A 60,948-nucleotide genomic window follows, 5' to 3' on the forward strand; every position below is an offset into this window, starting at 1 on the left:
AGGCGCTCAGATACGCCACTGATGAGCGCAGTTCAAAAGCCTCTATAGAGTAGAATAAAATACAATGGTCAGGAGGCATGGGTGCCTCTCTGTTTGAAGTGAAGCACATTTCTCTCAACCCCTTTGGTCCATTCTTTTCCCCGCGTTCTCCCCCAGCACAGCAAGAAGGGAATAGAGGGCTTGGAGACAGAAATATTTAAGAGACTTTGAGCCACTAGGTGTGCGGGGTCAGAGGGACAGGGGTTAGAATTCCAATGTTTCCTATCCAAGGGATTCACACCCTGGTTGGTGCATTCCAGGAATGAGAGGCAGGCCGGCATATGTCTCTAAGTCAATGCTCAGAAGGTCTTGGCCCAGGGCTGGGACACTTGAGACGACACGGAAGTTCAATGGAGCAAGAAGACGTAGCACCAGGAACCCTAAGGGAGATCATTAATATATGGCAGCAGCTCACACAGTGTTTTAGGTAACTCTATCCCCCTCCCAAGCCCTTGTGCATACACAGCTCAGGAGTCTCTGTTTTGTTCTTATTGCCCATCGGGTTCGGCAGATCCCAAAGGGCAGAAAGTAAAGGGCTGGACCATCATGCTATCATTGGGTGGTAACATTCAAAACCTGCACCTTTCCCAGGACAAGCTGACTCATGGAAACGAGATCTGAGGAATGTCTAAGCCCTTACTGTGCCAGCTCAGCATTGTTCCCTATGGGTCTGTCTACACTGCAGCTAGGTGCAAGCCTCCCAGCCTGGGTAGTGCACTAAAAATATTCACATGGGTGTTGCAGCTTGGGCTGGAGCTCAGGCTGTCAAGCCTGCCCAACCCGCTAGGCTTGAGACCTCCAACCTCCACCGTGAGCCGCAATGTCCACCTTGCTATTTTTAATGTGTTATCTTGAGCCCTACTAGTGCTAGTCTGTCTCCTGGGGCATGCTGAACTGAGACCAGTGGTGCTGCGGTGAAGATCATCGAAACCACTAGCAAAAGGGGTGTAGGCACTGTTAGATCAAGGCAGTGAAAGGCAGGTTCTCGGCACAGAAAGGTGAGCAAAGCAATCACGGGCACAGAGGCAGAAAGAAGCAGGGAAGTGATCCAAGATTCAAGAGCACTGCCAGATGGGCAAGAGCAGATAATCAGGTCTTATTCTCAAAGCCTCACGATAATGAAAACCAAAAACTGTGGCCTGGCTCCATTCCCATCCGCTTTTGGAAAGCGAATAAAGGGTAGAGGGGAAAGCAGCAAACATAGCTAAGGCTTGGGTGCCAGAACCAGGAGAGAAAGGGAAGCAAAAGATACAAACAAACAAAGTGTAGGGCCTGGTCCTGTGAGGCATGCTCAACTCCCACTGAAGCTAAGTGAAAGTGGAGGGCACTCTGCAATGTACATGTGTAGGCTTTTGATGATCTGCCTTAGTCCATGCAGGGAGCTATCACTCCAACATGTATTTAATTATGGATGCGTTTGTTTATTGTAGGTTTGTTACATACATCATTTGCCCCCCTAATTTCGGGTTTTTTAGTTAATTTGTTATTGGTGAAAAGTGCCAACTCGACAGTCCTGGATATTGAAGTCCTCTATAAACAGACATAGTAGGGGCGGGGCAGGGCAGACCTCCTGCATGTCATGATATATGGGATCGCAGTCCTCTTTAAACAGAAAACAGTGATAACTATGGACCGCCAGCAGGCTTCCACACAGCTTGAGCTCCATCTTTGTCTTCCTTGTTTACCAGGGACTACATCCTGTCTGGAATGCTGTACAGCACACAGAAACATCTAATGGCTGAATAACATACTGCAAGTTGTTAAAAATTAAATTTAAATTTAATTTAACATACTGCAAGTTGTTAACATTTAATTTAAAAGTAAAATATATTACACTGCATATCATCCTGTCGATGTACCTTATTGATGACCTGAATCAACCACTTTTGTAGGAGAGAATGTCAATCAGTCTCTGTGGCCAGTTTAATTCTTGGCCTCTTGACTGAAAGTGCCAGTAAGGTGAGAGTCACTTAGCACCAGTGGAGATGATGCATTTTATGACTAATTAACTTTTTCATTGGTCACAGATGGACTTGAACCAACACACCTGGAGACACTTCTAAACTTCGCAGCAAGTTCATACCAAATCCCTGATGCAAGGAGCTTACATTTTAACTGTGACCTTAATATCTGTCTACAGGGAACCACCAATTCATCTGTAGTGGATCTGGCCTAGCAGCATGTCCCATGCAGGTTGGCAAGTGAATTCTATTTTTTTCAAGTCCTGTGTGGTTCCCCGTGCAAAGCCCATTTGCTGTCTCTTTGTGCTGGGGTATCTTTGTGTGTGTGTTCCACACACTGACTGCACAAATGCTCAAGCAAAGGGCAGTGCTTTTCTATAATCAACTGTAATGTTTCATTTTGTGCCTAAACTGAATAAATGAAAGCTAGGAGGGTAGGGGGGAAACGAGCGCAGGACAGATAAAAGGAATTTCACTTTACAAATATGTAAATGTCTCAAACGTGCCATTGGCATGTTGCAGCAGACAGCTTAAGCCGAGAGAAAATTCTTTGGCAGTGACATCAATTCAACAGTAAGTAATGCATTTTCTAGAGCTGAGGTTCGATTTAAGGTCTCTCTCCATTGAGTGGAATGATTGAACGGTATATTAAAACATCAGCAAATTAAGCTCCTTTTGCTAAGGTCCTGTCTGTTTATAATTTGAAAGTTTCTTTTATTTTGCCTTTAACCGCTGGTTCCTTCCCATATCCACAAGTCTGATAGAACCCACTGGTTTAAAGTTTAATCCCTAGCTCTCATTGGAATAGCCACCACTTGTGCTTTAGAAAATGAGTTAGGGCTCAGTCCTATTAGGGCATTTAGGCACAGATTCTCAAAAGGTATGAAGGTGACTAACTTTCACTGATTTCAATGGGAGTTAGACAGCTACCTTTGAGGATCTAGGCCTAAATGGCTCCTGCAAAGCGCTGAGCACCCACAGCTTCCATATTGGGAGGCAATTGGCACCTTACAGGATCGGGGTCTTATATTTAGATATTTGGATCAAGCAGAAGTCTCATCTGGACTGGATTCCAGAGCATTAAATTAAGAAAAGGACAGTTTAGTCTACGTATCTCTGTGAGCTTCCTACAATGAGAGATATTAGGAAGAGGAGTGGAGGCAGCCCCATCACGTGGCACATTTAAAACTAGCCCGGACAATAAGGCACAATCCAAGACTAGCTTGGGTAGGTGACTAGTTGTCTAAAAGTAGAGTAAATGAGATAATTAACTCTGTCTCTCCAAATTGAAATAAGGGGGCAGATTCTCAGCTGGTGTAGATTTTCATAGCTCCATTGAACACAGTGCAGCTATGATAATTTATGCCACATGAAGATCTGTCCCATGATAGCTAAGTGCCACAAGAAATTGGAAGACTCCAAAATAAGAATCCTGAAGAAGAGCTCTGCATAGCTAGAAAATGTCTCTCTCTCACCAACAGAAGATGGTCCAATAAAAGATATTACCTCCCCCACCTTGTGTGTCTAATGCCCTGTGTGTCTCAGGGCTACACCACCACTGCAGATCCAGAATAGATAGCATCTCCTCAGGTTCCTGGAATTACATCTCAATCTGAACACCACTAATCAGATCTCTTTCAGCAAGAATTTCCACACCCTGGGTCCCACTTCTGAGAACACTCTGCCCCAGCACCTAATAGTCTATGAAGTACAGCTGACTTGGAGGATAGTCCAGGGTGATGAGGACACCAGAGACAGCCAGGTCCCAGTCCTGTAAATGCTTTGTAGATTAGGACCAAGACTCAGAATTTCATTCTGAAGTGAATAGGGAGGCAGCAGAGTTCACAACCTGTGGATGTGATATGTTTACATTGACCTTTGCTCTGCTGCAGGCTGCACCAGCTTCAACCATCCCATGGCAAATGAAGTCAGTCCCAGACAGAGTGAGTTGCAATGTCTCACCTGGAGAAGGCTAAAACATAGATCACCATGGCCGGGCCTCATCCTGGAAGAAAGGGCTTAGATTCCTAGCCAGCTGAAGATGGAAGAAGGCAATCCACTTACTTAATCCTGCATTACGAGGGGCAAGGTGTGTGGGGTTTGGATCAGATGACTGTTGGAGTCCTTTCCAGCCCTACATTTCTGTGATTGCACATCTCTGTGGCAATCTGCCTGTCCATTAGTATTTTAACTAACTGACAGAAATCAGACATGGTTTCTAAAGGTCAGAAGCACATTGGCTTGAGCTGGGTGATCCCATTTGGTTGAAATAAAGATGGGAGGAATGGACCTGAACTTTTCTGCAAATCTTAAAGCAAACAGAATGTTTTCTTTAAAGACGGATAAATGTTTGGATTCCAAATGTTTGTGAAGAGCAAAGGAGACACAGTTTAAGCCGGATGGAAAGTAAATTATGGTTTGCTTCTCTGTGCATGTTTTTAACCTTGACAGATGGGCTGAAATGTTTTTTTCATGTGAGTTCCAGAAGGGAGAAGTTATAGAAGCTGCTGGAGAATTTATGGCTCCCGGTCTTCAACTCCTTGCTGTGAAGTGTAGTTATAAATAAAGTTTAAGCTGGCATTTCTGAACCACTTCCTGCTGCTCGAGGGTGCGGATTTGGTGAAAAGCGATGTCAGAAAATCTCATCCCCTGCCCAAAGTCAGAGCTGATGGGCTTTGGGAGATAGGTCTGGGTGGGAGCTGGAGGGATGGAGTCATCCCCCATCATGGATCCAAGCTGCAAAGTAGCTGATTAGTTGCTAGAGAAGTTTCCAGGCAATAATTTGAGCATTGGCCTGCTAAACCCAGGGTTGTGAGTTCAATCCTTGAGGGGGCCACTTAGGGATCTGGGGCAAAATCAGTACTTGGTCCTGCTAGTGAAGGCAGGGGGCTCGATGACCTTTTGAGGTCCCTTCCAGTTCTATGAGATAGGTATAAATTGTGATTTTTTGGCGGGCAGACTCCTTAACCATGCACCTCCCCTGAGGAACCATTAAAATGCCCTCCTATGTTGCCATGAGTCACCACAATACACTGTAACACATGGTCTTTCCATGGCCTTCCTAAACCGTTGTCAATCGGTACCAAAGTGGTTCTCCTGCTGCTTCTGGGGCCTTGTGTGTCCTGGCACACTAAGACTAGAGATGCAAGGTTTCAGACTACGTGAAAGCGTTGTAGCAAATTACAAGCAGATGAAATTTAGGGGTTCTTTAGAGACACTGGATTATTCCAGGGGGTTGATAACAGCAATATAGGTCCTCTAGTTCCTTGATTCTATTCCAGGCTCTTATAGCACAGGGATTATGAGTAATTCCCAGTTTAAGGGGGTCCAATGGCTTAGTGGTCTCAGTCCATTTCGCAGTGGTTCGGTGTACTCATCACAAAACCCAACCCTAAAACTGGCACCATGGTGGTCCATCTCAGTGGAGAGGTCAAGGACTGACATGACTCTTCTAGACATGGTCCCTCCCATTCAGGATTGAGACATCAATAGGGCAGTGTGTAGAGAAAACTTCCATTGCTGCTACCCAAACTGTCACCTGTTCTATAGATAAACAGAGGACTCCAATCTTCAGAGATATCTACCCAGAATCTTTAATCAGCACTACATCTACCCACATGCAACAGAATTTAGGAGGGTTGGTTCTATCTCTGGATTCTCGTTTCTCAGTCTCACATACAGCACCCCTGCAAGGAACCAGCCTCGGGGTGTAAGTATCTTAGCTATAGTTGTTTATGCTCTTTTGCCAATAGGAAAAGAAAGCTTTTGGTGGCTGTAATGTCAAGGATGTCACATTTGCATGCTGTGCCAGATCCTCGCTTGACAAACGGGGTAACCAAGGAACAGAGAAACAGCAGTCACCAAGTTCGCACAGGTGACCCAGGAATAAAACCCAGGCCTCTGGACTCCTAGCCCAATGCCTTATTTACTAAAACGAGGCCACCTCCCAGAAAATCAAAGCCCAAGAAATGGAATTGCCAAAAAATTGTACAATAATACTGCTTGGATTAGATCAAATTCAAAAAAGCTCCAGAAGAAAACTCTTTTTAGAAATCAACTACCTCTAAATAACTCAGCTCCCCTAACTCAAACCATTTTTCTGCCTTATTCTTGAGCTAGTTAAAATTCTTATCAGTGTTTTATAGAATCATTTCAAAAGGAGAGGGAAAAACGTTACTTAAAAAGAAAGTCAAAGGCTCCAACATATGTTCTTGGCTGGTAGAATTCAAGATGAGGGTTTTAAACCTCCCGTGAGAGTTCCCTTTCACAGCTCTCCCCTAATCCTCTGGAAATCGCCTGTTCTCTACAGCTGTTGGTTATCCAGATAAACTATTTGTTCAATTATTCTTGGCCTAGATGGCGCGGCCTACCTCAAAGGCTCTCGGCTTCATAGCTCGGCCTACTTCAATAGCCCCAGCCTCTCACAGAACAGCCTAGAGGAGACTGGGGCCTGTTTGAAGCCCACTGTGTTCCTTACAAGACTCCCCCCCCCCATCGACCCCAAGGCTTTTAATCTCTACCAGGATAGCACTGAGGTGTCTGAAGCTCCCTTGTGGTGGAGGGCTGGGGCGGGAGGGAACCGTTGTGGTGTCGGAGTGCCTGGGTGATAAAATAATTACAAATGAAAGAGAGATTAGCAGAAGCTGTTGGGACAAATGCTTCCAAAATGGTTTCTGAAGTGCTGGCGGTTCCTTCTAACAGGAGAAGTCAGCTGCAGCTGCTGTCTCCATAGCAATCCAAAGAAATACAGGCCCCACTGGGAGCCTGTTATGAAAATGTGAGACCCGACAAACAGCTACTCAGGGGGAAGAGATGACAGACCGGGTCAGCTTTGCATCATATAAATGGACTGGTAATTAACACAATTTTTTTTCACATTTGTCTTTCCCCCACAACTTGGCTTTTGCAGAAACATTAAAACCCGACTAATAAATGGCTTACAGCTGTTGAAAGATGAATCCTGCCTGGCTCCGGCTCCAGGGATCACTGGGTTGATCTTCCAAGGGTCCCAGTGTCAAGCTCTTCTCAGACAGACACCACCTTTCCCTAGCTACAATTTCCCTGATGGGCTGCCATCATTTCTCCCCACTTAGGCCTCACTGTGTTTCCAAAGGCCCCCCATTCTGCAAAAGTGCAAGGATAATGCCTGGACGATAGAGATGGCAGAACTGTACATAGAACATGCAAAAATGTCCTTGATTATGCATAGCCCTTGCATGAAACCCTGAACGAGTTGATCCTTGCATCACATATGCATGTTCCTTTCATTTTTGCCAGTATGAGTCTCAAGTCTTTGCATTAAGCTCAGGCTTGTGGCTCCGTACTGACGGTGAGGAGTCAGTCTTGGTTCATGACTTTAAAAAGCTCGAGCTGAAATGTTACAAGCAAATAAAAAAAATGCCTCCCCTGTTTATTTATAGCTATGAGGTAAACAATTACTGGGTGTTGTGAAAGGTGACAATCCCCAGCTCCGGTCAGGCTGTCCAGGGCAGCATATTTTATTGAAGTTGAGGGTTAAATATAGTGCCTAATGTTTTTTAGATTACTCTGAGGCATAAGAAATACATGGGCGAGTGGTGGTCTCCTGTGCTGGTTGAATTAGGGGCTAGTCCACAGAGATGGGATGCATTTGGGATGTGGGTAGAAAGCTGCCAGGCTGGGATATGCTGCTGGCAATAAGTAGGAGGCTAAACAGATGCAATATGTGGAACAACTGCAGCTTAGGTGGAGTGAAGTGGTGGCTCAGAGAGAAAGTGTGAGCAATGTAATCATAGAGATGCAGGGTTGGAAGGGACCTCAAGAGGTTCTCTCATCCATCCTGCCCATTCTGAGGCAGCACCAAGTATGCCTAGAGCATCCCTGACAGGTGTTTGTCTAACCAGTTCCTTAAAACTTCCAAGGATGGGGATTCCACAAACTGCCTAGCTAACATGTTCCAGTTGAAAGATTTTCCTAATATCCAATCTAAATCTCCCTCGCTGCAATGAGTGAACCTCCGATGGTTCAGCGAGTGAGCCCAGAAAAGTACCCAACATTTTGGATATTTGTTGTTGTTATTTATTTTGTATTATGGTAGCCCATAGGGCCCCATGTCTTGGATCAGGGCCCCACTGTGCTAGGTGCCGAGCAAACACAGAACTAAAAGATGGTCCTTGCCCCAAAGAAATCTGTCCTGGGGTCTATATACCCCTTGCTGGCTTGGCGGCCAAAGGACTAACAAAGCAGCTGCCTGGATGCTCAGCCAGAGTTGATTGGCAGCCCCACAGCAGCGGTAAGGATAAAATGGGTGCAAGGTAGGAGGGGGGACAGCTGTCAGAGAGACTGAGGGGCTGCAGGTTGAGGATTCCTCCAGCAGGCTGGTGAAAAGCTGCCAAGCCAACCAACCCAGCAAAGGAGGGGGAAAGGAGAAGAAGCTGGGGAGACTACAGAGAGGTAGGAAGTAGCTCAGGGAATAGCAAGGGATGGAGAAAGACTGGTTCTGGCTGCCCAAACAAGAGCCCTGAGCTGGAACCCAGTCTCATTGGGTGGACCTGAGATTCCCTACCTACTCCAGCCAATGGGCTCTTAGCGAGGACTCTCATTAATCCTGGAGAACTCGGGCTGATTAGCCCCTAAAGCTTCCCCATTACCCTAGAAGAGACAGACTATTGAGGACCAGGCCAGGGGGGAGGCGGAGTCTGTCCTTGACATGGACTTGGCAAAGCAGAATTGGGTATGATGTCATAAGGGAGGACAGAACCAGGCTGGTATAACTTACTGCCCCACCACAAGAGGATGCTAAAAGATAAGGAGCCTTTATTACAAGATCACAGTCCAAGACAAGAGACAACAGGTGCATACAACAGACAGAGATAACACAAGAATATGACACAGCACCGGTCTGACTGTCTAACCCAGGGGTAGGCAACTTATGGCACGCATGCTGCCTTCGGCACGCGAGCTGATTTTCAGTGGCACTCACACTGCCTGGGTCCTGGCCACCAGTCTGGGGGGCTCTGCATTTTAATTTAATTTTAAATGAAGCTTCTTAAATGTTTTAAAAACCTTATTTACTTTACATACAACAATAGTTTAGTTATATATTATAGACTTATAGAAAGAGACCTTCTAAAAATGTTTAAATGTATGATTGGCACGCGAAACCTTAAATTAGAGTGAATAAATGAAGACTTGGCACACCATTTCTGAAAGGTTGCTGACCCCTGGTCTAACCCATAAAATGCTCAGTCACCTTGCTACCCGGCCTAACCCTCATTGGAAGTGTCAAGAGAACAGGCTCTCTCATGAGATTTCCTTCCAGTATGTCCTGCTCCCTGTTGAGACAGACGCAGCACAAACAGCCTCTCCTGATCTTCTGAGTCTGATGCCCAAGAGCAGCTGTTGGTGCAGAGGCAAGCAGAGGAAAAATAAATTATCCAAACCTTTTCAAATTTGGGGCGGGGGAGGAGTAGGATGCGAAACGTTCTGGGGGAGAGGGGCTGGAGGAGGGGGTTTGGCTTGAATTTTGGAAGATCTTTGGATTATTCTTAACTTGTCTGATTTGGTTAATCTTTTCTCTAATTACTAGCTGAAAAGAGGACATTTTCAGAAGGCAGGTCAGCAGATGCAACGTGAAGATACAAAGTATTGGATACCCAAACTATGTGAGAATAAAGATGGGCTAAAGTTCAGATCCAACCCCTCCTGTCCAAATGTCTGGGAGCGTTTCAGATCTGGATCTGAACTTTGAGGCACTCGCCTGCAGTTCTGCCCCTGCTTTGTGTGAGAAGACATCTCCCGTAGAGACAGAGTCCCATGCTGCAATGATACACGCGAGTTGGGTTGTCCTGTGTGCATGACCTTTCTGACTGCAGAACCGTTAAGGTTACTTTTCACAGCATGGCAATGGGAAACAGGCCCCTATCCCAGTCCCTTAACCCTGCCCCTAAGAAAGACCCTGATCCCTGACTGATTCCAAGTCTCCATGCAGCATTTTCAAAATACCCGTGGACACGGTTTATGAAGCCAGGTGAACAAAGTCTATAGATGGTACAGTAGCCACACTGCAGATCCCATTTCACTGCCTCCCGCAGGGCCCGATAGCCTATTTGAAGCATCCCCCGCCACCTCCTCTCCTATCCCACTTTCCAACACGTCCTGCTCCTCTGTGTGCATTTAAAATAAAGCAAAACTCACTCATGCCAAGTTTGTGGCATTTGCTGATGGGAGAGCAGGAATCAGATCAGACAGAGTCAGTTGACGCCACTCTGTCGCATGCTGGGGATAGCTCCCAGGCTTGCTGTGCAGGGCTCCACCTGGCAAGCTGAGTTACTGAGCACTCAACTCTTTGTGACCTCTGCAAAGCACAAAAATATTCAGAGAACCTCTCGCTTGTAAGGAATTGGAAGATCACTTTGTCTTTAGCAGGCATGTATATCCCCACCTTCCACGCCAAAGACACACATATTCCAAAGCTCCTGGTGACCACCTCCTAGTCAAGTACCCTGCCTTGGGCTTTGCTTACTTTCTGTTCCCCAGGCGGGATCCAGTGATACTTAGAATTGGAGGAAAAACCCTGAAAAGGGAAGGTGGGAGGGGAAGGAAAACCAATGCGTTTCTCTTTAGGCAAAAGACTGAAGGAATTATAGCTGAGATTATCAGAGATGCCTAAAGGATTTTGAGGCCCACTAAATGAATGGGAATCAGGCCTCTAAATCGCCCATAAGGCTTTGACAATATCAGCCTACAGACATAAAGGGGTTTTTTATTTATAGTATACGCCATGTTCCTGGAAAGATGCATAACCGTGAAAGACAAGGGCTCATATTCCCATCTCACTTCCACCAGTGTAACTCTACTAGGTAACATTTTCAAAGGTGCTTAAATGACTTACATGCTTTTGAAAATTTTACCCCCTGACTTCACTCGTGGTGCTATGGATTCACACCAGGCGTAGCAGAGAGCAGAATCTGGCCCATTGTTATTAAAAACCATTGCTAAAATTGATTTGAAGATGCCCCCATTTCAGGCAACAATCTACACATGCTCATCCCCATTTCAGCCCTCTCTGAGTTGTGTCCATGTGAATCCAGAGTAAACCCCACTGACTGGTAAAGTTTTCAAAAGTGCCTGTGTGACTGGAGGCTTGTCTACATGGGACATTACTAAGCTGGTGTGTTGTAGATTCACACGCAGGCTTCCCGTGCACTAACATCCCATATAGACCAGCCTTTAGAAGCCAAGTCCCATTTTCCAGAAGTGACTGAGGCACTTCAGTCTAATTCGCATTGCAAGTCAATCTTTGCGTGCAGCTGCACGAACACCTGACTAGGGTTGTGCAGTAACAGACTGCACTAGGATCAAGGAAGATGACCAGCCCAGCTACAGAAACGTTGCTCATGGCCATTCCTGAAGAGAAGGCCCTTCAGCCATGGTTGCTTGGGGAGGAGGTAGGGTTAAACCATGGGAGGGACAGAGCTGCTGGCTCTCTGTGGCCCTGAAGTACCCCCACTGCTTTGTCTAGGATCAGCCAGGGAAGTCATAGATTCAGCCAGATGTTTTAAGATCAGAAAGCACCATTACCTCATCCACTCTGTCCTTCTGTATAACACAGGCCAGAGAATTTCCTCTCTGTTTTGAGCCCAATAACATGTGTTTCGCTAAAGCATTTTCCAGAAAGGCATCCACTCTTAATTTAAAGTCATCTGGTCCTAGGTAGAGCTGGTCAAAAAATGGTAAGTATATGTCATGAAGAGTTCATTAATTCTTGGATGTTAGATACCACCTAGTAGATCCCTGGCCAATGCAGGACTTTTCCTCCCCTCTCACATCTGCTTCACCTGCAAATCTGACCGTCATGATGCAGCAAAATGGTGGCTTGAGGCAATGTGCTGCTAACTTGATAAATTAATCAGAGTAGCAGCCGTGTTAGTCTGTATCCGCAAAAAGAAGAGCAGGAGTACTTGTGGCACCTTAGAGACTAACAGATTTATTAGAGCATAAGCTTTCGTGGACTACAGCCCACTTCAGTCCACGAAAGCTTATGCTCTAATAAATCTTTTAGTCTCTAAGGTGCCACAAGTACCGCTGCTCTTCTTTTTGCGGATACAGACTAACACGGCTGCTACTCTNCTCAAGGAAAGACGTGTGAGGTTGAGGAGGGCAGCAGGGAATCCCCCAGACTCAACCCATCCCTCTGCAATAACACAGAAAGTAAAACACCACATGATTATGCATCCGAAGAAGTGGGCTGTAGTCCACGAAAGCTTATGCTCTAATAAATTTGTTAGTCTCTAAGGTGCCACAAGTATTCCTGCTCTTCTTTTTGCGGATAGAGACTAACAAATTTATTAGAGCATAAGCTTTCGTGGACTGAAGTGGGCTGTAGTCCACGAAAGCTTATGCTCTAATAAATCTGTTAGTCTCTAAGGTGCCACAAGTACTCCTGCTCTTCTTTTAACTTGATAAAGGGGCTTTGGTCTTTCTCTCCAGTTAAACTCTTACCATGAAAGCTAGTAAAGTGAAACTCTGTGGGTTCACTTTCTCTTTTCTCTTACATGTCCAGGGTATCTTGACAGGAGGAGATGATCAGAGCCCAAGAGAACATGTCTGTAGGGGGCTCCCATGGGCTGAGTGAGACTTTCCTAAGGATGTCTCCTTCCAATGATGTCCTGTCCCCTTACAATAAGTCCCTCCCCTACCTACATTCACACTACAGTGTGGGGTCTTCACTGCTTTGAGCTACCCTAAACAGGGGCTCCAAGGCATGCAGTGTTGTCTAGTGGATGGATCACTGCTCAGGAAGTCTGGGTTCTATTCCCAGCTCTGACACTGACTTCCTGGGTGAATTTGGGCAGGTCATTTCATCTCTTTGTTCCTCTTTGTCTATTTAGAGTTGAAGTTCTTTGGGATAGGGGCTCTCTTTTACTATCTGTACAATGCCTACCACCACGAGGCCCTGATCTGAGTTGGCACTATTGTTATACAAATAATTAATTAATTATAATAATCATAATCAGATCCCTTGGGGGACTATACCACTGCCTAACAGATCTCCTCATTAGGAAACCTGCTCTGATGACTGGCCTACAATTCCCTGTGCATAACTTCATCCCATTACTCCTCATTAACCCTGGCTCCTTCCTTGGTGTTTATACACTCCAAATAGTTGCAGATGGTTTTGATACTCTATCTCCCTTACAGACATTGTTTAGCTAAATTCATCCCCCTGTGTTAATCCACTGAAGTCAATGGAGTTACTCCAGCGATTAGTTTGTCCCAGTAGGGCCAAAGCCCGCTCTTACACCCTGTGCAATCCCATTGATGTCAAATCAGCCAATTTCTCAGTTACACACGTGAATCTGGAATCAGGGCAGTTGCTTTGGACTTAAACCAGTGTCACTGAGAATAGAATTTGTCCATATTGAATTAAACAATGTTGCAGCTTGACTCATTCACTGCTTTCCTTCATTTTTGCTATGGAATTTTTGTTTTCTATCAGCCAGCTTCTATAGCAATGCAAGCAGTCTAGTTCCTTCTTGCATAGTTCCACGCTTTCCTATCAAAGCAGTCTCTCTGCACTAGGTTCTCGCTTGCTCCAAGGGTATCTCACCAGGTTAATTGTTCTGCCTTGTACTCTCAATGATCTACCTTTTCTCTTGGTTCCCTGACTTCTACCTTCACGTCTATCTGCCACTCAGACAGAGATGATCCATTGCATTGTAGTTTGGAAACCTTTAATAACTCCTCTGCGGCCATCTTCTCTGCTAGTCTTGACCAAAGGAGTTTGTGGCTTCATTTCAACTTCCTTCAGTTAAATGTCTTTAAGAGAGTCTATAGGACAAAAGGACTCTGATCAAGAACAATTGTCTCCTTCCTTACCACCAACTTTTCTTCTGCTTTCTGTCGTTGAGAGTCATCCTTGACTCTCAGCTTTCCTTCCCCTCTCATATCTACTTCACCTGCAAATCTGCCCATTGTAATGCAACAAAATGGTAGCTTGAGGCAATGTGCTGCTAACTTGATAAAGGGGCTTTGGTCTTTCTCTCCAGTTAAACTCTTCCCATGAAAGCTAGCGAAGTGAAACTCTGTGGGTTCACTTTCTCTTTCCTCTTACATGTCCAGGTCATCTTGACAGGAGGAGATGATCAGAGCCCAAGAGAACATGTCTGTAGGGGGCTCCCATGGGCTGAGTGAGACTTTCCTAAGGATGTCTCCTTCCAGTGGTGTCCTGTCCCCTTCCAATGAGTCCCTCCCCTAGCTACATTCACACTCCTGATGCTGTGCTGACATCCTGTAGAGCTCAGACCCATGGTAGTAACACTTAGCTGCTGGATACAATTCAAGTTCACTGCACTAGTGGCCTGGATGAGTCTACTCCAGCAAAGGAAGGTGAGATCTTTTAAAGTCCACCCAGAAGGTGGAAAAGACATTGTCTAAAAAGATATACAGCTTGCTGGACTTTCAGCAAATGACAGCCACATGTGGAAACTGTAGGGAAGTGTGAATGGGCTCTGTAAAGCCATTGAATCAGTGGAAAAATTAATACTGCTACTACGTATTGTTACTACAATCACAGGTGATCACACTGGATTAATATTGGAGAGGACAATAAGAATTTGGAAAAGACTAAATTTAACAAAACTAAGAATTTGATGGTTCCCTGAACTTAAGGGGCCAGATACTCCCTAGACTGGGTTCTGGATTTGTCTTCTAGAAATTTTCCTCCTTTAACACAAGCATTTTTTGGGGATGAGGGAAAGCGATATTTCCCCTTGGGGGCAGCCAGGCGGTGCTCCAGGGCTGGGAGCGGCCACCCGGCACATCAGATCTGGGAGCACTGCAGCCTCCCCCAACAGCTGGGTCACTGGCTGCCCATGATTTTGAAATGTTCTTCACAGGGAAAGTTCCCCATACAGAGCCCCTACTTTCTTCCTGTGCACTTCCCATGTCCTTGTTTAGCCTTTTAATCCCAACAAGAGTTTCTTTCTCTTGCTATTTGCGGTGCTCCTGTGAGCCTGACCCAGTCAAGCTGTCACTTCTCACCAACATGTCATCGCCTACCATCATGACTGCAGAATCTGCAACGGGTTGGCTGAGATCTGGCTGTTGATTGGTGCTAATGAATGAGAAGCACAGAGGGTGGCTTTGAGCAAGGCAGTCTTGCTAGGGATGAGTGGATGAGGAGAAAAAGGGCCTTCAGCAGTAAACCAGGGTATGTGGCACTTAAAAGTGAGAGCAGGGGGCTTTAACCAGCTGGTGGGCAAACCTCAGAGAGTTGGTGTGACGAACTGGGACTGTTCTTAATGGGGTCTTTGAATGCTGAGTGGGGAGTATTGGCTGGGAAGCCAGGAGAGTGTGGCTAGGATGGTCTGCATTGGGGGATGGGAGACTGGCCGTGAGGGAGAATACCTGAGCATGTAACATGAGAACCCAGGAAGGGGTTAGAGCCAGGTGACACCTTGGCCCGGGAAACTGAACAAAGGCTGGGGGAGGAGATGCTGGGGAGAGAGTTTTCAGGGCTGGCTGTTGGAAGGGCTGGGAGGCAGACGGGGATCTGACCCCCTAAGGGGACTGTGGTGCCCTGGGACCCCAAGATGGACCTATCTGAGGGGGGTCCTGTTGTCTGTGCCTGCAAGACCTGTCTTGGACTGTGTTCCTGTCGTCTAAATAAACCTTCTGCTTTACTAGCTGGCTGAGAGTCATGGTGAATCGCAGGATGCTGGGGGTGCCGGACCTTGTGTCCCCCCACACTCTGTGACAGTTGGCTAAACATCCAAAACAGGATTTGGGGGGGCACACTTCTGCTAAGTCCTTGTTCAAGCCAGCATGCGAATGTAACCAGATCAGCCTACGCTTGTGGTATTTGTTTAGAGTCCTGGTGAAAACCAGTTTGTGCGAGAAGGAAAACATGCATAGCAAAGCCCTCGGAAAGCAAAGGTTTGAGTTCAGTTTGTTTTTACAGTGCTTCGGCTTGGCTTTTGTTTCATCCAACAGGGTTTGCAAATTCCCTACAAGAAGGATGGCCATGTGGTAGGCTAGCCCTGAAGGAGCTCTCTAAAACCAGAGACATAACATAGTGTTTAACACAGGTAACTTTGCTTCTCCATTCTGCTACAAAGGTGGCTGCTTTTCAGTGGTGGGTGTGGAGTGAGGCGGATGCTTCCTGTATGCATAATGGATGGAGCGCTCTGGAATCTTTCAGCCTGAAGGGGGCTGTCGTAGTAGGATGAGATGCCCGATTCCAGCTGTTCTCAGTGTGTATATTAGTGAAGGAAGCCAGAAATGCTTCTTATTTCTACTGCTTGCCCTACCTGGTTATGGTACCATCAAGTGCCAACTGAAAGGTCCCGCTTCCCCACCCCCCACAGGGCAAATGGGTTTTAGACACGCACATGGAAGGAAAGGAATGCAGGAACAAGTTCAAAAAGCTACAGCCATCATCCTGGCTGGTATTAGGGATCAGCCCCTCGGTCTGCGGCCCAAGGAGCAGCTGTCAGCTTTTTGCTGGTGAAGATTAACACCCTCCTTTATTGAGATTTCACCCTGGGAGGAGTTTTCGGTCACTGCAGTACAGAGCGACTTGTGTTCCCTCAGTCGCCAAAGGGATGATCTTACTGGGAAAGATCAAATGCACCAGCCAGCTGGAGCTAAAGGCCAGGAAGCGCTGTCCTGGCAAGGGGTCCAGGAGATATAGAGCAGGTAGACGCAGCAGATGTTTGTCCTGAAAACTCACCAGCTTCAAGTCTTGGTGGATCTCATGACTGGGCTCAGAATTAGATTTTAATCCATAAAGGAGAAAATCCAGCTTTACTCTCCATGGCTGCAGAAGGTCCCTGTACAGAGGAACCGCTGCTGTTCTGCCGCTCGAGGAGCCAGGGAGGGCTAGCGGGAGCCACTTGGGAAGTGTAAACCTGACCTCTGCAGGGCACAGGAGTGCCGGGTGTGAATTTGCATCCTAAGGAGGAAGGATTCCTCTCCAAAGTACCCAAACCAGCTCCTCAGGCCGGGCAGAAGGGACTGGATTGGCCCTTGAACATAGGTAATGGTTGAGTTCTCCATCCCAGTAGGATCCAGCGAACACTGGTGCTGTTTAAGGATCAGATCTTACAGAGAAGGAAGCATTTTAAAAAACCACCTCTTAATGGCTAATAGTCTGTAGCAGCAGCTCTAGCAGAGACATGCTTGTGCTATCTCTGTGCTTGCTAAGTCTCAGAAATGAGACATTAAACATTACGATTATTAGGGGTGAACTGAGCCTACTGAGCTGTTCTCTTCTCCTTCCAATCAAAGCTAAGACTCAGGGCCTGATCCTGCCCTGCGTACCTCTGCAAAGTGAGGTGAAGTGCTGCCAGGCTGACATTCAACATCCTCTTTGCACAGCGGTGACAGTGACCACATGATGTGCCCATCTGTGGAGATGCACGCAGGCCTCCAGTGACCTCTCTTCAGCCTGACCCAGGAGAGAATAATGCTTATGGATGCGTGAGGAAAGGTTGGTGAAACACAACTACTGCCTGTCACGGGGCACACGGGGCACACTCACCACTTGCAGCAACTCCTGCTGGCCATCTTGGGAATTAGTTCTACTTGACTGGGTGTTTTCCCCCATCTTGTCTCACTCTGCTGTCCTGCTCAGTCTTGGAGCTGCAGTTTTCTCTTCATGGCTTGGCCCTCTGGCCAGGTCACTAAAGTCCTCCCTTTCTGGGGAATTTACTGTCTTTCCAGACCTGCTGTCCACTCCTGTGCCTTTCCTACTCCCCAGTGGTTGGTAGGGGAACCCAGGCCCATCCTCTACACTGGGTTCCAGCCCAGCGACCCTATAATAAGCAGCCACAGTCCTACCCCTTGCTGCTGGCTCCCTGAGCTTCTTCTTACATTGCTGGCGGCTCCCAGCCTCTCTGGGTTTGCCAACCTCCAACTCCCTCCACTAGGGTGACTAGACAGCAAGTGTGAAAAATCGGGACAGGGGGTGGGAGATAATAGGAGCCTATATAAGAAAAAGCTCCAAATATCGGAACTGTCCCTATAAAATCGGGACATCTGGGCACCCTATCCTCCATCCAGGAAGCGACTGCAGCCTACTTCCCTGCAGTCTTTCCCAGCAACAGCCCCTGCCTGTTCCTGCACAGGTGAGCCTGTTTCCAATCAGTGGCCTCCTAGTAGCCTCAGGCTCTCCTGCTTGCAGCCTAATTAGTTGATTGGGCCCACCTGGCCTAACTCAGCTGTGGCAGGGCTAGTGTGCGGAACACACCCCATCACACTGCCCCGGAATTTATTGGCCTGAAGTAAAATCCTGGCCCCCACTGAAGTCAGTGGGAGCTTTGTCATTGACTTCAATGGGACCAGGATATCACTCTGTCTCCAATGTACAATTAACTAGGGGCATTAGCGTTATTTTTTCCCCTTCTTCTTCTAACGCAGCAGGTGTTAGCCACTGTTGGGTCGGAATGAAGGACAAGAGGAAGCAGTTCTCTCATGCTCTACATGGCAGGGCCACAGGACAAGACGTGATAGTCCCAAAGGGTCAAATGAGGGAACTGGTCCTACATACTCTGAACTGGCCAGATAAGAAGACGTCACCCATCCAGCACTGGTCAATTCACTCTCTGACCTGCCACACTCCTTCTCAGACATACAAGGGAAGCTGAAATGTCAGGAAAAAACCAAGTTAAGCTATTGGAAAATTTTTGAATGTTAAATATTTTTCAACATTTTTTATTCTTCAAGATGATTTTAGTGACAATTTTATTGAGCTTTTCTCCCCAAATCACCGTCAACAATTTTTTTATTTACCAGAAACTGGGTTTTCGGTAAACAAAAAAATTCAGGATTTTTATCCCCAAAGCAAAGGGTCCATTTCAGGGTATGTTTAGAATCTGCTGTAAGATTAGTAAATTACTTGGGGTCAAATTCTACCTCTTAGATCCTTACAACTCCATTGTCTTTGTTGGGGTTGCATGAGTCTAATTGAGAGCTTGTTTTATCACATGTACCTAGCACCTTGCAACCCAAGGATACCAAGTCACTTTACAGCGGTGGCCCTATCTTATAACATATAACCTGTAAACAGAGTGCTATGTCCTTGCAAGAATAGTGGTCTGCCCACTTGCTAAATGTTTCAAGACCAGGGTACAAAACTGCCTGCCCATACACCAATGAAATGCAGCCAACCAGGGGCTGGATAATGGCTATTCAAGGCCAACCTTACAACAAGGTTTTTAAGAGGCAATTAAGAATAACACATTCCCATTGAAATGCAGGCTCCGGGCAGTAGGAGAGAAGAGCAGAATTAAGCTGAGTGATGTGCCCGGTAACCTGGCTGGGTTGAGAGCTGTGCAGAAAGCAGATTTGCTCATCTCTTTTCGGGCATTTCCCTGCCTTCTCAGCCTGGCTGCTCCCCCTTCCCCAGCCGCCAGCTCCTCAGCTTTTGGGGATTGTGATGCTCTCTGTCAGGACCCTTTACAGAGTCTTGCACACTGAATCTCATCCCGTGCTCTTAATGGCTTGCGCCCCCTGGCCTGCCTCCCCTCACTCGCCCGGCTGGGGGGCACCTCCACCCCTCGCTCTGTGCGTCCACTTCTTCTCCACCTTCAAAGCAGCTCAGTTGACAGCAGCATGTCTGCCCTTCTATTAAATAATTTAAGGGGTGGGAGAATATCATGTGATAAGACATTAGCCCTCCTGTTAATCAGCAGCCCCTCCCCCCCCCCGGCCGCCTTCTCCTCCATCATCCTCCAGCGGGTTCCTAACAGCTGCTTCCTAAATCTCCCGAGCCCCAGGAATTGTTCTTGAAACAATACGTCAAAACACCATTAGCGTGTAGGCTCCCTCTCACCCCCCCACCCCCACGCCGCCCCCTCCTCCCAGCTCTCCTGGCCAGGACAGGCTGGCGCTGAGGCACTTTGAAGCCTCCATTTGCGTCGGGCTTGGACAGCTGGGCCTGGCTTGAATCCCCTTGGCCCTTCGGGCTAAGCCGGCATTTTAAAATAGTCCCCCTTTGCAGTGGTGACAACTGCGCAATTATTTTAGACACTGTTTACGGACCCGCTGGGTAACCCGAGCTCTTGGACAATGCAATGGCATGGCAGGCAGGGTCAGTAGCGAGGACGGGTTACTGTTTCTCAGCCTAATCAGCAAGCCTCTTATTTCTTATAGGGGCAGCGATGGATGCTGTGGAAATAGAGTCAGTTATAGCCCTTAAGAAGCCACTACGTCTAAAGAATATAAAGGCACAGTGCTCTGTTTGCCCACCACCCTCTTTTTAAAGGCCTAGTGCTCCCTACCCTGACACACAGCATCTCTCTTTATGCAACTTAAAAAACATGTAATTCACTGTTTAAATTCCATCAACGTGCAAAGCTCAGGCAGTGCCCAGAGACATGTGTGCTGACTGGAAAATAAACAAATAATGTAAATTTTGGGCCCAGTTGAGTAGATAAAACTCCCATTGACTTGGTGGTGGACAGGGCTGGTGCAACCCATTAGAAGACCTAGGCGGTCACCTAGGGCACTAACATTTGGGGGGCCACGACCGCGGCGGCCGGATCTTCAGCTGCCCCGGTTGTCGGCGGTATTTCGGGGGCGGGACCTTCCGCCACCTAGGGCGGCAAAAAAGCTGGCGGCGCTCCTGGTGGTGGATTGGATCTGGGTTTTGTTAAGTTGCTGCATCCTGGCTCTTTGGAGCCTGTGCAGAAGCTGATGCTGAAAAGTTTGCATCTGAATCATAATTTCCATCAGAGGACAGTCTGGTTGAGTCCTTTACAGAGCCCGTGCTGCTAAATCTGGCCGTAGCATAAATTTCTCCAAAGGAAAGTTTGGATCTAATGTTCTGGTTCTGGCTTGTCCGTATCAGGCATCTGAATATCCCAGCATTCAAGGAAATGCACATGATGTTCGGGTGTATTTAGACCATGGGCATTTTCATTCTTACACATATAGAAGAATTAGAACTTCATGTAGAAGCCTTTGTTTAAAAAAAATAGCATTGTATGTGAGAAATAGGAAGAAGGAAGCATATATAATAAACCATATAGCTGTGGGGAGTGATCTGGTATTTGTTTAAGAAGAGGGATGCCCTAATGGTATCACAGAAGCAGGTGGTCAGGTGTTTTACAGAGGATGTAGCTCCCTACTAGAAGCCAAAGGCCTAAATTGGATAGAACTCTCCTACATCTTACTTTGTGGATAGATGTCATTGTTCATCTAGCCAGTCCCTGGCTGGATACTGATATGCTGATGTCCAGCAAACAGCAACCCCTCTCTCTGTGCCACCAGTAATGCAGCATATGCAATCCTGCGTTACAGCAGGTTAAAAGCTGTTAATATTTCCAAAGGTCCTGCTGCTGCAAGCACTAATGTGGTGTGTGGCACAAGGTGTAACCGTGTTGCCTTCAACACAAGTGTGAGCAGAATCTATATGTAGGCACGGTGAAGGTTAAGTGCTATGTGAATGCCTCCAGCACTGAGGAGTCATAAGTCTCGAGAAGAGCTGGTTGGAACATTTTCAACCAAATTACTTGATGCTGAAGCTGGCATATTTTGTGGAGATGTATCAGCTTTGATGAACTTTTCACCGGGAAGGTTTCTGGCCAAGAGACATTCTCTCACACTCTATAGCCCACTGGACAAGGATGTGGGGAATCCAGCTGCAAGTCTCTGCCCTGCTGGGTTCAATGATCTGGGATGAAAAACACTGCTCTGAATCAGGCAGAGCACAGATTTGCAGCTGTGTCCCCCACATCCCACGCCAGTGCCCTAACCACCAGGCTACACAGACACAGAAGCCTCCCTACATCAAACAGAGCAGACGTTGAGCTGAAAACAGACATTTCAACACAACTCCATTTTTATGACAACATTCCAAAGGTTTTGGTTTCATTCCAATGTGGAACAAAAACAAAATTTCAAAATCTCAAAAGTTGGCACAAAACAGAACTGAGGTCCTCTGGTTAGGCTTGTCTCAAGCCTCCTGCTCATCGGTTCCCTTACTCTCACAAGCATGGGGAAGAAAATGAATGGGACATGGGCAAATAATGGATCTTTCTAAAGAGACATGCTTATGCCTGATACTCACTGAGCTCATGCGGTACTTACTTGCCTCCCATGCATACCGCATGCCCGCTCTGCCAAGCAGAAGTGACGGGGAGCTCTCACGCATACACAATCTGACTCCCTTGCTCAGCACTTTATAACCTCACTTTTGTATGTGCAACCCTCCCCCGTGGTGACGGGCAGCAGCTAGTTTAAATATAACCTCGTCCAACATGTGTGAACGAAAGAGGTTTGGAACCGGTGGAATCGTCATTATCCATCCTAACTCAATAGCAGGTGACCTTTCCCCAGAACATGGAGAGAGCAGGATAAACCCATTGCGAATGCAGTAATATGATGGTCTAATGCAGGGAGCTGTGCAGATTATGTACGTGTGGGTGGCGGGTGCGGGGAGTCAGTTTCTCTTCTGGAAGGTGGATGAGGAATGTTTATTCACTGTCACTCCTGAATGCACCTCAGAGGCCACATCATAGCTTCTCTTTTCGTCCCTCAGTCACCTTAGGTACCAGCCAGGTGCTCCTCTTTCTTCCAGCTCCAGGCCCACCATGCCACATTCTATGGGGAGAGCATGAGGGTAGGAGTTTTGCCCATGTCTCCTGGTCATCTTTAGGGGGAAATGCCCCAGCTCCTTCATAACAGTAAACCCTGTGCCTCTGACATCAGCAAGATCAGCTCAAAATGCTTCCTAGGTGTCTCCTTGTAATCCTGGCAGCCTTGCTCAGGTGGGAAACTGACCGAAAGGCAGCTGTAAGTGAATAGTGTTCAAGAAGAGACATATTGCTCACAACTTCAGTAGGAAAAATTATCTGAAAGGGGCTTTTCATAAGAATAACTGGCCAGATTCCGAGCTCAGACCAGTGGTAAACCCAGAGTAGCTAAGATCAGGCTCTATTTCCCAGCCCCAATATTCACATCACCAGCACCAGCCCATTGTGATGTTGATAGCCTTTGATGTCACAGACGGGTAGGGTATTTTTGTAACCCCACAGCACCACCTAGTGTTCATAACTTGGCACTAACACAGCTAAATTCACTTTCAATCCCACCAACCCACACATGCTCTCCTCCAAACACAGACTGCAAATACACCCTCTGCTCAAATCGGTGTGTTAAAGTGCTCTGAAGAGCTGACGGCTGACTAGACAGCTGGCTTTGGGAGCAACAACCCAAGGCAGATGAAATAAGCTGCTTTTTCTTACCCCTTCTAGGAGGGTGGTGAAGCACTGGAATAGGTTCCCTAGGGAGGTGGTGGAATCTCCTTCCTTAGAGGTTTTTAAGGTCGGGCTTGACAAAGCCCTGGCTGGGGTGATTTAGTTGGGGATTGGTCCTGCTTTGAGCAGGGGGTTGGCCTAGATGATCTCCTGAGGTCCCTTCCAATGCTGATATTCTATAGAGGGATAGCTCAGTGGTTTGAGCAATGGCCTGCTAAACCCAGGGTTACGAGCTTAATCCTTAAGGGGGCCATTTAGGGATCTGGGCAAAAAATTGGTCCTGCTAGTGAAGGCAGGGGCCTGAACTTGATGACCTTTCAAGGTCCCTTCCAGTTCTATAGGATAGGTATAGGGTCTGCTGTGCCACAGCCCTAGAATAGCATGTTCATTTATTTGTTGGCATCATCTTGCCCCACATGATAAGAAGGGGCGGGAGTTCAGATTAGATTCCACCAAGAGGGAATGAAGATACTCACTGGCAATAGGAAGCTAGGAAGACAGGGAAAGCATCTGAAAGCAAGAGAGAGAGAGAAAATCCACAGTCACATTACCCCCCAAAATAACAAAAGACTTCAGGAGAGGGGCACATGAAAAACTCACAACTTTCCCTTCTTACAGCCATTTTCATTCCAGGAAGGGTTAGGAACTAAATTTGTAATACAGGTTGTTTATGAAGGGTCACATCCTTTGGGATCAGCAAACTTCCAGACAGACTTTGCCTTCTTTGTAAGCCATGGTCCTTCCAAACTGCAAGAACCAGAACGTATAATGGGATTATGAAACAGACATTCCTCTTCCTTGCCACAGAGCTGTGCCCTGGCTCCACTCATTGCTTTGCCGAGAACCAGGACCGACTCTAGGCACCAGCAAACCAAGCACGTGCTTGGGGTGGCACAATTCCAGGGGCAGCATTCCGAGTGGGGTTTTTTTTGCTTTGGCAGTTGCGCTTTTGTTTTTTGCTTGGGGCGACAAAACACCTAGAGCCGGCCCGTCCGAGAACCACTGCTGAGAGTGTAGGGGTGGGAATGCCGGCCTGTAGGAAAGGGCAGGGAGACCAAAAACCACAACCCAGGGGGGTTTGTCCTTCCTAGCTTTCGAACCCAAGCTCATTTATCCAGCAAAAGGATTGGAGCTTTTCCATTTGGTACCCAATAATAAATAAATAAATACAATTAAAACAAAGCCCTTTGCCCTGTGGTAGAACCTTCTAGCGGGGAGTATTTAGCTACCTCCTAGGGGCTGTGAAGTTTGACTGATGTTTAGGGACTGAGTTACTCAGCTGGAAAGTGCAGCAAGCTTACAAAGTAGTATCTCATTAGCATAGTCACACCTATGCAGGTAACGTACCACCTACCACTTCTCTGTACCCAGCAAGATTACCTCTTCCAGTGAGGCCTCGATCTTACTGGGGACTTAGGCGGTAGGACAATACAAATACCCACTAATCAGACTCACAGAAGAATCTCATTGCTTAACATGCATATTTAACCTCTACCTCGATATAATGTGACCCGATATAACACGAATTCGGATAGAACGCGGTAAAGCAGTGCTCCGGGGGGGCGGGGCTGCACACTCCGGTGCATCAAAGCAAGTTCAATATAACGCGGTTTCACCTATAACGCGGTAAGATTTTTTGGCTCCCGAGAACAGCATTATATCGAGGTAGAGGTGTAGCAAGTGACTAGGTAAACTCACAACCCTCATTCGAGCTGTGCAAAGGAAAAAATCACCAGCAAAATAAAAAACATTTTAACCCAATTTGCAAAAAGCAAATGACTGAGTGTTTTCGTGTTTAAATGTTCACTCGGGTAGAAGGCTGTTTTCCTCCCACGTCTGCTCCCTAGTAGAAAGATAACGCAAGGCCCAGATCATAAAGAAACACACTCCTCTTCCTTTTGGGGGGGACTAATATAGACCCCAGAAGGGCAAGCATTGAGCCCAGCCCTGGTAGCCAAGAGGGATACTCAACCCTGCTCCAGCCTTTCTACACAATGTAAAAGGGGCAGAGTGACATAAAGAGACGTTAAAAGCCCTGTATCCAGCCGGGATAGGATTCTCCCAGTCCAGGGCACCCTGCAGGACAGCCATAAGACTGGCTCCCAAGGGCCTCTCACTAGGGTCTCTACAGGGGGTGTACACTGCAAAGATTCCAGGCAGTGCTGCAGCCCATAGGGCAGGCCAAGGAGGCTTGTGTAATTTAAGACTGAGCTGTCTAAATAGGCTACACAGGTGGCTTAAAGCCATCTTATGCCCCCATGGGCTGGGCGTTCTGGGCGTCACCTCTGCCAGGGTACGTCTACACTGCCATTTAAAACCCAGTTTTACACACTCAGGCTCATGCAACAGTGCTAGAATCAGCAGTGTAGATGTTGGGGCTTGGGCTGCAGCATAGGCTCTGAAACTCACTCCCCAGGCTTCAGTGCCCAGTGTCTACATTACTGTTTTTAGTGCCATAGCATAACCCCAAGTCTGTAGACCCAGGCTCTGAGACTCTTTGGCCTGGTCTATACTACCCGCCTGAATCGGCGGGTAGAAATCGACCTCTCGGGGATCGATTTATCGCGTCCCGTCGGGACGCGACAATCGATCCCCGAATCGGCGCTCTAACTCCACCAGCGGAGGTGGTAGTAAGCGCCGCCGACAAAAAGCGGCAGAAGTCGATTTTGCCGCCGTCCTCACAACGGGGTAAGTCGGCTGTAATACGTCGAATTCAGCTACGCTATTCACGTAGCTGAATTTGCGTATCTTAAATCGACTCCCCGCTGTAGTGTAGATGTACCCTTTGTGTGGGTTTTTAAATCACAGTTGTCGACATAGAGTCAGAGGGCCAGCATAGAATCTCACCTCTGGTTTCTATCAGGTCCAAGTAGCATTGCCTTCTCCCAGCATCCAAATATCCTGGGTCAGGCTCCCCACCCAGATTCATGGGATTGGCTTAAAAATCTTGAGATTTTAAAAGGAATTCACATTTGGAGTGCTCTTAATTTGCCTGTTGTGGTTATGAGGCGTTAGGTTTGCATGTTTTCAAAGCTTTTCTCTGCAACAGCTAGAAGCTTATGTTTTTGGGTTTTTTGTTTTTTTTTTTTTTTAAAGAGAGAAAGAAAGAAAAGAGAGATTCTTGCAGTCACCTGACTCCAGGAACTGGGATTTTTAAAAAAGGCACCGAATATTGGGAGACTCAGTCTAAGACAGTCGGAACTGGCACCACCACAAGACTCTGAAGAAAATTGTTTTCCTTTCCTATTTAGCTTGCGTGATTTTCCCATGAGACAAATACAAAGCTTCAGATGAAGTATCTAGACTGCAAGATCTTTATGCGTGAGACCATCTTTTTGTTCTGTATTTGTACAGCACTTAGCACAAAGGGGTCCTGAGCCATGAGTGGGAATTGTAGGCGCTCCCACAATACAAATAATAGCAAAACTGGAACTCTGCAATGCTCTAACCCACACATAGAGAATTCTAAGCCTCATATCCCTGATACTTAGTATAAGTAGACACGAGCCATGAGCAGCTGTGAACAGAGAAATCTAGACACTAGCCACTGAGCAGGTTTAATTTAACTTTCTGTTGGAGATAAGAGCCCTGAATGAGACAGTGACTTTGATATGCCCTCTCGCTTTGGATTTTAAATTGGACTATCAAAAATATTAATGGACCATCTGGAAACATTGTAAACACTTTTACAGATTGATACAGAGCAGAGTATGTTTAAAATGAATTCTCTGCCCAACTGCTCTTCAACAAAGCTCGGCTTTGCAGACCTCGCAAAGATGCTTGAGGATTTTCAGGCCACCCCATCAGTCACTTAAGGTTCTTAGTCTCATCCATAGAGACCTTGGGAAGCCCGAGATCTTGGGAACTGTCTTGTAGAGTCAGAATGTCATTTTTCAACTGTACTCATCCTAAAGGTAAGGACAAGGTTTCCACAGCACTGGGAGAAAATGGATGTCATTTTGGTTCCCACTGGTTAAAATATAGTAAAGAATTTTTGTGAAAAGTTTTAAAGTTGGTTCTGTTCCATGGGGAGCAGGGATGTTTGTTTATTTAAAACACTTCAAGACATTTCAATAAAATATTTGACATTTGGGGTTTAATTCCCCCCTTATGTTTTGTTCCCTTCTCCCTCTTTTTCCATTTTACCACTAACAAAGGTGAAAAGCTGCAAACAAAAATGTTTCCTTTTTTTGTTTTGTTGAAGGATAGAAAAATTTGGGAGAAGAGAGAAAATTCTTTTTAAAAAGGCCTTTTTAACCAACTGGCACCCTTCCCCCACATATACACCTTCATTTGAGAATTTCAGTCAGCTCTAATTTTGACTTATCTACCCGAAATCTGGGTCTTGTCTAAACCTGACTTTTACACAGCATCTAAGGCCTCTTGGGGAAAACTGGAGACAATCCTGCTATTCTGTTTCTCTGATTACCATGTTGTTTAGTACTAAGGACATGTTTGAAATTGGAATTTTTATCCTTCAAGAATTCATCCGCTTGGCTGCCCTCAGATATCACTGTAGTCATATCACCCCTGCTTGCTAAGCAAAGGAATTTTTATGTCACAGAAATCTAACTTTGGAACAGGCAGATAGTAACAAAAATAAATGTGATGCAGAGTTACATAAAAACAGGATTAAAAAAGTGACTGGAAATAGAGAATCAAGTATGTCTGGTTCAAAGTTTCCCCATAGCGTGACAACTACACTTTAAAATATGTTTGCAGTCCAGAATACAATAGATACTTTCTTGCTCAACAGAACTGCTCATTGTATCTATCAACTTCACTGCACAAAACAATGCCTGTTAGCACTGCAGTTTCAAAGCAGCCGTGGGTGGGCGAGTTGCATTCTATTCTGCCTCCATCCTCAACACTAATATCTTCTAAGTCCTATTTGCAGAACCTTTATAGCTGCTGGTGAAGTAAGTTCTTTCCCTAGAGTGTGTCAAATTCAAGGCCTTTCTTCCTATCTTCAAGACATTCAATGGTGTGGACCCAGGACACCTGGAAAGTCATGTAAAACTCTGGAAATGGTCAAGAACTCAGCTCCTCTGGTTCAATAGAACTATTTATTGCAAAGAAGAATTTTTTGTGCAGGAGGCAAAGGCATTTTGGAAACCAATTCCAGACCGTGGAACAAATCAACAGGAACAAAGAACTACCACAAACTCCACCATCTTCCATTCTAAGGGTAATAGGAACATCTTTGGCTAAGCCTTCACTGATAAAACCACACAGCACACAGAAGTGTATATATTCCTGTTAGATACACACACAATTTTCTTCTTGTGGAGAGGAAGAGACAGAGGAAAACCACTACACAACAGCTGTTAAGTCACATTATTTAGTGCACTGTTGAAGGCAATCACATACCATGATGATGAACACAGTTAGATGAACCAGAATAGAACTGGAGAACACACAGCCTGACTTTCATAAGGCAGGCTGAGTTTGCTATCATGGCCGGCTCTAGGGTTTTTGCCACCCCAAGCAAAAACAATTTTGGCTGCCACACCCCCCCCCCATTTTTTTCTTACCCCACCCTCGGCCCCGCCTCAACTCCGCCCCTTCCCCAAATCCCCAGCCCTGCCTCCTCCCCCCAGGCTTTCAAGCCTGGGAGGGAGGGAGGGGGAGAAGGGGCGCGCCACGGCCACTCAAGGTCTCCCCGTCCCTCCCAGGCTCTCAAACCTGGGAGGGAGGGTGAGCAGCGGCGCGTGAATCAGCTGTTTTGCCAGCTGTGGCGCACGAGCGGCAGCAGCGGAGGTGAGCAAGGGTGGCCGGGGCACATTTTTAGGGGCGGCATGGCTGGCGCTAGAAATGTGCCGCCCCAAGCACTAGCTTGTTTTGCTGGTGCCTAGAGCCGGCCCTGTTTGCTATAATGCCCCGTAGCTGCCAGGTTTTGACTTATAAATTGCAGCTTTGTCTGAAGAGTAATTAAGAGAGAGAATGTGGAACTTCCACAATATTTGACAGTTTTTGTCTTGAACTCCATTAATAGCTACAGGACTTTCCAAAAGCATTAGCACATTCTTCCTTCACGTTACTTACTATATTAAATAAAATGTTTGGACTTTTCAATTTGCTTCAGCTGTGATCACCACCACGTCGTGTCTGCTTTCTGCAAATATTTTAGTTTCCCAGCAGCCATGTTTGTGGAAACAGGAGATTTTAAATACACAAAGCAGAATATTCATCGCACGTAAATTGTGAATTCACCATCACAAGCATTTGCATCAGAAACTTGACTCTAAGTCAGGGAACAGAAACATACCATAAGACCTATATGTCCAATCAAAGAAGCCTGAATTTTAAACACCCACAGTGACCTGTTAGCAAATAAGCTACAGAATTCAAGTTACTTACAGAAGTGCTTTGATGCATAATTTGGAACAACATATGTAGGGGAATCCAGATTTGTTCATGCACAATTTGCAAATAGAGGCAACCAGTTCAACTAAATTATTTCGTTTTGTATTTCTTTTCCATGTCCTCTCTCACCATTTGTTTTAAACTCACTTGTGTCTTTTCTTCAACTTAGATTTTAAGTTCTACTGTCTCTCACTGTATGTTTATATAGGGATTTACATAAAGGGGCTCTGATCCTGATCAAAGCTTCTGTGCATTACTGTAGTGCAACTAACAAATGACTTATTCTGAATTGTTCACCCAGCTCTTGCAAGGACTCAAGTGAAGGCATCAGGAGACCACTGGGACATTACAGGTCACTTGACAGGAGAAACTGCATGTATGTGAGCAACAATTAAGAGAGAAGATATTCCTGCCACTTAGCCTTTCTTTAAGTAAAATTTGGATTGCCCCACTTGGATAAAGCCTGCTTGTTTTGCCCACAATACCACTCAACGTCATGGCAGCTGTCTAAATGAGACATTTGTATACACTGATACAATATGCATGAAACTCGTGCAGAAAGCTTCCCCTGCTGGTTTGAATGGTACCTATGCGTCAGAGTAGAAACAGCCAATGGGCTCGCATCTCACATTTTACAATGTCACCTGTGTCAGATACCAAAAAGGAAGCTATTACATTTTAATAAACTCCTTCCTTCTTCTTGAAAAAGACATGTGCGTGGGAAGGTGCCAGGCCTGTACTGAACGGAAAGTTAATTTATGGAATGACACAGAAATATTTAAATTCCCTTACGGCATCTAAATGATAACGTCTACTTCCTTGCTACAAATTCCCTGAGGCAGGTAGGTTTGCTAGCAGTGATGCAGTATCTGCACATTGATATGTGAAAGTGAATTACAGCTATGTCTGCCAGCACAAGGGGTTTCAAGTACCACTGTTACAAATAGGGATAATACTACTTCCCTTTCTCCCAAGGGTGTTGTGAGGGTTAATTATTTAACCTTTGTAAAGCACTTTGAGAGCCTGGAATGAAAGACTTTGTAAGTACACCATATTATTATGAATGAACTCTGTTTTCTAGGATAGCTGGCCATTTATCTTTAACATAGTCTATATGATCTTTCCAAAGTAACTTAGTGTCAAATATTACCTGCTAGGAATTTAAACCCTTTTAGCTATATCTGTTTGTTCGCCACACAGATACAGTTTACCTTCCTTTGTAGCTTTCCTTTTAGTAAAGATCAGTCTTTGGTTTTATCAATGGAGAACTTGAAACCCGAGGCATTTCCACAGTTTGAAGTCTTCAGTAATGCTTTGTTTATTCTCTTTTGTGTCACCTCAATATTCCTGCTCCTAATCCATAAAGCACAATCATCTGCAAATAGAGTGACACCTACGCCATTTTGGAAGATCATTTATCATAATGTTAAAGAAGGTCAGGCTGTTAACACTTCCCTATGGTGTACCATTTTTAATATTACTTTAATACAACTTTCCCAAGTCTGACATACACAGACCTTTTACTCAAAAATTCTCTCATCCATCCATCCATCCTTCCTTTTATCCCTATTGTACCTATGCTTTCTTTATTGCACACCAAAGTGTTCACTGCTGTTCTGTACTCAGAATGATAATGGTTTACATTCACTTTTGACTGGTGTAGATTTTTACACAAGTACTGGACAATTGTGAATCTGATTCAGTTCTCAAAGCTAAGGATCTCAAGGTAACCCATGTAGGAGCCTGGTAATTCAATCATTTGAACTATAAGAAAAGAAAATAGAGATTTAGGGTGAAATCCTGGGCCCATTGAAGTTAATAGCAAAACTCTCATTGAATTCAACTATCCCAAGATTTCACCCTTATTTGTTTAGAAAAAATGCCATTTTTTATTTAAAGAACCTGTCACAAAACCACAGACTCACGTGGTAACTGAAAAGTAACAAAGTCTTGGAAGAAAATTAGATTGAAAATTAGAATGTCCAAGATATTAATGATTTAAAATACATGGCTGAACTTTCAGAAGTTCAGGACCTCCCGCTCTCCTTGCAATGGGATGCCTTGGAGCTCAGAATCACTGTATATCAGGATCTTTAAAGTGCTTTATAATGCAATAAAGCCAGGGTTTATTTCCACGCTCTCTTCTGTATTTTGTTTTAAGTAAAAGGAATGTGACAGAAACTATATGACCATCACACAAAACTTGTGACCAGGGACTGGCCAGACTGCATCCAGACATAGAAAACAAAGTGCAAATCAGTGGCACAGGAAGAGGAAATACACAGGGGAGAATGTTCGAAGTAAGTGTAAGTATTAAGAAATTGGGAGTAAAGGAAAATTCTCCCAGAATGTGAAATTAACCAGAAAGTCAGGGAGGCTCCAACCACAGCACTAATTAAAAGCGGGGGAAGCCATTGACTAGAAGGGGTTTCTTTTTTTCCTCCCCAGAGGTTTGGGCTAGGGAGAATGGGGCGGAGCCACAGTTCCCTCCCTCACCTGTGCCTGCTTGCTCTGCGTCAGCCGCTCACCTGTATCCAGAGAGCGACAGGTGCGCTTGGGGCTGGAGCAGCAGTAAGTGGTCAGCAGGTAAAGTTCTTCTGCGGGTGAGCGGACTGAGAAGGGGAGCGCTAGGTACCTGCAGGTTTTATGCTTCGTGTCTAGAGGCTGCCCCCTGGATCAGGCTACCGGGGGCTGCAGAATGAAGAAAGGGGGCCCCTTGGGCTGGGAATTTTCTCCATGTTTAGAGGAGCCGAGCCCCTCTCTCTTATTCCCCCACCCATGAGGGCTGCGCTCCGTTCTCTGAGCAGCCTGGGGTAGGTAGGAGCTCCGGGCTACAGTTCCGTGAGCAGGAGGCTGTGTATCACGGTGATGTGGGAAGGCTTTGCTTAGGTGAGTCTCATGTCACTGCCCTTCCCTTCCGCCTAAAGTCATCGCTTTCCCTCTGGAGGCCAGGGGGTTCCCTCCCCTTGGATCCACCCCAATGTCCCAGTCTCCAGCACAAGTCCCCTCCATCCTCCTCCTTGGGTTTCAGAAAGCAGCAAATAAAAGAGTCGGCACGATAAGGCTGAGTCCTGGGGTGTGGTTGCTCTGATAATGAGACTGCCTGTGTGCGTGAGCCCTGCACTTCCTTCCTTCTCTACATACCGATGTCACAGAGGGGTCCCTGGGCTGGGGAGTGTTTGGTTTGCTTTTGCTCTCGCTAACCTGGGGAGGTGGAAAGGGGACCACACCGTGTATGTAGTGGGAGCAAACTGACCAGGGAGCCTAGTGGTTAAAGATCTAGGAGCCTAGCAGTCAGGAGGGGCTCCAATAACTTACAAGAAGGAAACCTCTAAACAAGGTTAGTCAGCTGCACTAAGGTACATCAGGCGAATGGCAGTTGGAAGCAGGGGAGGAAAAGATCAACTCTCAATGATATTACAAGTAAAATGATACTTTCTGGACTTGGCCACTTGGTCCTTGGACTTGCAGAGGATCTTGCTCTGTCACTGGGCTAATGTAGCTTTATGAGTCTCTTTCTTTAATTCCGATTCTTCTGCTCTGACTTCAACCAAACTAATGAGACGGAGCCTTTTCTTCTACAACCTAGAAGAAAATCTAGATGCGATCCATATGTCGTTGAGCTGCTGGCCTGAAATGCATTAGCCTTCAGGCGCGCTCTCTGTAGCATTGTCCAGAAATGTGCTTTATTTTTTTTACAGTGAGTGAAAAATAAACAAATACTTCTGGAGCAAAGAACAGCAGCAAGATCAGAGTCCAGAAATAACTCTTATCAAAACTTGATACTAGTGACAGACTTGCTTCAGCAAAAATTCTAATAGGAGCAATAAGGAAGGGAAAAAAGTCATCCCTGTCATCTAGTAAAATTGATAACAGATCTCTTTTCTAGCATAAGGTTCAACATCTGATACAGAGCACAACCCTAACTATGCACTGATCTCAAATGCTTATGGAAGAAAATTGCTAACCTCTTAAATTTCTAGGGTAGCATCTATGAGCAGGCTGCATGAGTGCACCCCCTTTCCCCCCAAAAGTGACTTTCAGGCATTTTAGGTGTTGATTATATAATTAATTTTTCATTCATTTGGTCTTTTTTTAACGGAAGACTGGAAATTTTCAGAAGCAACTGTAGAATGAAGGAAAGTTGCTCCACCGGTCTTGCAGATTTTTTTATCAGCCTAATTAGTTTAAGTAATAACATAACTGTTCAAAACCATCACAATTCTCCCTGGGTGCAGCTGGAGGAAAGGGATATAAGAAAACCTGTGACTAATAGATGGAATTCTGCAAAGGGGAATTTTAGCCTGAATAGAGATCACTACAAACAGGCAAATAGATTCCCAAGGAGAGAGGTTGAAGTGCTTATATGATTATAGGTGCATGTGAGACTGCAGACAAATAGGGCATCGTCCTGACAATCTAAACTTGATGTTGCGCAAGGAGGATTTGAAGACAGGTAATAGGTGAATGGGGCAAGAGAAGAAAACAAGTTTAGGAAAAACTTAAGTTTGTGTGAGTAGTTTTCTCCACACATCTCTTGTTGGTTCCTTTTATCATCTATTTGTTCTCTTTATAAGAGTTTGGGGGAGGTATTCTCACCATTTGCCTCTGTCTTCTCCCCCACATATTGTCCCACTGCATGAAGGTCCATTGGAAGCACCTTTCCACCCTCCCCTCTAGAGCACCCAGGGATTTCCCTACACACACCCCCAGTGGTGGTGTAACCCCCCCCCCCCCCGAATTTCCCCAACTCCCCCCATTCCCCCAGAGGTCAACTAGTTACATGCAGTGTTGACAATTTAGTCATTGGTTGTGAATTTGAATTGAAACATTGATGCACACTTTAAAAGCAGATACAGTGTATGATAAAATACTTGTACCTGAAAAAATACAATAGGTTTGAAAAGTATGAACAAAGACTAGCTTCTTCACACAGCTATTGTTTTTTCTGACAATGTTGGCACGTTCATTTCGGCGATGTTGGCCAGCCTTGTAATTTTAAATTATCATTTGTAAGCAAGGTCTGAATGAGCTCTCCCCTGACAGCAAGTAATGAGCCAGGGTAGCAGGGAAGGCTTCAGGATCAGACTGTATTTACATGAACACACCTACTCTGCCTAGGTATCCAGCAGACAGAGCTGTGCTGCCCAAGTGATCAATTTGGGCTGGTGTTGGGTTACAAATCACTTTAGTATTGAATGTGGGGGTCATGAAATGTTGTTATCCTTATTGTATAAGTGAAGGGCAGCAGAACTGTACTTAGCCTGTCCTGATTGAGGACCCTCGCTGCTTAATTTTTGCCAGGGCTCAGCCCTGGTACCTCTAGGTGTGTCAGTTCATAGCCCCGGGCTTGTCACATCAGTTATCAAAGTAAAAACCTTGCCTGAGTCCCGGCATCTCTTTCATTACAAATTAAGCACTGGTCACCCTCAAGTGAACTGCACTCGCAAAGCAAGGGGTTTGGCTGGTAGAGAGGGGGGTGAAGTACAAACTTCGCTCCGAGAAAAGTATAACTCGAAACTCTCCTCTACAAACTGCAGAGGCCATCTACTCCAAATAGCGTTAGCATGGGCTACAGAATCTTCAAAAGACATTTCAAAAGCTATACATTTTAATGTATTAATTATACTCTGGATGAAAAAGAGTCCAAAAGGACTGAACGTCTTGGAAAATATAGAAGATGCACTGGGACTGAAGTTCAAATTAGTCCAATCTGGGAAAACCCGTTGGCTTTTTCGTGAGTGATCCTTGGCTGTTGTCTTAAAATTACTGCAACCGTTGTTATTGGCTTTGGAAAGTATCTACCAAGATGGGATGGATCTAAGTAGTGAGACTGGTGGACTGCTTTTGCTACTAAGTTCAGAGAACACCATCACCATTTTCTCTCTTGCAAGTCTACTGTTGAAACCACTTGGGTCATTAAACAATGCCATCCAGGCATCTGCTACAATAGTAGTAGATCTCTGTCCCGCAATGGAAACTACACTTGGATCAATCAGAGAGAGATCCATTGAAAACATACTGGAAGAAGCAAAGACTTCAATTCAGAAGTTGACTAATTAGGGCACTTATACTGACTCCTTAAATGAAGAGGACAAGAAGTATTTAAGTCGGCTGAAAAAATAAAGTACACAGACTTGATTCTTGCATCTCTACAACACCAACTTCTGGATGCTATCAACCTCTACGTAGCTTTTACAGATGCCTGTCTTATAAAACACCGACAGTTGAGTGGAGTGAGGCATTGCCTGCAATGGGGCTGCCATGTGATCAGGACAGAATAGAGAATTTAAACACAGAATGGAATATCATGCAATGAACAAATGAAGATTTAACTTCAACTTCCTCTTTATCATTACTAGTGGTTCAACCCAATATTTGTGCTATGTTTTCTGGGACTGGAATTTCTCTTTCTACTCCCAGCCACAACAGCTACAGTTGTGCGTTCTTTTTCCTCGTTGACTAGAATTTAGTGTTCTGAAAGAAGTTGCCTTCTGTGTGATCATAACCATATCATGAAGGACCGGACCCATGAGAAGCCACCAAAAATGAATGCACTGCATTCAAGAAGTTCATTAACAGAGTTGTGCAAAATTACAACAAGAAACTAAGACAAATGTAGATATAGTGCTTCACAGTAGGCTTGTGTAGCCAACTTTAATTTGTCATTTTAAAAACATGAATTAAATCTAATAAAATGGTCACGAACCATTTGTCAGTTTTAACTATGGTGCCTTACAGCCCACCTGCACCCTAATGGTTTCACACCTCATCAGCCCTCACTACTCCCCCTAATTTCAATTCCTGGGGGAAACACTGAGAGCGTCCCAGCCTATGAGGTTGCACTGTACTCTGACAAAGAGAAACCAGACACTCGGTGAGAACATCTGGAGTATAGGAAACAGATGGGGAAGGAAGGCCTCTTCTACGTCAGCTGCCCTAGTGTTGCCACTCCCTGATGGCTGTGGGGAAGAGGAGCACTATCCTTCAGGGGCTAAAAGTAGGGAATAATACTGCACTGGCCACTGGGGGCTTGCAAAAAATGAAACAAGTGAGCCTGCCATGTGTAGCTGCCTCTTATAAAGCAGAGGCCAAACCAAGTTGATTTGTGAGCTAGGTCCTTTTGTTGGAAGCTGCTATCTTTGCTCAAGAAGTTTAGCTTTCATCTAACTTTTCAAATGCCATCTAGGAGTAACCCATACAGTAATGTCTTCCAGAGCCTGCAGACAGCCTGGAACAAGCCCCAAGAAGTGTGAAATGCTTCCACCCATACCAATGGGTTATTAGCTCTGAGGACTGATGAGAATGTCCTTGTCCACATTAATTACTTCACTGTAGCTCAAAGCATGCAAAAAATCAGTAGGATGATCCCATTACTAAGATCTGTGGTGAGTGGTATCTCACTGTCACCTCTCCAGTGGATGCAACTTAGTTTATGGGTGGAGCTTGGGGGAAAGTGACACTACTCTTTTCCAGTTGACTGGTCATCCAGTGAGCTGTTCATAAACACGTGAACAAAAAATAACCCCTAGAACCGGCATAGGTTATTGACCATTATTCCTATAGAATGTCTGTTGACTCATCATAGAGTTTAAGGCCAAAAGGGACCACCAGTTCATCTAGTCTGACCTCCTGTATATCACAGACCACCAACACCACCCAGCACCTGCACATTAAACCCAACCACTGAAACTAGGCCGAAGTATTACAGCCCACAGAAGCCTAAACTATTATGTGCCACAGGCAGAGAGTAGGAGGAGCCGAGGCGCACCAGTGTCCAAGGTCATTAAGTGAGATGTACCCAGATGATCCTGGCAAGTGACCTATACCCACATGCTGCAGAGGAAGGCTTTTTAAAAAACAAAACAAAACTCTGCCAATCTGACCTGGGAGAAAATTCCTTCCCAACCCCACATATGGTGATCAGTTAGACCCCAAGCATGTAGGCAAGAACAAACCAGCCAACCACCTGAGAGGGAGAATGCCTGGTGTCACCTCTGTCTCATCTCCAGCTGTTGCTATTCCTGATGCCTCAGAGGAAGGAGAGTTTGTTTTTTTGTAGGTTTTTTTTTTAATTCCCAGAATACAGTGTGGCGAGGGAATCTCTTCCTGACCTCTGCAGCTAGCTGGCTGAAACCATGAACCATGAGCTTTTAGGAACATAAGACAAAAATGGGAAGTGAACCCCCGAGCTGTTGAGCCCTGCCCCCCTACCATCACATGCAATTGCACTCAAATTTTGTCCAGCATGTAAATAATAAAAATGTACTCAGTGCTGGGGGCAGAAAAAGGGCAAGCAGATCTCATATAAAAGGTTCTTTTTCTGTTAAACTGCTGGCAATTAATCACCGGCAATAGAGGTCACTGCCATCTGCATGGCTTCAAAGGATGCACCTACAGAAATTCAAACTTTCCTTTTTATTTCTCATCTTTCCCACCTACCTTCTAACAAGTTTTCAGATGAAGAATTGAGAGGCTCTTGGAACTCATACCCTCTCCCCTAATAAAGCATTTGCCTGAGGGTAATGAAATTATGAGAGAATGGGAGGCTTTGTTCAGCATTGAGTCCTCCTAATAGATCAAAGGCTCTTTAGTTTAACACTCCAGATGTATTTCAGAACTAGAACCAGGAGTGAATAGTGTTGATTTGGGGGGGCCATTAGTCTATAAAGACTGAGCAAAATGTAAATATAAATAGAGAAACCTTGAGGACCCCACAGTATCTGACCAGATAAGTGAACTGGTTTATTTGTCCAATTACACTGCCAGATTCATTAGTAACCAGTCTAATTACTAGACTTGCATCCGATGAAGTGGGTATTCACCCACAAAAGCTCATGCTCCAATACGTCTGTTAGTCTATAAGGTGCCACAGGACTCTTTGCTGCTTTTACAGATCCAGACTAACATGGCTACCCCTTTGATACCCAAGTCTAATTACTGTATGTTTGGAACAAAGGTGAACAACGCAGTATTGCTATACACATTCAGGTGAGCAGGAGGTGAAATAGTCTATTAGCACCTAGGTTTGGCTGGCTTTACTTTAGAAGCTGAATCAAACTGGGTGTTTGTTGCAAGAGACGCACTTGCACCAAGAGTGGCAGGACTGACACAAATCCTGTCTGAGACTTTCCTGCGGCTTTTGCTAGTGAAATGTATGAGTGAGCTAAGTTCATGTTGAGATTGGAAGACTCCCTGTAATTCACTTGAATTAAGGGGCCAGCAATTCTTTTAAGACTCTTACAATGATCCTTCTAACACCATGTACACATGCAAGAGCCATAGGCACTGTTCTCAAACCCCACATGGTATCATCATCACCAGTGTAGTTCTTCTGTAGTACATGGTCCGTGTGTGAACCTACGTGCATGATTTGCGTAGTCTGAGTGAGGTGGGAGGGTGCAGAATGGGTGTCTGTGAGCAATTTGCTACAGTGGCATACTGGACTTCGGACTTTCACTGTACACCGCCAGGAACCAGACAGATTGTGCAAGATGAAGTGTTATTGACAGGCTAAAAGAAACCGATTGAGGGAGGATATGTGCACTGGTCCAGTAAAGCAGATGAGACCCTTGGAAAGCTCCAGAGGCTCCAAACTTGGCGATGAAGAGGTCCTCTGAGGCAGTTCTGGTGAAGTGGAAGAAGCAGGAGAGATGCCTAATGACCCTGGGGAAAGCTGAAACTGCTGCATGACAGCAGCAGCAGAGGCAGTGTTGGGTGGGAGAAGGGTCTGCAGTTCACTAAATGGCAGGAGAAGGGTCGGGGGAGACAAAAGATGAGATGTTTGCCTGGGTGATCTATCTTGAGATGGGAAGAGTGTTCCAAAGTGAGCAGGAATGTGGAGTGAAATGGAAGGGCCAGAGGGATCAAGGTGGCGGAAGAGGGGAGGTAAAGGAGATGGGCAGAATTGGGGCAATTGGCTCTGGTGGTGGCAGAGGAGGGGGTGGATGTAGGACTGAGTAGCAGGGTGATAAGGTGGGAGATGGGGAAGGGCAGAGAAGGTGGAACTAGGGCAACCAGACAGCAAGTGTGAAAAATTGGGACGGGGTGGGGAGCTAATAAGAGCCTATATAAGAGAGAGACCCAAAAATCGGGACTGTCCCTATAAAATGGGGACATCTGGTCACCCTAAGTGGAACTGGTGGTGGGAATAAGAGAGAGGGAGGGTGGCTGGAGGAGGGGGAGGTGCATGGAGCAGGAAGAGACTGACCCAGAAGAGGTGCATTCAGAAGCAGGGGTGAGCAGCAGCTGGCTATGTCCAGACACTGCTAATACCTTGGGAGAACAGGGAATTGGCAACAGCCCAAGAAACAAACTGAGCCTTGAAAGTGATCCGAATAGAAGCCCCAGGTCAATGATTAAGGCGACTAATAGCGTGATACTGTAATAAACAGGCAATAGTGCAAAGTACAGTAATTAAAGTGAGTGGAGAATCAGGTATGCTATGGAACAAGCAGGTGAACTGAGTAATGGAGTAAGCAGGAAATCGAGTAAGGGCAAGGCAATTTCTGAAAAAGCAGCCTCTAATTGTGGGTGCCCAAGTGGAGATGCCTTGGACCTGTTTCTCGGGAGATACTGAGCACCCACAACTCCATCTGAAGTCATTGGGCTCTTTTCGCTTATGTCTAATGTGGTAGTGCCAAGGACCCCAGACACGGATTAGGGCTCTGTTGTACTTGGGACTTTACAAACAAATAACTCAGACCATGGAGCACTAGGATTTATACAATAGGCAAACGGTGAATGAAGAGAAAGGGGACAAGGTAACCGTAGAGACAAGTGCATTCAGGCATGTTTGTATTCCCAGTAGTTACATAGTTCAGACAGGTTATCGTGCCCTATTCCCTGCTCCAGGCTCTGCACAGAAATGCTTGAGACAGCCTATTGCTCTTTTGTGCTCACCTGAGTCTCTATTGACATTGGCACACAAACATTGCAAGCAGTTCTGCGCTGTGCAGGATGGGTCAGGACACATCATTCTATTAGTCTCAGGGTGGGTCAGTCACATGGGGAAACATTAGTCCTCTCTTGGTGTGCTTAAAAATACATTGAAGATCATTTTCTACTCTCCCACAAATGCATTTTGATTGTGGAACGGGTTGTGCACAGTGTGTTCAACAGGGCAAAGGGTGTGGCCTTAACTTACCATGCCCTGATGAGTCTATGCATCTATTAATTGTGAAGAATATTCTGGCAGCACCTATTTTATGGGGCACACCTTTAATTGCCATTTAAATGTCTTTTTAATAGGACAGCTGCTAGAGCTCTCATACAGGCTTACTGGTCATCTATTCACCCAGAAATCTTATCTTTTCAGCCATCTCCATAGTGCATATGAATGTGGCCTCTTCATAGCAATTTGGGTAGGTGGTCGGTGTGTCTCCAAGGAAATAAAGTGTCTATTACATAAAACGGTTGGATTGTACCAATACTGCTGGTAAAGGATTCTCTGTTTGGCTCGTTAAACACAAAAGGCAAATGTGCTCATTTGCCAATAATCTCTCCCCTTCAGCCATGGAGTGAGGCGGAGGCTTTCATTACTTGTAACAGCTGGCCACAACATTGCTGTCAAATATGCTAGAAAATAGTATTTTATTGTATGGGCTAGTTCCATTCTAGGAGTAAATATCCTCATATAAGAGCTACTTGCAGGGATAGCATTATATCTTTACTGGTAGCCCCTATCTCGTGATTTTGTAGGAATGGAGCCCAGGACCTCAGCAATGGAAGCAAAGTCCTCTACCTCTTCAGCTGAAGTAACTGTACAATAAACAGTCAGAAAACTAGAGGAAGCACTGAACAATGATCATAACACTCAAGGCTTGTCTACATGAGAAAGTGACACTGGTTTAACTGAAGGTGATAATTTAAACCAGTGCAAGGCTCTGTGTCAATGCTTTTAGTTTGGTTTAAGGGTGGCTTATTTTGCTTTATGTTGAGTTGATTGGAGACACGTTTAAGTTAAACTGAAATAAGCGTCCACATGGGGATTTGCACTGGTTTTGTGGTATTAAGGGCTGGGCCTTTAAGAGCTTAGCTTTCCAGAAAGATAATTTAGACAGGGTGCTGTGAAGCTCTTGTTTACCTCAGTTGGAGTACTGAGTCTAATTCTGGGTGCCACACTTTAGAAAAGATGTGAACAAATTGGAGAGAGTCCAGAGAAGAGCAGCAAAAATGATAAAAGGTTTAGAAAACCTGACCTATGAGAAAAGATTTTTAAAAACTGTGCATGTTTAGTCCTAAGAAGACTGAGGGAGGACCTGATAAGTCTTCAAATATGTTGAGGGCTGTTAAGAAGAAGATGGTGATCAATTGTTCTCCATGTCCGTTGTAGATAGGACAAGAAATAATGGACTTATCAAAGGAGATTTAGGAAAATCTTTTTAACTATAAGGGTAGGTAAAGCTCTGGAATAGGCTTCCAAGGGAGGTCATGGAATCTCCATGACTGGAAATTTTTAAGAACAGGTTGGTCTAGATTTACTTGGTCCTGTCTCGGAGTGGGGGGCTGGACTTGATGATCTCTTGAGGTCCCTTCCAGCCCTACGTTGCCATGATTGTATACACAGCCTGTTGGAACCAGACACGGAATAAAGAAGAGCTCCTGGAAGCACCTTAAGCACTGAACACCACAGATTTAACTAAATTTAATTTAAAAACCAATTTAAACTAAGCCAGTGCAACTTTGCCATTTAAACAAAGTCTCAGCCAATCAAAGCCCTACAGTGATGCAACCATTTTAAAATCTTAGGCCCAGACATCCCCTACATGATGGGAAACCCACATGGCACCAGAATCTCTAGAAGGACATTGTGAATTTTTGGCCTGTGTGGGTTGATTGGTGTTTGTATTACCGTAGCACCTAAGAACCTCAGTCATGAACCAGGATGCCATTGTGCCAGGTGCTGTATAAACACAGAACAAAAAGATGGTCCCTGCCCCTCTTGAGTAGTGGAGTGGAAAGGGCCCTAAAATATGAGGACCTTGAGTCTTCTGCTGGTGCTTAGAGCTCTCTGCACAGAGGGTCTGTGTTTCTGCACTGCCTCCCAGGCCCCACTACCCAGCTCCATAGCACCACAGCTCTGACGGAGTCAGGCTGCTGTGAACTTTCCAGTCAGTGCCTTGGTGAGCACCAACCTAATATTGATGGTATTTTGTGTGAAATCTCTGTGGAGTTGGTGAGCTGAGGGGATGGGGATGGCGAGTTGCAAGGTCAAGATCCAGCTCTGAACTCTGCAGTTCAGCCCCATCTTACACCTGCTATTTAAATAAACTAATTCAAAGTAGCAAGATATATGGCTGCTGCTTACTATTAAATGTAAGTCTGTTTTAGAGAGAGAGACCAATAAACAGAAGAGAAACATTTGGGTGCACTGAGTTTCAGCTTCAGCTATTAATTAAAAAAGCCTAATTGATCATGCTGGCACAACTGACCAGTAATTATGCCAGATGGTCTTCCTGACATATGCTCAAGGCTACATCAAATAGCTAACAGTTTCTTCACCTTGTTAAGCAAACTAGCAAAAGGCAAACAGGGACATACTGTGTTTAATTGCTACAATTCTCCTAGGAAACCAATCCCCTGACTAACCTAAGTAACGGATGTGCGTGTGCTCTGTGACTAAGTGAAACACTGGGACTCTCAACCTGCTGTTCTCTGTATTAACAGGTGACAAGTTCATTCTGTGATATTGAAACTGTGGTGCTATATAACACAGCATACAGCATGGTCATACATTAAGTGTCACCCAAGATCTGTAACTGTATTATCCTTCCTGTCACTCTGTATAAACTAAGGGATCTGTTTTACACCTTTCTTTTTTTTCATCCCTAAATCCTACTGTACTTCATCCTGTCTTCTGAAATCCTCTTTCCCTCTCTGTTCTTATAACCCCAACCCTTGTCCATCTCTTGCTTTGACTGCTGCAACTGTCTCTTCTCTGGACTCCGCATATCCCATCTTGTGCCCACTGGAGTCTATCCAAAATGCTGCTGTCAAAATCCTCTCTCCCCACTCCACACCCTCCCCACCAGATGCTCGGACTGCTGGTGTCTCTTTGCATCTCTTCACTATCTTCCACTCATGCAGCAAGTTCAGACTTGTCTTTCCCTTAAAGAGCAGTCACCTTCCTATTCACAACTTTGCTCTCCTTCTTCTTCTGTTCCTAGCCAACCTCTTATAAAAGTGCTTGCTTAGATGGAGCTGTAACTGTGGGTTATATACTGGTCGTTGCGTTTGGAGAGAAAGCAAAGAGCAGATGCTGGCCTGGTTAGGCAGTCTGGCTTGCTGGGGATATCACAGTGCCAATCCAGGGAGCTGTGCAGTCTTAAAATCCCTTATCAGGAGTCAGTGAGACTCAGGTCTCTGCCCCAGAGAGATGACGGCTGGGAGCCGGAAACTTTAAGCGGGAAGCCTTGAGGGACAGTGGAAGGGGAATATTGATGCATTTGCCCTGAAACTGTGACAGAAGAGAGATACAAGGAGGGGGGGAAATGAGTAACAGGTTTGGGATTATAAGTGACAGATGGGCTTCATGAGCTGGTCTGGGTTGTATGGAGGACCCAGGGTGACAGTTTTGAAATATAGTAACCAGGCCAAAGAAGAACTGATCTGTACCTTTTGGAAGGTTTAATTTAAACATGTAACGTCTCCTCTGTGCTGCCTAGTTCCACTCATCAAGGACTAAGATTCAAAAGCTCAGAATAACCTGAGTCCATTCTTGAAAGGGATCAGCCCAGCCTTGTTAATTCCTTTGGGTCCGCTGAGGCTCTGAACCATTTTGAAGTTCACCTGTCAGCAGGAGGAGTTGGTAGCCACTGCCTTTTTATACAAAGGACCCAGCTCTGTATCTTCCCCATAGGCCCTCTCTGCTCAGGATGTTTTTTTTTTTGTAACAGAAAAGTTGCTGGCCCTGTACTCCCACTGGCATCCGGCAGATCTTCATGGCTCTTTGTGGCCACTGATTATTCCAGAGAGCCAATAAAAGCAGGTATGTCAGATGGCCTCACTGCCGTGCTGAGGTCCGTGCCAAACGCCTCCAGGGCAGGCTGTGGGTAGTTGTGAAATGAGCCTCTCCCATGTAGTATTCACCTTTCTGCTCCCACCCTGGATGGAGACATAGGGAAGGAACACTGGATTAAGCTCACACCCTGCTTGCACCATAGCTGGCATTTCTCAGAGCTCCATCATTGTCACATCTGTCTGCCATTGTGTAACATCTGTTCCTTCCATGCAAAGACCCGCTCTGTCCCCTCAGTTTAGATAATTTACTTAACAGAAGTCCTAGATGGTTTATTTCCAGTAGTAAATTGTTGCGGTCAATCTGCAGCTTGTACATTAGAAGACCCAAGGAAACCAATGAGTCTTGCTATGTACCTGGAAGGATGCAAAATTCAGGCTCAACTTGCTCTCTGGTGTCAGCAACTTCAACAGTTTTGGGGCCTTTGCTGAGAGTTAATTGGTGCCCAGGCTCCATCAGCTGGACTACTGCATTGAACTAAGTGGCCATGGTGGGGTGTGACTAGACAGAGACATTCCCTGACACAGCCAGGTCTTTCGAACCAATTTAGAGCTCTATAGATAAGGGCAAAAGCTTGAAATGGACCTGGAATTGGACCAGCAGGCAACATAAAGCGTGGAGCACTGAAGACATGAACTCAGGTCTCTGTTTAGATTGCTGGTGAACTGCTCCGTTGCAACCTTTCCAGAAATTGCTCACCAGTTCCAGAGTACGTGTAAGGTCATTCGTGCAGCACGGGGCTAGCCTTGTCTGCCAGCTACCCACCCAGTGGATCATTTCCCAATGTTCCTTCCTTCTCCCACCCTCCTAGCTAGATTCATAGATTCATAGATTCTAGGACTGGAAGGGACCTCGAGAGGTCATCGAGTCCAGTCCCCTGCCCGCATGGCAGGACCAAATACTGTCTAGACCATCCCTGATAGACATTTATCTAACCTACTCTTAAATATCTCCAGAGATGGAGATTCCACAACCTCCCTAGGCGATTTATTCCAGTGTTTAACCACCCTGACAGTTAGGAACTTTTTCCTAATGTCCAACCTAGACCTCCCTTGCTGCAGTTTAAACCCATTGCTTCTGGTGACCCATTGCTAGGTCTGTGCCACTCCTTCCGATCAGCTTTTGCTCTGCATGAGACACACAGGAAGCAGACTAGCCCTGTCAAGTATTGATGCAAAACCTGAGATGTCTTGCTCTTGTAATTGACCTATGTCGAGGGAAGGAGAAAGGGGAAATATAGCGAAGCGTGGGTCAGAAAGAAGCAGTTAACGACGCAAATTCACTTTGGAAAGACCCCATCGTAGGCAGGAGAGAGCCCAATGGCAGTCAAATGGCTACGACCGCTGCAGTGCCTTCCCCAAACTATTCACTGTTGCCTTGCCCTGTTAAAGTTGGCATATTCTTCCCCAGAGGTGGCTACGCTTCTCTGGTAGGCAAAGTGATCGCCCTGCAAGGATACAGGCTTATCTTTTTGTGAAGAACTTTGGGCATCTTTACCATAGAAATGTAAGTTAGTCAAGTTGTGTAGAACCAGGGAGAGTCCATTCACTGATATCTGAGCTTTCTTCACTGTCCAAGTCCTGCCACATGCACACTGGGCTGTGGGGTACAGTATATTAATAACCAATTCTTGTATAGCACTTCTCACCCACAGAGGGAAGTATCTTTGCCCCCTTGTAACAGATGGGGAAAGTGAGGCCCAGAGTGACTTGCCTTTAGTCATCCAGCAGATCTGGGAATAGAACTCAGGTCCTCCAAGTCCCAGTATAGTGCTCTAACTACTAGGCAAACGTGCCTTCCAAGCTTCTGGGCTTTAGGGGTTCATTTCTCATTCATTGTTTGTGACTTTTTAGGTAAATCGTGGTGATCTGTAAAACTCGGCATCCAAAGCTGGCCCCTTCCAATATTTTGTGCACCCGGAGAGCATGTGGGCTCTATAAGCCCTTCAAAAGAACAATTTACAAAACCGCAACAATGGGAAAACACTGGCCAGTGTGTATTAACACGTCTCCTCTTCTTCCCCCCCCCCAAAAAAACTATTCATAAACTTTGGCAGCAGCAGTCGTGTTAGTCTGTATCTGAGCTTTTGTTGACTTTGAATCTAAAATCAGAGGAAACTCTGAATAACAGGAACCAAAGCATCCAAAGGACAGGGGGAGCACAACACAGGCTGGCAAAGGTGGGTCAGATTTCAGCAAGAAGCAGATGTTTGGCCAGCCTTCATGGCATTGGAGTGTCAAAGGTACCATGCATTCTCGGATGATTTCACTAGTACTTGGGGCAACACTGAATCCTACTATGCACTAAGAGGGACATTTCACTGTTGGCTAACTGCTTTCATCCCTGCAGCCAAAACAGGGTTTCCTGTGTGAAATCAAAGCTCTGTTTTGTTACATAGGTTTAATAAAATCAGAGGCTAAGTACAAATAAAAGTGTACTTCCTTGAACAGCTTCCAAATTCTCATCAGTAAAACCAATGAGAGGATATTAATTGCCTCACGGAATGGTCTTTGGTCTCCTTTGCCAATGGTGAGGTCACAAATGGGCAGGGATGGCAGAAAGAATCTCAGTTCCTTCAGCAGCTAAGACTCTCTTATCTAGTATATGCTGGTATATTGACTACCCCTTCTGGGCAGTAGTCTATATACAGAGAGATCTAACTAGAACAGTTCACAGGCAGGGAGAAAATTCTGTGTCAAATTGGGATTTGTTAAATTAGCAAATTTTTTTTATTTATGATACACAGAGCTGTCGACACTCAAATTATTTTCTTGCCTAAGTATTAAGAGCTGGTGACAAATACAAATGGTATGAGGATACTGCTGAATTTAGACAGCATTGGCTAGAGTTACAGTGATATATATATGTATTGTTATAAAACTTGTTTGAACTTTTTTTTTCAGTTCATCCCATCTTTCTTCATAGATTTGTTGTTAATCTAATGTAGATCGTAAATCATTTCAGTTCTCTTAATCCTTTTATTCTGCTCAACCACATTTCTATAGTTGGTATCTGTTTTTTCAGCTCTATTCATTAAATAAGTATATTAGCTGCAGTCAAACTCTGAACAGGAATATACCTATGTTTAATTTCAGCAAATCAGTTCCATTTTTCCCTAAAACCATAATAAAATATTTGGTGGATGGATCCCTGAAACCGGTCCTGCATCAATTTTCTAGCAGAAAGGAACATTTCAGGTTGGAACAGGATTTATTTATTTATTTTTAAACAATTACTTTCAAATATGTAGTAGAGTAACAAAGGCGGAGATGCTTATATGGCCCCCATTGCCAGGGTGCCAGTGTTTATTGTATTTATCTTCACATCACCTCATTCAGGTAGTGGGAGGTACTATTATCCCCATTTTACAGATCGAGAGCTGAAGCACGGAGAAATTGTGTGACCTTGGGTGAGTCACGTAAGTCTGTGGCAGAGCAGATATGCCACACTGGTCTTCTGAGTCACAAGCTACTGCCCTTACCTCTGAACTATGCTCCCTCTCTATGTAGCTGTGTAATTTATTATGTCATTACTTGGGTTATCAAAGTAAAGGTATGCTTGCTCAGTTCCTCATCCTCCTCCCTGCCTCTTCTTGGGGAAACTTAGGCTAGGTCTACACTACCCGCCTGAATCGGCGGGTAGAAATCAAATCGATCCCCGAGAGGTCATCGCGTCCCGTTGGGACGCGACAATCGATCCCCTAATCGACGCTCTTACTCCACCAGCGGAGGTGGGAGTAAGTGCCGTCGACAGGAAGCCGCGGAGGTCGATTTTGCCGCGGTCCTCACAGCGGGGTAAGTCGGCTGCGATATGTCGAATTCAGCTACGCTATTCACGTAGCTGAATTTGCGTATCTTAAATCGACTCCCCCCTGTAGTGTAGATGTAGCCTCAGTATTTGCTATTTGGCTTTGTTCTAATTCTACATAGGTAGACACTACCCCCGCAGATGAGAGGAGTTCTCCCATTGGTGTAGGTAATCCACCTCCCTGAGAGGCAGAAGCTAGGTTGATGGAAAAATTCTTATGTCAACCTAGTGCTGTCTACACTGGGTGGTTAGGTGGTCTTAACTACATCACTCAAGGGTCTGGATTTTTCACATTGCAGCGTGTCTGGTGAAGATGCTCTATGCCAATGGGAGAAAGCTCTCCCATCGGCATAATAAAAGCACCTCCATGAGAGAGACTCTCCCGCCAACATAGCGCTGTCCACACTCGCGATAATGTTGCTTGGGGTGTGTGTGGTTTATTCACACCTCTGCGTGACATAAGTTAGGCTAATGTTTGCTGTAGTATAGACATAGCCCTAGTGATTTAGAGTCATCCTGGTCAAGCAGATCATGTTGTATTAAAGGAAACAAACACCTCAAGAGAATGCATGTCTGAATACAACCGCTATGAGAGCCCAATGAAACCATGCATCTGGAAGCTTACTAAGAGCCACCGAAAGGTTAACAGAGACCTGTCTACACTGGGGGGGGATCGATTTAAGTTACGCAACTTCAGCTACATGAATAACGTACCTGAAGTCGACGTACTTAGATGGACTTACTGTGGTGTCTTCACCACGGTAAGTCGACTGCTGCCGCTCCCCCGTCGACTCTGCCTGTGCCTCTCGCCTAGCTGGAGTACAGGAGTCGACGGGAGAGCGCTCGGGGGTCTATTTATTGGGTCTAGACTAGACGCGATAAATCGACCCCCGCTGGATCGCTCGCTGCCCGCCGATCCGGCGGGTAGTGAAGACCTACTCAAAGAATGCCATGGATGTAGCATTTCAGTCAAGCAGTAATTGCCTGCAGCCATACAAAGAACCATGTGTGCAGCACATGAGAGCATAGAAGCTGAAATATCTAGAGCCATGTAAACTATGCTATGGCCTGGAGGAAGCAATGGTAGCTGGCACCCAGTTAATTTCTCTTGTTGAAGATTTGAACTTTGGGAAAGAGATTATTTCTTTAAATTAAAAATCTCAGGGATGGTAGTTCACACACCATGAAAATCATCAGTGTTTGGTCTTAAACAAATTCTGTTTGTAATGGCCTCCTTCACTGGCTCATATTGTACAGTGAACCAGTGGCTTCTGTATTTAGATTTATTTTCTTGCCAGGGTTGGGAAGAACTTGCACCACAAAAGTGACCCTGTGTTTCTACTCTGAATAAGTCTTTCATGTAGCTGCCCTGCCTGCTCTGTTCTATTTGGTTATTTGCAAAAACCACAAACTGGATCAGAGGCAGTGGGTTTGGATGAATATGTTGTCCAGAAAGGTTTATGGCCAATGAATGTGTTGTCATTCTTTTCTTACCCCTGCGCATTTCCCCTTTGAAGCTTTTGCAAATCTGCCACAGTAGCCTACTAATTTGGCCGCTCCATCCCAGAGCTTCGTCCTTGCCTGCAACCATCCTTCAAAATTGGCTTCAAGAACTAATGTCAAGTTCAAACACAGACCTGCGAAATGATGAGAGGCTTCTCTTGTCCTTAAGGCACAATACAGTGGGGAGTGACATCGTTGCCTGCCAGGGCAGTTTGGATGTGCTGTGGATTCCCATGGCTACCAACAAGATAGCTTGTTTCAACTTCTTGCGTGCTTTGTCCTCTTGCAGTGATGCACATGCTCCATCACCCGCACAGGTGCACGTACACCACAAAGATCAGAAGCTTGTCTGGAACTGTACAGTGCTTTGCAGTCCACAATTATTCAGAGCTCACAAGTCCAATATAGCTGGTGGAGCCTCTAGATAGCTTCATGCTAATCTCTGCCCATGCTACATGTATAGAAGGTTTATTCTAACTGTTTTGTTTTTTATGCTTCCTCTGAAGGGATATTAGTCAGTCAGTTTCAAAGGGGATTCTTTTCCTCTTGGTTCCAGAGTCACAGGGCCCGAAATTCCTCTGCAAATTGCTCTGCATCACTGACCATGATATACAGTGTGTGATCGGTATCTTGGTAAAGATTAGACTCGTTCTGGTAGCTGAGCCAGAGGGAGGCACTCTTCTCTTCTTTGGTAGGGGCACTGCCGGCAGGGCATGGGGTTACTGTTTAGTGACTGCGCTTGAATGGGAATCTGCTTAACGTATCTGCCATGCCACTGCCTCTTAAAATGACAATGTGAAAAGCAAATATTTGGGTTGTAAAATGGTCTTGAAATAAATGTGAAAAACACTGTCTTTGTTCTCTTCACAGAGCTCTCTTCCTGAGCTAGCCGTGGTCATGCTCCGTGGGCAAGGCTTATTTGCATCGTTGGGGAGATTGTAAAAGCCCTTTTCTCAATGGCCTTTTATTTCCTTGCCTTTTAGCACCAGCAGGTGGACCGTGATGGCAAATTTCAAAGGTCATGCTCTCCCAGGCAGCTTCTTCCTGCTCTTTGGCCTCTGGTGGTCTGTGAAATACCCCCTGAGGTACTTCAACGAGAAGGTGAATAAAAAGTCTCATAGAAACTACAGTTACCAACGCTTGGATGTCATTGAAGGAGCAGCCAAAATCATCTTTGCCATGATAGGTAAGGATTAGAACACAGAGCATCTCCAACCACCCAAGACTATTCACCATGCTACAATTATTGTCTTACTGTAGAAACTCTGACCTTTTCACCCACCCTACAGCCCCTTAATTTAATCAAAAGTAAGGGTAAAAATGATCCTACATTTACAATATATAAACATGGTCCAATGAACTGCACACCACCAAGTGTCTCCAATGGGTGACATGAAGCATAAGAACATAAGCACAGCCATGCTGGGTCACAACAAAAGTCCATCTAGCCCAGTATCCTGTCTTCTGACAGTGGCCAATGCCAGGTGCCCCAGAACAGGTAATCATCAAGTGATCCATCCCCTCTTGCCCATTACTAGCTTCTGGCAAACAGAGGCAAATTCTACCAAGCCTTTTTCATTCTCTCCAAATCTGTTCTTCATAGACATTGCCAGACTGGATCAGACTACGGGTCCATCTTGTCCAGTGTCCTGTCTCTAACAGTAGCCAGAACCAGATGCGCCAGAGAATAGTGCAAGAACTCTGCATTAGGCAGATGTGGAATAATATGACCTCAAGATAGGTCTCACCTTGGTCTCTAACAGAGATTAGTTTAAGCTGTAAAGCACAAACTTTAATCTCCCTTCCAAAAATGTTATTGTCACTAATTTATGATAACTGGATATCCATATAAATATCCATTTCCTTTTTGAATCTTGTTACATTATTGTTTTTAGTGATTTCCTGAGGCAGAGAGTTCCACAGTCTAATCACTCATTGTGTGAAAAAGTATTTCCTTTTCTTGGTTTTGGATTTCCCTCTTTTTAATTTCCTCCCTTAAAAGAAAGGACATGTACCCCTCTATTTGTCTCTGTCCAGGGATGCTGGCTGAGCAGTTTGTCCCCGATGGCCCCCACTTGTATCTCTACAGTGGTGAGGAACGCAGCTGGGTGAAGTTGATGAACTGGCAGCACACGACCATGTACCTGTTCTATGGACTCTCAGGCGTGGTGGATGTGCTCACTTACTCCCCGCTCAAGTTGCCCCTGGGAATGGATCGCCTCATGCTGTCTGTGGCTGTGTTTGTTGAAGGTTAGTAGCCTGGTGACAAATGGCTAGGGCTGAGATTCCCAAAGCTGCTCAGAGGATTTCGACAGATACCTGTTGAACCTAATGGGAGTTGGGGATATAGATGTACAAGACAGCTTTGAAAGGCTACCACTAGGAGGATAACTAGATTGTAAAACCTGCTAATGTGCTGAGGAAAAACAGTTAAGAGACTGGAGAAACTACACAAAATAATCACTGGAATAAACTCTGTTAATTGGATTCTGAAATGGCTGGAAACCTCTCCAGATGTTGCTGGAAGCAGCTGGGTTCAGGGAGAAAGTTTGGGGATATCATAGATACGAAACACAGGAAGTATCATGAAAGAAGGATTAATGGTGAGTTGCTGAGAGACAATGGATCTTGCCAAGTTCTGAACTTCAGCAAAGTTGGGGTGCATTGGAGCATGGGGTGTTACTTAAGGTCCACCTCTAGTGAGATGTGAAGGCCAGCCACAACATCTAAATCAGAGGAGGCCTCAATCTGGCTTTACTGTACCAGAACTTTTTTCTGCAGTGAAAGGGATTTCTTTGTGTCTCTGACTATGAGGAGGTTTGAAGACCATACGAGATTTCAGGTTTCCTCGCTGAATTCACGTCAGATGGAAGTAGATAGAGTTGAAGACTGAAACCGTTAAGTGGCTATAGAGCTGGGATCAGGATGTGTCACACTATTATCACAACAGGGAGCGGGCCAGTCACTTCTTGCACTATCACGAGAGCGAGGGCCTGTCTGATGCCCAGCAATGAACATCAGGCAGGTGAGCTCTTTGTGTGGAGATAAGGGAGTATAATGTAACTGACACAGATAAAAGCTAAAGATCCTGCCATTATTTCCAGAGCAACTGCGTCATAATTACTAACAGGCTTTAAAACCATGCGATACTTGCCGTAGGCTGGCATGGATTCCTCAGATGACAATGGCTTTGTGGTATGAAGCAGCCGGCTGAGGTCCCTTGTTACCATAAACATCTGGTAGATGCTACTCTTGCCTCACATCTATAGAGCTTTGTCCTTGTGTCATGTGTACCCCCAGAGAGCAATTAATTCCACTGTAGGCAGCATCGGTCTTGCCTGCTTTCATCTCACCTGTCAAATCCAAGTGGCCTATGCACTGGCTTCAAATCAACACATCGTGAATACCATTCTCTGTTCTGATCATCTTGGACATGCAGAGCCAGGATTTCAGGCTTCACTTAACTTGAACAGGGCAAGCCAATGGCCACGTGCAAATGGAGCTCCTGTTGGTAGTGAATCCACTGTGTCTAGGAACATCTCGAGATTCTCTTCCTCCGCCTATTCCCATGACTTTAAAGAATGCAGAACAGAGATTGCGGGGGAGGGAGGGTATAGATATCAATGATTGACGCTGAAATGATTGTTTGCAAAGGCTTAGGATTTAAAAGGACACTGTCCATGCTAATCTCCATTTGCAAGCTCCTGGAGGAAATAGTGAAGGTTAAACTAATGAAGTACAGTAGATAGTAAAAACTCAGTAGTGATGGGAGTTCACCTAGCACCTTCAAACAGGGATTGCTGCACCATCCTCTTTTCCTTTGCTTCAGTCATCCGTACACTATGCTCAAAGGCTTTGAGCCAACTTCTTGTTGCCTTGACATACAGGCTATAATTGGGAATATTGGCCTGATGGGGTTCCATGACAGCTTGGCTCAGTTAATATGTCAAGATTTCATTTTGCCTGCCAGTCCCATAAACTCACGTGTGTGCCCATGCACATGTGTGCAGTGGGAGCTGGGGGACAGAGGGCTTTGCTGCAGAGATCTGCAGCTGAAACCTATTAGTTTTGCTGGTGATGTGTGAGCTAGATCCTATCACAGGATGGGGACCTGGAAGACCTGGGTTCTATTTCTAGTCTGCCACCGCTCTCCTGGGTGACCTTGGGCAAATTGCTTCACCTCCATGTGCTTCAGTTTCCCCATCTGTAAATTGGAGATAATGGAATGGTGCTGGCCTCCTTTTGCCAAGCACTTCGAGATTTTTTTTTTTTTTTTTTTGGATGAAAACTGCAATGCAAAATCTATACGTTCCTTACTAACGATGCTGCTCTGAATTTGGTATGAATTTCGACAGGTTTTCTCTTTTATTATCACGTCCTTCACCGCCCCATGCTAGATAAGCACATCCACTCCCTGCTGCTCATCGCCGTGTTCGGTGGGGCCTTCGGCACCCTGCTGGAAGTCTTCCTCCGTGACAACATTGTCTTGGAGCTCTTCAGGGCTAGCCTTGCCATCCTGCAGGGAACCTGGTTCTGGCAGGTCAGTTCTGGTTCAACACCTTCAGCTTTGTTCTAGGACTAGGCATTGGGGATGGGGAAATGTGGTGTGGGGGAGGGATGTACATCACTGTACATATAAATCAGTTGTCATTAAAGGATTATCTTTCAGGGTTTACTTGGTAAATGCTTCAAAACCCATCTATGAACAATTGTCCTGGAAACCTACTAGTCCTGGGTCCTTTACTATGACCATTGATCTTTGTTCACTTGTTCTTTTTAAATAAAGAGAGAGAGAGAGAGAAATTACTTGCTGTGATCAAGACTTTTTGCCATGCTCTTCTAGTAGGGTGACCAGATGTCCCGATTTTATAGGAACAGTCCCAATTTTGGGGTCTTTTTCTTACATTGGCTCCTATTATCCTCCACCCTCTGTCCCGATTTTTCACACTTGCTGTCTGGTCACCCTATCTCCTAGCCATGTACTATAGATATTGTTCCTTCATGTTTTTTGCACATCGTGGGGCCCCACAATATTCCCTTTAGTTTAGTGGGAAGAAATAATCCACATACAGTTCTAGAACGGTTAAGTAACTGCCGTGTGGTATGCTAATGAATTTCAAATGCATGTTATGGAAACTCCCCTAAGGATAGTTCAGCATCAACAGTACCAAAGGGTTGAATATGTACTTGTAGAACTAAATGGAACACAAGATAATTGGTCATGTTCTCTTTCTTCACGTGTAACTGCTCCCTTCGCATTGATTCAGGATAGGGAACCGCCTTCCTAATAGAATCAAATCTAAAACAAATGTTTGCCAAGCAGTTCTAATAAGCTGGTTAATTGATAAGGATGGTGATTTGATAGTGAGCCCACAGACTTCTGCTTCCCAGTGCGGCGTTTATTGCTGAGCACCTTGGGCACCTTAACTTATCTTCACAATTCTCCTCAGAAATCAGGGAGTATTATCATCCCCATTATGCTGATGGGGAAACTGAGGAACGATGATTTTAAGTGAGTTGCCCAAGGTCACATAGCAAGTTTGTGGCTAAGATGGGACTTGAACTCAGGTGTTCTGAGCCCCAATCTGAGCTTGAACCACAAGACTTGTGCATGAGTGGGGGTCAGGCCACGCCATTAGTGAGTGAAGCATTGTAATAATGAGGGTGAAGTAAAGCGATGCTAAAGGTTGGAGGGTCAGACATCCACCTCTTTTTTTCCTCAAAGGTAACAAATCGTTTTATTCTAACCAGATTGGGTTTGTGCTGTTCCCACCCCGGGGAGGCCCAGCCTGGAAAGAGGAGGACCATGACAATATCATGTTTGTCACCATGTGCTTCTTCTGGCACTACGCGGCTGCTCTTCTCATCATGATTGCCAACTACATGCTCACTTACTGGTATGTTAGCGGTGGGAGGGAAGGGGAGACGATTGGAGCATGATGCATAATGGCTCATATCATGACCTGCGGTACAAAGTCATGGTTGAGTTACTGGTGTCAAACGGCTTTAAATTTCAGGGCACGCCGAGAGGCGTATCCCTCACTTGTCAAATGTAGAGATTCAAAGCAATGTCAGCAAGCCTATACAGTTGCTTCTTGAAGTCCTAACCTTTTTATTTCTTTGCACTGCATGCTGGCTGGTAATTGAAAGTGAAGGTTTAATTTTAAAAAAATGTACAAAAGAATCAACAGTCAAAATATTGCTGGAAATTTGTAGCACTTCGAATGAAATCGACATTGCAAGGCCAAGGATTTCAAAGCACTTTAAAACAGCAACGAATTTAGATTCACAGCACCTTTGTCTAGAAGGCAGACCAAAATAGTGCCAACCCCAAATATTAAAAAATGTAAAAAGTACTTAGACTCCAGAAAATCATGAGATTAACTTAAAAAATCTCATTATTTAAAAAATAAATAAATAAATGGGGGGTTCTTTTTAAGGCTTCCAGGTTTCTGAGCTCTACTGGTACAACAGGGGCAGCTTTCCATGCTACCAGGAGGGCTATCCATCTGTCTTAAATATTTGTATGGCCCCAGCACTGCAATACTTGAGCGAGTAGGGAAGTACTTTCATTTCCATTTTACAGATGGGGAACTGATGCACAGAGAAACTTGAGTTGTCCAAAGTGTCACAGTCTAGAAACTTTAAAAAAAAAAAAATAAATAAAAGACGGGAATCTCATATATTCACTCCAGCAGTTGGGCTTAAAGAAAAACATGAATGATCACAAGACTTGTGATAAAATCATGAGAGTTGACAACACTGCGAAACAGCCACAAGAGATTAAGGGGTATATATATATATATATATATATTTTTTTTTCAGCCTAGCTGAGACGTGTCTTCCCTTTTTGCAGCTGATATTTGCAGCTATATTTTTATTCCTACAAAATAGGTTTGGGGCTAGATTTGTAAAGGTATATTGGTGCCTAAAGCTGCAGACAGGTGTCTAAGTGTCTTTGAAAATCCTGTTAGGTGCCTATCAACATCTGTAGGCCCCTAAATACCTTTAAAATATGCCCATGTGAACTATCTAACCCTCAGATTTGTGCCTGCACTCTAATACTTGGATACCCGGGAAACTCTGATTTGGGTCTGCAGTTCAATACTGGGAGCACAAAAGTGATTGTTTAAACTGAGTACAACTTGTGCCTGCGACAGGAGGAACATCTTCCTGAAAACTTACCCCTAAATGAGGTGTCCGCTGTCACACTCAACATCTGTGGCTGAGCTCTGTAATAGAAACATGGTCTCCTGACTTCCAGCCCGGGAACATTCTTCCTCCCACGTCTCACCATACACGCAGAGAAATATTTCACTCTATCACAGATGACGTGACCATATCCCATCTGTACTTATGTGTAGAATATGGTATCCCGCTAATGGCTGCACCAAGCTAACACAGCCACACGGGACAAGCCCATTTGTCTGAGCATCTTGCACTTGCACAGCCAGCCTTGCAGTGGCTACATTAAATGCAGTGTTTGGGATATGCAACTGTGATGCTCCCCGGGGGTATCCAGGGCTGTGTGGCACCTCGCCACCACTTGCCCTTAGCACGAGGCAGCCTTGTCAGTTCCCTGAAACCATCAGCCTCTGACAGCACAAGCACTGCCACCCAGATGTCGCTCTCTCTGTACAGGTTTGCGATAGGCACATGCCAACCCCTTTTCAGGGAATGGCCCAAGGATCTGCTACAGAATTACTGCTAGTCCAGCCCCATGCGATGCCTGTAATCCCACTGCAGCCCCTGGATAGTTAGCATTAGGAGACTGATCGATTTCAAGGCAAGAATGGACGATCGTGATCACCTGGTCTGCCCCCCTATATAACACAGGCGACAGAACTACCCAAAATAATGTCTAGGGCACTCTGTGTGTGGGGGTCTTCCTTTGGAGGCCACTCTCCAGGAGTATCAAACAAGGCGCTCGCTAGGGTGAGCGGTGAAATCTGCCTATACGGCACTTGGTGGAAGTGTCACTCCAGGATAGATGGGGAGGGATCTCTTCCTCTTGGGCACAGGGTAAGGCGCTTCTTATAGAGAGGCGACACACCCTATACAGCCCCCATCTCCTTATATGGGGTCTCATATCATAGTGCATCACACAGGGGGCTGGGGTCTTTCTGGAGGTTGTGAGGCTCAGTGCCAGAAAGTCTCTTCTGACTGGTGAGGTCCCTTTCGACAGGGAATGGATTCGGGAAAGGGGGCTTGCTGCTCACCGGTGTTCATACAACTCAGCCAGGCTTCACCTTCATTCCTCCTCAGCGCCTGTTTCGTGGGTCACAGCACGTGGGAAAACCTGATGCAGGGGAGAGTAGAGAAATTATTCAACATCACAGAATAATACAAACCACTGCAACCCATGCAAGCAAATTCTTACCCATGTATGTAATCCTGCCACCCTAAGATTAGTAGCCTGCAGGGCAGCACTGGTGGGTGGTGGTTTCAGTAACCATGACTATTATTGTTTGTGTGTTACAGCTGCATCCAAAGATGTAAGAGAGACACTGGAGAAATAGATATTGGACTTGGGGTTCGGAAGCAGAAAAGTGACACAAGCTCCCATGTTGCCCTCTTAAATGGATCAGATGAGGAATGACGACAGTGCACCTTGGCTGATATCTCTTACTTCCTAAAGATTATGAGAATCAATTTTTTTTTATCTGAGCAATATTTATATTGGAATATCAAGAAGGAAGATCCTGTAATTTTACTGCTGAACAGTATGGACAGACTCAAGATGTGATCTCTGCTCTCCTTCGGTAAATTTCCTGAAGCCCTTTGGATCTGAAATGGGTGCATAATATCCTACTTCTGAGCGATTTCTTTAATGGCAAAATCAAATGCAGAAATTCAAATGTCAGGACAGTTTGGCTTATGGGATCTCAGGTCTATGTTGTCTCCATAGTTATGGAGCAGAGCCTGCCAGTCATATTTTCTGAGTGAATTGAGGGCTGACCTGTGATAGTCGAAGTTGGAGAAACCTGCCAACTGGGCTTCAATAACTCTAGTTTCAGAGTAGCAGCCGTGTTAGTCTGTATCCGCAAAAAGAACAGGAGTACTTCTGGCACCTTAGAGACTAACAAATTTATTAGAGCATAAGTTTTCATGGGCTACTGCCCACTTCTTCGGATGCTAGTGACACCTTGTGGAGTGAAGGATTCGGAAGGGTCACCCCAAGCAGGAAGAGCAGAGGCCAGTGCCAAGAATGTGCAATGTCATTGTTCAACTGTACGCTATTGAAATTTTGTACGACGTCTATCAACTTAAGTCTTTTTATATTTTTGAGGCAAGCCTTACAAAGACTGAAAATGATAAGAAATAAAAATCCTACTTGACCAGGTGTCCATAATTCATCAATTTATAATCTGAGTATTGCACAGCAGGTACTAAACATTACCTTCCTACTCTTTGGCATGTCTATCTTCAGATTTTGTACTGCTGCCTATCACCAGAGTATAGAAAAGCCTCCCAGGTAAAGTAGATTGGAATAACAAGGTCCCTAATGGATACCCCAGAGTCTAAGGCAATCTGAATGCAACTTCCGGTTTTTGATAGATGTAAACCATACTCCTGAAGGTTGGATAAGACAAATATGTGTGTCCCATCTCCAGTGTTGCACAGGCTGATTTAGAGTCTAGCTGTCCTGCCCAATGAAGGTTGCTTTTGGGACATGTTCCTCCTTCTCCTGCTTCTTAAATCCCATTCCTGATCTCAAGCAATGATTGATTGTGCAGGTTTTTTGTTTTGTTTTTTAAGGTGCCATAGAATCCCCTGAAAGGGCTGCTGAGTCAGGTCCCACTGCAGATATGGAGCTATCCAATCCAGTGCTGTAATATCCACTCTGCTTGTGCCAGCCTGCTGGGTGGGGGTGCTGTGAAATCAGCTGTCTTCTGGGTTGCTGAGCAGTGAGTCCCTGTGGGTCTGTTCAGGCATTGCTGGGAAATCAGCTCTGTGATGCTGCTGGTTGGCTCTGACCCAGTTCAGCAAATTTACAGGTCACAGGCTCTCCAGGTAGGGAATCCAGAGTAAAACGGAACCCTTGGACAGAGTCCCTGCTTGCTGAGATAGTGATCCTAGTCTCTAGGAAAAGGGTTCTGCCACCCTTCCTTGTTGAACTTGAGTTTTGTTGCCAAAACCAAAGTCCACTACCCATAAGGTCAGAGTGACCTGCTCCTGCCGAGGCATATACCGCACAATGCTTGTGTCCTTTAATGAATACAGCAATAACCTTTTATTTATAAAATCAAAACATAAGTTCCAACCACAGAAACAAAACTCAGGTGGAATTATGGGTAAGTAACATTATAATTAATGTAAATAATGATGGCTTTTCCCCTTCTCTAGAGGGAGCAGAGTTTCATCCCTCTGAATCTTCAGGCCCTGAGGCTTATACAATTTTATTATTGGGGCATTTGTCTCTCTTATAATCTGACTTTTCTGTCACCTACCTGTGTGCCTCCCTCTAGCTCTGAGAGAACGAGGAGTCCCTTTCTGGGCTGCCATAGAGATAGGCAGAGAGTCATTTTCCCTGCGAGTAGGATACTGTAATGAACTTTCAGTTGTTGCCTATACCAGCAGCTGCTATGTGTCTGGTCCCTTCTGACACAACAATGAGAAACGTCTGCCAAGGGCATTAAGAGAACTTGCTGACCAAGCTCTATTCTTTCTTCAACCTGCCTTTGCCAGATAATTAGATCCAGAGAGACACTGGAAATGCCGCTCCCTAGTTCAGATAGGAATGGTCTGACACTGGTTGTGGGGAGGCTGAGGGAGAATTTAAAAAAAAAAAATTTGCATTGCAAACATCCAAAGTTCAAATCCTTATATCCTTGGATAAGAATGATGCTCTGCCCTCACAGACTACAGTGTGTTTTAATAACTGCTAGGAGTAGAATGGGAATTGATTTTGTTTTTGTCCTGGCTTAACTGAACACCTATTCATTTTACAATAGGTTCAAATTATATCTATCTGTAGATATATGTTTATGCACCCAAGGAAGGCATGGTT

The 60,948-nt window shown here is 45.3% G+C and overlaps 1 protein-coding gene across 1 annotated transcript; it reads left to right on the plus strand.

Annotated features, from left to right (window-relative positions):
* Positions 1-32,135: 32,135 nt before the first annotated feature.
* Positions 32,136-59,265, plus strand: LOC117868588 (transmembrane protein 45B-like). The gene is made up of 6 exons (XM_034754669.1): positions 32,136-32,194; positions 50,921-51,123; positions 51,975-52,187; positions 54,293-54,477; positions 55,689-55,834; positions 58,419-59,265. Exons 2-6 carry the CDS (start codon positions 50,940-50,942, stop codon positions 58,534-58,536), a joined length of 846 nt encoding a protein of 281 aa, XP_034610560.1. The 5' UTR covers positions 32,136-32,194; positions 50,921-50,939; the 3' UTR covers positions 58,537-59,265.
* The last annotated feature ends 1,683 nt before the right edge of the window (positions 59,266-60,948 follow it).

This window comes from Trachemys scripta, chromosome 21 (assembly GCF_013100865.1).
Source record: "Trachemys scripta elegans isolate TJP31775 chromosome 21, CAS_Tse_1.0, whole genome shotgun sequence".
NCBI lineage: Eukaryota > Metazoa > Chordata > Testudines > Emydidae > Trachemys > Trachemys scripta.

Coding starts and splice junctions, on each gene's coding strand:
- LOC117868588 (XM_034754669.1), top strand. CDS start 50,940: ATGGCAAATTTCAAAGGTCATGCTCTCCCAGGCAGCTTCTTCCTGCTC. Junction 52,188..54,292: donor TGTGGCTGTGTTTGTTGAAG/GTTAGTAGCCTG, acceptor GAATTTCGACAG/GTTTTCTCTTTTATTATCAC. Junction 55,835..58,418: donor AACTACATGCTCACTTACTG/GTATGTTAGCGG, acceptor TGTGTGTTACAG/CTGCATCCAAAGATGTAAGA.